Raw genomic sequence first — 72089 nt, forward strand, 5'->3', positions numbered from 1 at the left:
AATTCTCCTACAACAATAGTTATCACTCTAGCATCAATATGGCTCCTTTCGAAGCTTGATACGGTCGAAAATGTCGTTCACCGGTCTGCTGGAATGAGATAGGTGAAGCTCAACTTACTGGACCTGAACTCATTCTAGAGACTATAGATAAGGTCAAGAAGATTCGTGATAACCTACAGAGAGCTAGAAGCCGTCAGAAGTGTTACGTGGATCGACGACGCAAGCCCTTAGAATTCCAAGTTGGCGATCACGTCCTACTCAAGGTATCCCCTTGGAAAGGTGTGATTAGATTTGGAAAGAAAGGAAAACTTGCACCTCGCTATATTGGACCATTTAAGATCGTTGAAAGAGTCGGAAAAGTAGCCTACAGACTTGAGCTACCTCCTGAACTTGGAAATGTTCACCCAACATTCCACGTGTCCAATCTCAGAAAGTGTTTAGCTGATGAGAACCTCCACATACCACTTGATGAAATTCGTGTTGATAACACGATGCATTTTCTTTAGAAACCTGTAGAAATAGTGGACCGTTCATTTAAGCAGTTGAAAGGCAAGCGGATTAAATTGGTCAAAGTTCGCTGGGAATCTAAACGTTGCCCAGAGTTTACTTGGGAACGTGAAGATCAGATGAAAGCGAAATATCCGCATCTATTCTCACAAGTTTCCTCTAAATAAATTTCGGGACGAAATTTCCTGAAGTAGGGGAGACTGTGACATCTGTGCTTTGATATCATTTTACAAACTCTGAACAATACAATATTAATAAAACAGTGTGTTTTGATCCCAATTTTTGTCATTTATGTTTGATGTTATGCACATGTTGATTTTTGATCGATTTTGAACTCTATATCGCTTTCTGGGAAGTTATACGCAAACTGATGCGTAAACGCAGTCAGTTTAACGCGACAAACACTCCGGAACATCATCATAAACTTAACATACCTTAAATAACCTTTACATAACTTAGAAATAAGTTTTAAAGGTTTTGGTATGGCAAAAACAAGTTTTTATTCGCTCTCAGGGACTAATTGCGTCAACTTGCAAAAGTTTGTCGTTTCGTAAGGCAACGTACAGTCCGGAACTTGATCATAAGTTAAACATACCATATATAACCTAAACATGGCTTAGAAATAAGCTTTGATAGGTTCGGTGTGCGAAAACATGCTTACATGATCTTACAGGGACTAAAAGTGTCAAAAACGGCGTAAGTTTGCATTTGTAACGTCCATAATTTCCTTTGAATATTTATTAAATAGCAATGTACTTTTCTAACAAAATTTGGGCATGACCCGTTTGAAAAACGAGTGGTCCCCCGTTTTATATAATCCAAAATCATTCGAAATTACAACATACACGTCAAAACATACCATGTTTTACTTACAAAACCATTTAGTTTATGTACACGCTTACGACAAGTTTTCCAAAAGACAACATGATGAAAACTAAGTTTGTGTACTAGACGAAAACATAAGTGACAAAGTATTAAACATTGACTTTTACAAAATGCGGAACGCTTGACGGGCTTGAGGCGTGTTCGAACCGGGCGAAGCTTGATAGCTAGACATGAGATTTACCTACATGACCACAACATCAAAACTCATTAGAACAAAATTTCCTTCTTTAACTCAAGAATCTAACTTTTACGGACTTGTAACAAATGTGACATTTACAACATACACTTTACTTCATTCTTTCATTCTTGCACGGTAATGTATTCCAACGGAACTTCTTACCATTCCTTCTAGATTTACAATAGCATTATTCGACCCATTCAAAAGAAGGGTCCAAACATACATTTTCTCACTACTTAATTCGAATTAATACATTATTGATAAACACATATCTATAATGAAACCAAAATTTGTACAAGAAGCGTACCTCGGTCTTAATCCCCTTGTTGCTTCACTTGACTCGAACTTTCTTCCTTAACGCCTACATATAACCATTCATTCTTTTAATTCATGTTTCATGCTCATTTACACATATAAATCGATAAAACATCATACAATTTACTCATGCTTCATAAACATGTTCAATTCACACAAAGTTTATGGCTTATATGACTAGCATTTTCATTGAGGCATTTTGTCAAACACTTGATGTGCACATTATCAACAAAGCACAAAGTACAAGTATTTATTGCATAACCCTGCTTATTCACCTTTTTTTTGGGTAAAGGGTTACCCCGGTGATTCTATTAAAATGCAACCGCAATTACGTACAAGTAGTGAGGATGTGTTCCACACTAGTTCATATACAGGACATGCCCCATATATGTAAAACATAACAAAAACCAACGACCTATAACACCCCATAACCTAGTCTACTATACATCAAGACACGACATCTAGTAGACAAAACAATGCAAGAAAATCATACAAGATTATTACATCACACATAAAATAATATCATCAATCATTCACCTTCTAAACTAACAAGAATCAATCAAGTTCATAAGTTTCTTTCATCCCACACCATCTTAACTAATTCTTCTATCTCTATGCAAGATCATGTATAAATTTTCATCTAATAGCTTACATGCAAAACATTGGGTTTATGATTTCTTCACAACAATTGGGTAATACACTTAAATCATTCAATCATTAAGAATTCAAGCAGAATTTTCGAATCATTATGAAACCCTAACTCTTACTTGTACATAATTTCCACATAATTTCATGATTGGGTCAAAACCCACTTTCTACAATTCATCCAAAACAGAAAATTCGACTTACCGCTTGTTGTACTAGCTTAGATAGTTAAGGTTTCGAGTTCATGCATGTGATTTGGCCTTGATTTCCTTTTCAATTTAGCTAATTTGCATAATTTAGGGTTTCCCCCTTGCTTTCCCCTTCTTGATCGATTTCCAGTGAACACATGTATGTGTGTTTTAGTTTTTCATAAATTCTTATTTACTAGTAATCATAAAACTTCCATCTTTTAACAAGTTTAGTCCCCCTATTTATTTAATTTGCTCATTTATCATTTAACCTTCCTTCTAATTAATTACTAGTATAACTACTTAACTAGGTTAAATATAACATGTCTAGACATTTCAAATAACATAAATAAATTGCATATTTTGGGGTGTTACAAGTCTACCCCCCTTAAAAGAGGTTTCGTCCCCGAAACCTTAATACGTACCAAATAATGTCGGGTAGAGCTTCCTCATTTCATCTTCTAACTCCCATGTAAGGTCTGATCCTTTCCGATGTTGCCATTGTACCAAGACTTGCTTTATAGTTTTGTTCCGAAGGTGCGTTACCTTGGAATCCTTGATAGCTATCGGTCTCTCAATATAATTCAATTTTTCATCCAATACAATATCGTCAAGGGGCACATATGCCGTCTCATCCGCTAAACACTTTCTCAATTGTGACACGTGAAATGTGTCATGTATTCCATCTAAAGTTGGCGGTAATTCTAACCGATATGCTACTTTCCCAACCTGGGCTAAAATCTTGAAAGGTCCTATGTAGCGGGGACCTAGCTTTCCTCGCTTACGGAAACGGATTATACCTTTCCATGGGGAAACCTTTAATAACACATAATCACCTATTTGAAATTCGATAGGTCGCCTCCTTTGATCTGCATAGGCCTTTTGTCGATCCTGAGCTGCTTTTAAACGGGCTCGCACAAGATCTATCTTTTCGTTAGTTTTAGCTACTACCTCATTGGGTGCAATTTCTCTCTGCCCACCTCTCCCCAACAAATTGGAGTTCTACACTTCCTTCCATACAACAATTCATACGGTGCCATTCGAATGCCGTTATGGTAGCTATTGTTGTATGAAAATTCCACCAATGGCAAGTGGTCATCCCAGCTTCCCCCGAAATCTATCACACATGCTCGCAGCATGTCGATGAGTGTTTGAATGGTTCGCTCAGATTGACCATCCGTTTGGGGGTGGTAGGCGGTACTGAAATGTAATTTTGTACCCATACTTTCATGAAAACCTTGCCAATATCGAGATGTGAATCGGGTATCTCGATCCGACACAATTCATACAGGAACCCCGTGTCATGATATTATCTCGTTAACATAGATCTCCGCCATCTTTTCAGAAGAGAAAGCTTCCCGAATGGGTAAGAAGTGTGCGCTCTTGGTGAGGCGGTCCACGATCACCCATATAGCATCGTGACCTTTCCTTGTCTTAGGAAGCTTGGTCACTAGGTCCATCGTCAATTCTTCCCATTTCCATACCGGAATCTCTAACGGTTGCAACCTCCCGTATGGTTTCTGATGTTCTGCCTTCACTTGCAAACACGTCAAACATTTTGCAACATACTTGACGATATCACGTTTCATACCGGGCCACCAATAACTTTTCTTCAAGTCCAAATACATTTTTGTAGCTCCAGGATGAACCGAGAATCTGGATTTGTGAGCTTCTTCGAGTAATACACCCTTTGCTTCGCTAAACCGAGGTATCCAAATACAACCATACATGGTTTTAATCCCATCGGATCTTTCTTCGAATTTATCCACAAACCCCTTTGTTCTTTCCTTTTTAGAATCCATTCCGCTTAGTGACTTGATTTGGGCTTCTTTAACCATTTCGAGAAATCGAGGTGTAATTACCATCTTCATGGACTTTACTTGAATTGGAGGCGGGTAATCCTTTCGGCTCAGGGCATCGGCTACTACGTTAGCTTTACCCGGATGATAAAGGATCTCACAATCATAATCTTTAAGAAGTTCTAACCACCTTCGTTGCCTCATATTTAATTTCCTTTGCTCGAAAAAGTATTTAAGGCTTTTGTGGTCAGAATAAATAACTCTTTTCGTACCGTAAAGATAGTGCCTCCATATCTTCAAAGCAAACACTATTGCAGCTAACTCCAAATCATGGGTTGGATAATTACTTTCGTGTGTCTTCAATTGCCTAGAAGCATAGGCAATGACTCTACCCTTTTGCATCAAAACACATCCCAACCCTTGGTGTGACGCATCCGTAAACACCACCAAGTCTTCTGTTCCATCAGGTAAGGTTAGTACCGGGGAACTCGACAGCTTTTCTTTCAAGGTTTGAAACGCCCTCTCTTGATCTGCACCCCATGAAAACTTCTCATCCTTCTTGGTTAACTTGGTCAACGGCAAGGCCAATTTAGAAAAGTCTTGGATAAACCTCCTATAATAGCATGCTAAACCCAAAAAGCTTCTTACTTCACTTGGGTTCTTGGGAGGTACCCATTTCATAACGGCTTCCACCTTTGACGGGTCTACTAAGATACCATCCGCATTAATCACATGACCGAGAAATTGTACCTCTCTAAGCCAAAAAGCACACTTGGAGAATTTCGCGTACAATTTCTCCTTGCGAAGTTGTCACACCCCCAAAATCCACACGCGGAGTACCACCGCTTGGAGGCGTGACTGACCAGGATCCAGCCACCAATCATATTGAACATTATAAATTAAGTAAATAAAAGTCCAATCCAATCAATATAATTGGTGTCAAAACAATTCAACCAAGTTAAAGTTATCAGCGGAAGCATAAAGTTTAAAACCCAAAACATAAGTTAAAAGTTCACAAGTTTAACATGGAACTCAACAGTCCATGTCCCACAACGTCCACGCCTCCTCGTGCAAGCTCCTGAAATACCTAACGACCTGCAAGGCATGCAACAGAGAGTCAACAACTAGTTGAGCGAGATCACATTTAATAGTTTAGTAATCATAATAGTATAGTAAGCCTTGTGTTCGTTCGTTAAGTCATGTATCGTATTAATTCGTATCGCGGCCCTCTAGGCATGTATGCGAAGATTGGGGAAAAATTCCCAAGTAATCTAGACTAGGTATGTTTGTATCGCGGCCACCCGGCATGTATGCGAAGTTTAGAGTATAGTTCGCGGCCTTCCTAGGCATGTGTGCGAAGATTAGTCATAATATCGCGGCCAACCCTGGCTTGTGTGCGAAGATCAGTTCAATTTAGTACCATTAGTCTAATTGTATCTTACCAATAACCCTTCCTCACCCGAGGATCATTAACTAAGTTCCATGTGCTAGGTAATCACAAATAAATAATCCAACCCATTCCCACCCTGGGAACCCATGCCTTGGCTGTGTGAACTCACCTTGGTTTTGCTCGGTATGACTAATTTCTTGTTTAACGGTTGATCAAACACGCCCTAACATTAGTACTAGTAACAATCAGTATCGAGTGTCCATACACTAGATATTTCACATATAACAACTCATGCATCCCTAATTCACTTATCACACAATCAAAGTACATGTAGCACACACATTTAATCCTAATCATACCAGTCAATCTATCAATCCAATATTGCCAAGAAATCACTTTAGTATGTATTCCGCTACTGAGTAAAATCGTTTCATGGTTTAATGCTTGCAAACATACAATAATTAGTCTTTCCACACACAAGTATGTAACTGAGTCAGGTTAATGATTCACTTAGCATAGGTGCGACCTACTGAAACCCCTTGGCCAATTACTCGACAATTCCATGCCGCATAATCCCAAGGATAATGAGTGGCCCATCGGATCATGCGGCTGCCCCGAATCAGCGTGCGGCCCACACGGCTCAGGCCCAATGGATTGTACAGCCTACCACGAGTATACAGCCCAACACAAAAACAGTTTCACGCGGCCCAGTTAAAGTTTAGATAAACCGTTTTATTTATTCAGCCCAATTACTCGCAATACATTCAAGATATCAAACACACCGAATTATTCTACAACTAACATGCCTATGCACATAATTTATAACCAAATTGTTATAATCGATCATCAGCAGCAAATATAAACATATGCACATAAGGTCTTATCTAATCAGCAATATTCATACTCCTATATTCATGGCCGACATACTAAATATTTATATATATATCAATCTGACATCTTTACATGGTCGAAATCATGAATAGTGAGCTGCACACTATGACTTTTACTAACACATGCACAAAGAAATAATGGCAGGCAACTATATTCAACCTCTTTTCCTATTGGACCTATTTCCTTTGTAGTGGGTTACAGGGCAACATCATTGGACCGATTTCTCTTTTTGTCTTACTAGTGGGTTTGTAGTTTTTTTTTTATTAACAAATCACTATTCTCTGGCCGACAACTATTGTTATTCTACATGACGATTGGACCAAAAATTAGTATTTATCATACCTAACCCATAGACATAAATCCAACACTTGTTTATTTGACAATCACATGCAAGAAAAGACAATAGTGGCTGCCAATTACATGTATGCAATATGAAGTCTCCTACAATTAAAACACAGTAGCCGACAAAGAGATGATGACCATCTAAACATCACATGCAAACATTTATTAAATCAAGACAGTTTCTCAAAACGTAAATAACTGTATATATACAAGCATAAGACTAACCGAGTAATGTAAGTGAAATCAGCACGGAGATAAGCTCTAAAGATTTCGAATAGAAGAGGGACCGTCTACTATTTGCAAGATCGAGAGAGGGGGAGGGGGAGGGGGTAGGGTCTACTGCCGATCAAACGATTGAGAGAGAAGGAAGTAGGGTTTGATGAATAATAATATTTGTGGGGGATTATAAATAAAAGAGTTTACGTAACTTCCAAGTATGATGCTAATTGGGCTGTGATAGCTCTTTGTTGGGCCGAGATCAAACAGACAAGGAAAAGGGAAATCATACAAGTCGTACAAATGTGCAATTGGGCCGATACATTGTTGGGTTAAAGATATGCGAATGCGGCCCAGAAGGTGTACGGCCCAAAGTGCCAAATTATTAACAAACAAGTTATCATACCAATAGATCTAATGGAGTTATACGAGCCGAAAATTTAACACAAAGAAGGGAGGATAACAAGGAGTTAAGATCACAAGACAAAACATCACTAACCTTGAGAATTCGGGTTGTCACAGAAGTACTTCAAGAACCTCACGTAAATGGCATGCATAATCGGCTTTACTTCGGGAATAAACCAGGATGTCATCGATAAAAACTATAACGAATCTGTGTAAGATGGGCCGACAAACTCGATTCATAAGATCCATGAACGCGGCAGGCGCGTTCGTTAATCCAAAGGACATTACGAAGAACTCGTAATGCCCGTATCGCGTTCTAAAAGCCGTTTTCGCCACATCCTCATCTCGCACTCTTAACTGATGGTACCCGGACCGCAAATCTATTTTTGAAAACCAACTTGCCCCTTGTAACTGATCGAAGAGATCATCGATTCGGGGCAATGGGTATCGGTTTTTCACAGTCAGCTTGTTCAACTCGCGGTAATCGATGCACATGCGCATCGAACCATCTTTCTTTTTGACAAAAAGTACAGGCGCTCCCCATGGCGACACACTCGGGCGTATAAATCCCTTGTCAAGCAATTCTTATATTTGTACCATTAACTCCCGCATTTCAGTTGGGGCCAACCTATAAGGAGCCTTGGCTACCGGTTTGGCATCGGGATATAATTCAATCTTAAAATCTACTTCACGTTCCGGCGGAAGCCCCGGCAAATCTTCCGGAAAAACATCGAGAAACTCGTTCACGACTTCAACCTCTTCTATCTTAGGGGTATTCTGCTTAGTATCCACCACATAAGTTAGAAATCCCTTGCTTCCATTTCGTACGTACTTGTATACTTGGACTATAAAACAAAGCTTCAAATTGATATTCCTTTCCCCTTGTATGCTTACTCGTTTTCCTCCCGATGTTAACACATGAATCACCTTCTTCTCACATTGAATTTCGGCCTGATGTTTAGCTAGCCAATCCATGCCAACTATAACCTTAAATTCCCCCAATATCATGGGAATAAGGTCAATGGCAAACTTCTCGTCTTCAATGATTATTTCACAATTTCTACAAACTTCGTGCAACAAATAACTCTTACTATCGGCTATCTCTACTTCTAATGGTACATGCATTCTTTCGATTCTAAAAGAGGGGTGTGACACTAGTTCACTGGATACAAACGATCTACTGGCACCAGTATCAAATAACACGTACGTAGGCATCGAGTTCAATGAGAATATACCTGATACAACATTCGGGTGGTCCTTCGCTTCTTCGGTTGTGATCTGAAACATCCTCCCCTTAGCTCTTGGGGCTTCCTCCTTTCTTGCTTCCTTATCGGTTTTCTGTTGAAGCTTGGGACACTCAGCCTTAATATGACCCGGTTGGAAACAGTTGTAACACGTTCTGGAAGGATTTGGACACCTATAGTATGGGTGTCCCTCTTGACCACAATTGTAACAACCCTTCTTCCCTTTCAAACACTCCCCCCGTGTGTAACTTTCCGCACGTTTTGCATTTCGGAATACTACCCTTCGCCTTATCCTTCTTGCTTTGATCTTGAAATTTTGGTTTCTTTGAAGGGCTAGAGCTGGAAACATTCTCAGATACTCTCTTTTCACCTCTTTCTGCCTGTCTTCTTATTTCAATCTCCCTATCTCGGGCCAAGTCAATGAGCTCATTCAAAGTTTCACATTTAGCGGGAATTATGAACTCCCGATATTCAGCCTTCAACATACCGTAATAACGGTTTATCTTCATTCTTTCCGTTCCTGCTATATCTTTACAGAACTTCAGCTTGTCAAGGAAAACGTTGGTGATTTCATCAATGGTTTCATCTTTCTGACGAAGATGTAAGAAATCTTCTTGGATCTTGTCAATGGCAGATTGCGGACAGTGGTACTTCAGAGAAGGTTCCTTGAACTCTTGCCATGTCAAGACTTGAACTTTTTCTTCCCCAAGCTCTTTACTATAAACATCCCACCAATCCTTAGCTCGGAGTTGTAGCAAACCGGTGGCGAACATCATTTGATCCTCCTTTTCACAATGACTCCTTATGAACACCGCTTCCGTACTTGCAATCCACCTTTGACATGCTATAGGATCAATTTCTCCTTTGAATGGTAACGGGTTGCACGCCATAAATTCTTTGTATGTGCATTTGCGAGTTCCTTTCCTTCCTTGCACTTCACTAATCATTCCCTTCAACTCGTCCATCTTACTCGCCATCATTGATTCTACCACTTCCAACACATGACCCTCTACTTCTTGGGCTAAATGGGGAATACTTGCTTGCATTGCCCTTCCAATCTCTTCCGAGATCATAGTTTTCAGCTGTTCTTGTCGTGTCGCTTCATCCTCATTCGTATCCGTCATCTACACATAAGCATCATTCCTTATTTCAAACATTCAATCATCCTTTCCATCATATAATCATTCTAATAGTACATAACTTCCTTTGAAAGTTAACATTCATGCATACTATCGTTCTTTAGAGTCTTCTTATAACGCTTACAATACTTCACGTATGATAGAAAACATTAAACAAATCATCACAATTGATATAGGTTGAAAACAGTCTCCACCGTAAATTACGGTGTCACCGTAATTTACGGTGGCATTATTTCTCTTACGGTGTAAAGCTACTGCCTTACGGCAGAGGAATTTCGTCCCAGTGTCTACCGTAAGCTACGGTAGCCACCGTAGCTTACGGTGACGCCCAGCATGTGACAACCCGTAACTTCGAAGTATAAATCGTACGTTTCGCTCTTACAAATAAAAATATATTTATTTATTTATTTTCAAGAATTAAACTTATACTCATTTAGTTTATAGTGTGCAAACTTCCAGTCAAAACCAGATCTATTTGTTGATGAACCTACTCGAACCGTTTGAAACATGACCTAAACCGCATAACTCGAAACTTTTGAGGCCCGAACCCTTAGCATGAATATTTACATTTATGTTAGTTGGATAATATAAATCTCTATTAGTTGGTTGATATAAATCTTTATTAGTTAATAGAAATTAGCTAAGTAAACTAACCCAAACCAAATTCCCTAAACCCCATGTGCGTACATATTACACCCCTTTTTCCCTGTGTAAAAAGGTCAGCCCAATCAACTCAGCTTTGTGACAGCCCATTATCCGCCAATTAAAGGAGCCGCCCAATTGTATTATATATGCATGCGGTTATCACAAGAACTCAAAAACAAAAGAAAAACCCTACCTAGTCCTAGTTGTTGTGCGGCAGAACCTTTCCCCCTTGTCGAAGCCTTTTCCTCTTGAATTCAGCAGGTTAGCAAACATTGTGTAATTAGTTTAGTTCTCTTGTGACACTTGCTAGAACTGTATAGATTATTATTACTTGATATCCTACATGATGAAATTGTTGTTCATGAAAATAATTGAGAGATCTTGGTTAATCCTATGAATACATTTTGTGTTAGTGATTAATAATATATGATTTGCTATACGCCATAAATAATTAATCAATAAAACAGGTTGATTGTTTATGCGAGTGGATTCATGATTTTTGTGTTTTCTAAAGTGGTAGTTTTCATTGTATACAATTAGTGCTCACATACTTATGAACAGATTAATGAAACTGTTGAAACTTTATGAAGGGTGATGGAACCTAGGGTTGCACGGTTATGTATAATAATTGATAGATTACATTAATTGTCATGGTTTGAATTATAAAGCTTGAGTCAGAAAGTGGAGGTTGTATGCATGTTTATGGCTCGGTGATGATAAGGGATATGTTTGTACATAGGATGTGAAATCTGATGTTATTGACTAAATAACTTGCTGTGATTAATATTAGTGTTTCGCGGGTTCGCTAGTTAAGCGTTTGCGGGGTTCGGGTAACGACTAAAGCTGAAAACAGAATCTGTTCAACGGTTTCAGCCAACTTCAGTTGGCTGTAACCAGGTCGTAATATAACAAAAATTAGGTTTTCTTGAGTCTACAACGTGTTATTTTGAAACACGATTCAAATGGCACTGGAATCATGATTTTTGGACGTCGTTTTCTATTTTAAATAAACTATTTCGTTTCAGCAACGAAAGCTGAGTTTTTCTGCAGAAAATACGCTGACTTGCGTAGCCTGTTCCGGGACTTTAAATTATCGAAACTTTACGTTTTCAGAGTCTAAAACCAAGTATCCGGAAATAGCTTTCAAACATAAGTGGTTTCGTATTTTTCGGACAGGTCTAGGTATTTTTAGCGGAATTGTTTGTAAAACTGCTATGAGCTGCCATTTTCTGCAGAAAAAGGAGCGAACGTTTTGCGTTATAACTCGGTGTGTGGTTACTGTTTGAATATGAAAATGTTACTGTAGATTCTATGGATCGGACATGCGATTTTGTTTTTGGTTTCGCGCCAATCGGATACACAGATATTTTTAAATAAATTTTTCGGCAAACGTGATCAGATTACGTCAAATCTGATCATGGTTTGGCGCAAGATTTTTCACGAAAATTCCGTAAGGAATTTGGTCACCAAATTTTAATACAATGGTCTCTGGTTCGATTGAAACGTTCCTTAATTTTTCGGGAACTATCCGATTCCCGAACGGTCCCGATTAATGCACCGCAAATTGTCCGAAAATGCACTTAAAAGCTGAAATTTTGTGACAAGATTTACTTGTGATTTGTGACGAATATGTGGTCGCTAATTCGAATAGCGACACATTGCATGCATGTGTACATATATACATTATAATATTTTGTGTGCAATATGTTAGAATACGTGTAGGAACTTTGTGCTCTATTTGAAACCACTAATTAACTAAATGTTAATCATACTAGGACGTGATTGACCAATCCTGACCGTTAGCTATTTTAAGAGTCAAACCGAGCAAACCAAGGTGAGTTCACACAGCCAAGGCATGGGGTTCCCAGGGTGGGAATGGGATTTTGATGATTTATTCGTACATACTTAATTAATAGAACCTAATGATATGGTCCTCGGGTGAGGAAGAGAAATGATAAGATACGGCTAGACTAGTATACCGATTGAACTGATCTTCGCATACACGCCAAGGGTTGGCCGCGATATTATGACTAATCTTCGCACACATGCCTTGGAAAGGCCGCGAACTATACATACTAAAACTTGGCACACATGCCAGGGTGGCCGCGATACAAATATACCTAGTCTAGAATACTTGGGGAAAACCTCCCCCAGTCATCGCACACATGCCTAGAGGGCCGCGATATGGACTAATACGATACATGACTTAACGAACGAACAAAAGGCTTACTTTACTATTACTATTACTGAACTGTTTACTGTGAACTCACTCAACTAGTTGTTGACTCTCTGCTGCATGCCTTGCAGGACCCTAGGTACTCATGGAGCTTGCACAGGGAGGAGCAGGTCGTTGTGGGACATGGATCGTGGATGCCATGTTAACATTTAAACATTTAACTTATGATTTACATTGGGTTTACATACTTATGCTTCCGCTACTCAAATTACATTTTGTTAAACACCAGTTATATTGTGATTGGGTTGAATTGATTACTTTTATTATTTATATACTATGTTCAATATGACTGGTGGCTTGATCCTGGTCATGTCACGCCTCCAAGCGGTGGTACTCCGCGGGTGGATTTTTGGGGGTGTGACACAGCATACTATGATAAATTTCCTATTTTGCAGCCATCTTTCCAACCCGTTTTAACCCGAACCAGTCCGTTTCATCCCAAACTTTTACACATCACCCCATAATGATTTTTCCTATCATTCCTTAGCTAACTCATTCATAATGCAAAATCAACTTTAAAGGTACTTACTTGCTTCGCGTCGCGGATCGAACACACGCTTCACATGAGCTTCCGGTTTGAGTTCAAGCATTTGATGCTTGAATCCCTCAAACCTACGCTCTGATACCAACTTGTAACGTCCATAATTTCCTTTGAATATTTATTAAATAGCAATGTACTTTTCTAACAAAATTTGGGCATGACCCGTTCGAAAAACGAGTGGTCCCCTGTTTTATATAATCCAAAATCATTCGAAATTACAACATACACGTCAAAACATACCATGTTTTACTTACAAAACCATTTAGTTTATGTACACGCTTACGACAAGTTTTCCAAAAGACAACATGATGAAAACTAAGTTTGTGTACTAGACGAAAACATAAGTGACAAAGTATTAAACATTGACTTTTACAAAATGTGGAACGCTTGACGGGCTTGAGGCGTGTTCGAACCGGGCGAAGCTTGATAGCTAGACATGAGATTTACCTACATGACCACAACATCAAAACTCATTAGAACAAAATTTCCTTCTTTAACTCAAGAATCTAACTTACGAACTTGTAACAAATGTGACATTTACAACATACACTTTACTTCATTCTTTCATTCTTGCACGGTAATGTATTCCAACGGAACTTCTTACCATTCCTTCTAGATTTACAATAGCATTATTCGACCCATTCAAAAGAAGGGTCCAAACATACATTTTCTCACTACTTGATTCGAATTAATACATTATTGATAAACACATATCTATAGTGAAACCAAAATTTGTACAAGAAGCGCACCTCGGTCTTGATCCCCTTGTTGCTTCACTTGACTCGAACTTTCTTCCTTAACGCCTACATATAACCATTCATTCTTTTAATTCATGTTTCATGCTCATTTACACATATCAATCGATAAAACATCATACAATTTACTCATGCTTCATAAACATGTTCAATTCACACAAAGTTTATGGCTTATATGACTAGCATTTTCATTGAGGCATTTTGTCAAACACTTGATGTGCACATTATCAACAAAGCACAAAGTACAAGTATTTATTGCATAACCCTACTTATTCACCTTCTAAACTAACAAGAATCAATCAAGTTCATAACTTTCTTTCATCCCACACCATCCTAACTAATTCTTCTATCTCTATGCAAGATCATGTATAAATTTTCATCTAATAGCTTACATGCAAAACATTGGGTTTATGATTTCTTCACAACAATTGGGTAATACACTTAAATCATTCAATCATTCAGAATTCAAGCAGAATTTTCGAATCATTATGAAACCCTAACTCTTAGTTGTACATAATTTCCACATAATTTCATGATTGGGTCAAAACCCACTTTCTACAATTCATCCAAAACAGAAAATTCGACTTACCGCTTGTTGTACTAGCTTAGATAGTTAAGGTTTCGAGTTCATGCATGTGATTTGGCCTTGATTTCCTTTTCAATTTAGCTAATTTGCATAATTTAGGGTTTCCCCCTTGCTTTCCCCTTCTTGATCGATTTCCAGTGAACACACGTATGTGTGTTTTAGTTTTTCATAAATTCTTATTTACTAGTAATCATAAAACTTCCATCTTTTAACAAGTTTAGTCCCCCTATTTATTTAATTTGCTCATTTATCATTTAACCTTCCTTCGAATCAATTACTAGTATAACTACTTAACTAGGTTAAATATAATATGTCTAGACATTTCAAATAACATAAATAAATTGCATATTTTGGGGTGTTACAGCATTTTCGCACATATCTTACATTATGGCCACATCTGGACATCCAAAATTTTTGTACACACTAAAATATTTTTATTTTAGTGATCGGCATGCAAAAATTCCATTCGTCGCTTAATTTGGTTCGTTTTTACGTCCGTTTGAGTTTCGTCGTAATTTAGCGAACAACGCGACCGTACGACCAAACGAGCCGACATCCGAGAATGTTCCAAGCATACTTTGAGTCCTCTAAACTTTATTGACCTTGTAGAGCCTTGAAAATGGCTTAACGGGGGTCAAAAGGGCCTGAAATGAGCTCAAAACACATGCAGGGACCTAAACTGCCATTTTTCAAACTATGCTGATCTGGGAGGGCCAGGCGGGCCGCGTAGACCTCTCCCCACCTCCTACGTGGGGCGCCTGAGCAGCCCAGCGACCAGAAACCATTTTTAGCAACCTGTTTGATCTCTAAGGGCTGTTTGTGCAATTTCTTTGAGTGATTAGCAAGTTTGTGTGATCACCAAGGCTACTAATCAGCCTTTAACACATGGATGGCTAGGATTATATGCTTGTTGGCCACACAAACAAGTGGAATGATCTTGTGAAGTTACAACAACTATAAATAGCCATCCATTCCTCCTCATTTCCTTGCTCATTCTCATTTTCTCTTCTTCACATCTGCTTGGAAGCTCTCTAAGCTGATTTGGGACTTTGTCTTCTTCTTGAAAAGATAGCAAGGACCCTAAGTGAGCTTCTTTCATTTCTTTTTATTGCTTTTTCCTTATGTAGTGCAGAAAGTCAAACGTTTGGCCAACAGTTTGACTTTCGGTTTTGACCATCAATTGGTCAAGTCAAAGTTCAATTGAACTTTGAAACGTGATTGTAATCACGATAGTTATAATCCTTCGTGATTATAGCCGCTGATTACCACGTTAGCTAGGTGTAGTGTCGAGTCAAAGTTTCGGTCAAAATGCGTTTTAGCACGCAATTTGCAACGGAACTACTTTACGGTATCAAAACACTTTGTTTTGATACAAAATCAGTAGGTTAGACATGTTTTGACATGTCTAACTCGACACTATTAGTTTGTGCTTGTTTAGGGTCGTAAGTTAAGCGGTCTAAACAACCGCTTACACTTCCGAACCCGACCCGTTTGGTCGATCTTTAGGATCCGACCAAGCTTAGTTAGTGATCAAAGTTACATAGGTAATGACCTCAGAGGTTATACCTTATGATCACATAGGATTGGTTAGTCATTTGCTAGTTAGCTTATATGCCCATAGGAAATGACCAAAATGCCCTTTTGAAGCTAAAATCCGTATTTTGCCTATGTGAACATATTTTTGACAAGTAATCTGATTTAGTAACATGTTTAGGGATAATTGGGCATGTAAGACTTGACATAGCACATAGATTACCATCCGAACATAGTCTTACGCTAACGACGCCTTATAGTAGCTTATGTTACCATAATGTGTCGAAACGGGTCAAAAGCACTTAGGTAGGCTTTCCAATCAGAATGTAGGGCCTATTAAATCATACTATATGAGTTCAATTACTCATTTGATTTATAGAACCTTATTCTATCCTATCTCCCGATTTAGGAGCCGATTTATTAACATAGTTACCTATACTAGGTGCCGGTTGATTCCGTGATACTTGGAGCTTAAATTGGTCTTATTCTCAAGACTAATTAGCAATCCCAAGTGAGTACATAGTTCCCCTCTTTTACCGTTTTCAAATACTTTGGGGTGATACACATGTACATACGTGTTACTTTCATGCATTTCATGCTTTTGTGACATAAACATGCTAGTTTCACCTAGTACACTTATAGTACATGCTTTCAATTGTGTTTTGCTATGTATGTCAAGCATGCTAGCACATTGATTTGTTACACATTTGTTGCATATGTTTACTTAGCATATGGAACACATTGTTTTACATGAACATTTCTACTAGGCATGTTTACGTAGCATTCTTAGTACATGGTTTTCACATGCTACATTGGTTATGACATTTGGTATGTTAAATCGGGACAATAATACATTCATTAACATTAGCTACGCCGCTCGGACTTATGTGATGGTACCATAGGAATTGACAACTCCCGTTTCCGACTTCCTAGGTTTGTTTGGAAGTTGGGAATGACAGAATCCGACTACATAATTTAGATAAACCTTTAATTCGTTTAAGGGTTTGTCGCCACAGTCGCAAGGCTTGAATGTATGCGACTAACATTACTGCATAAATGTTTGTAATCATAAAGCATTGTTTTTCTGCAAAACATAACATTTGATTTAAACTTAGGTTTATTCAAAAACATTGTTTTGTACATTTTCTATGGGGTTGAGTAGCTTTTAGTTATTCACCATACATGACATTTATTACACATTGACATCATTACATAGTTTAAGTAGATGATTTCCTACTTACTATGCATTTCATTGGTTATACATGATACATGTTATACATGACATTCAACATGGTTTCACATGAACATTTTGACATTGAACATTACATTTTGGTTGGTTATTGATAAGTGACTTATGTAACGGGGCTATGTGTTATATGATAAAAGCATGGTGGATACGCCGCTGGCACTTCCTATATATATGTGCTTTTATCGTATCATACATCGTTGCGTTATCTAAATCACTTGGGGCGAGACATGAAACATTTTATACAAAAACATGACATTGTCTTACAAATTACACATTTTTATACAAACTCATTTTCACTTGGTTATTTATTTAACCATGCATTGTTCATTCATTATCATTTGATTTTCATATCGATTTTCCCAAGGTTTTACAAAGGAAAACATTTTACAAGATTCATGACATCATTTTATTTAAACACTTCTTTCAAAAATAAGTCATGAATCTGCATAAACAAAACCTATGTATCTCACAGGCCTTTTTATGCTGACGTACCTACTTTTACATGTGTTTTCAGGTGCTGATGCATGATGTGTGTGCTTCACTTATGCGGACACGGGCCTTAGTGACTTAAAAGACAGTTATTATGTAGTTTTAGTTGAACTCAAAGACAATGTAACTTTAATTTTAATAATACATAACTTTAATTGCCATGGTTGTTGAAACAATAATTCTGTCGCGACTCACCTCCCCGGCGTTTCCGCCGTGGCTTTCTTTGTTTTACCGCAGCCGGGGTGTGACAAAATGTATTACAACTTCAGATGATAGCGAGCTAATTACAAGGATCACTATAGTGTAATGTGCAAAAAAGTGTGTAATCGCCAAGAGAGTTGTTGAGAGCAGTTACTAGTGTGTGTTAAGCTAAAAATAGCCAAGTGTTTCTATTTAGCTCGCTATCCCCTTTAAAAATACAAAATATCTAAGCTAACAAACATTCCGCAATTCATGCAAGTCTCCCACGAACTCCATAACGTCCATATTGGTCAAGCACGTGCGGAATAAACATGGAATATGCCCCAGGAATATCGCCAAGACCAAGTCCAAGCTCGTACTCCTGCAAAACAACATCATATTCAAAGCAGACAATCGTTAGTATAACGATCCTTATGATGATCCATGATCCTGATCCTGATCCTGCAATACTTCTGAGGATCACTAATTCAAATAGAAGTGAGGATCACTAAACCCAACAACAATTGAGGATCACAAATCATTAGAAAATCCTCCCCTAACAAGTATATCTTTGGGTTTTACCCCTGTAACACAAGAATCGTCTATACAGTTGGAACTAATGTTTCAAATTTTTTTAAGTATTTAAAGACTTCATGCACAGGGGACACTCCTTCTAAAGCAATTGTGTGAAGCTCAAAAGATCAAAATTAGGCTAAGTGTCTCGAACTGGAGACATCTTAGTGGGAGAAGTTGCAAAAGGGATTGGAGTTCAATACCAGGGTTGTATTCTATTCCTCGTATGATCTTTCCTTTGTGAATCTTACACAACTTGTTTGAACTTTTGAAACCATGTTTAAAATCTTAGTATCCTGATTAGGATATATTTTTAGGGTATATTCTCGAAATATATCCTCAGAATATGATTCAGGATATTTGGTTGGAATATTTGGGATACGGTACTTGGGTTTGAAAATCAGAGTTGAATTTGTTTATAAATTCTAAGTAAACTATCTTTTTCCTTTGAAAACTTTATTTAAATTATTTGAGATTTTGAAAAATAAACTATTTTTTAGAAACTTTGTCTGAATTGTTTGGATTTTGAGAAGTCCTATTTGACGAAAGTCTTCGTAGGATACCACTGAGTATATTGATCAGGAAATTTTCAAGGAAATAGTAACACTAATTTTTTTTTGGGTAAAGGGTTTTACCCCGGTGATTTCATTTCAAACAAAAATACGTACAAGTGGAGTAGAAAAACCTACACCAGTTCTCTTACATGACATGCCACATAAGAGTAAACAAGCTAACAAGCCAAAAACTAAGGGAACAAACCCTCAAAACACTAAAAACAATCAGGTCTCGCCGAAGAACTCAACGGCGCTCAGCTTCCAATCCTCCAAGATTTTCCTCACATGCGGTTTATCCTTGTAATTGAATGATAATAACTTCAACCTCACGTTTTCAGTAATGATATTTGTTAACACCTCAGGCGGTCTTAACTGATTGTTGAAAAACCTGTAATTTCTTTCTTGCCAAACAAAATACGCAGTCGCCTTGATAAGAAGTTTACCAATAACCGAATTTAGCGACCTAGAAGTCGCTTTCGGCAGAAGCCATCCAACAATGTCAACCCACTTGTTAGGCACCGTCTTCATACTAGACTTCTCCTTGATAGCATCCAAAACTGAAGAAGAATAAGAACATTGGAAAAACAAATGTTCATGCGATTCTAGCTCCCGTTGACACAATAAACAACACATCATGTTCATCGAGCCACTGGTGCGATAATTCCATTTTTGAATTCGATCTTGGGTCCACAATTTCCTTCTAAAGATCAGCCAGCAATGAAAAGAATGTCTCGGAATGTTACAACCCGACCACACAATCTTTGACCATGTCATTTCTTGACCACGAGCATGAATAGCTTCCCAAACCAACTGAGACGAGAACGACATGAGTTTACCTCCATCAGATCTCCAAAGCGTGACATCTTGTTTGTTGGGAACGATATAAATCGGATTCAGCTGGAATAAGACCGGAAAAAGGTCCCGCCAGGCCTCAGGCCAAGACCAAATGCCATTATGCACAACCTCGGCTACATTTGAGTAGATCGATAAACCATGTTGATACATGTTTCTGGAAGAAACATAACGGCTAAGCGGGCACTGGTTACACCAAGTATCATGCCATAAGGACGTAGATTCACCATTACCAATTTGCTTCCAAAAAAATTTACGGACCAAGCTCCTAAAAGACAAAAGCTTCCGCCAACCCCATGTTGAGCTTTGCGGCACCTTAACATCCCAAAAACTCCTGCCTCGAAGCCGATGAGCCTGAATCCACTCCACCCACAATGATTTCCGACCCGAGATAATACTATAGATATGAAAGGTCATTAAAGATTTGTTAACATCCGAAACCTTTCTAATACCCAACCCCCCTTCAGACTTAGGAAGGCAAATATCCTTCCACGCCACCTTCGATCTTTTCGGACCCGATGAGCCGTGACTCCACAAGAAATCTTTCATAATCCTCTCTATGCTTTTGATGATACTAGCTGGGAAACAGAAAACAGCAGCCCAATAAGAGTACATAGCCGCTAAAACTGAGTTAACCAACTGAAGCCTCCCTGCAAAAGATAAGAATTTTGTTTTCCAATCTAAAAGCCTCTTAGCAATCCTCTCAACCAACACCTTGCAGTCACTTTTAAGCAATCTAGAAGCAATCAGCGGCACACCAAGATACTTAATAGGTAACGCTCCTTCTGGAAACGGAATTAAGGCCAAGATCTGACTCTTAACTCGAGCTGGGACATTACAGAAGAATGAAGTGCTTTTGCTCAAGCTAGGGACGAGCCCAGACATGTCCCTGAAACTATTTAACGACTCCATAATTATTTTTACCGATTCGAAGTTGCCTCTGGCAAATAAAAACAAGTCGTCAGCGAAGCACAAGTTGATGATTTTTTGTCTCTGGCAATTATTATGGAACCGAAAGGTATTGTGATTAGCCGCCGACTGCTGAAGAATGGACGTGAGGACTTCCATGACTAATGTGAACAAGTACGGGGATATGGGGTCACCTTGTCTTAACCCCCTTTGGCCCTTAAAATACCCATGAATTTCTCCATTAATGCTAATCGAGTACGAAGCTGAAGTAACACAACTCATAACCCAATTCACCATCCTATCATGAAAACCAAAACCCAAGAGTGTTGCACGTAGGAAATCCCAATCGACAGTATCATAAGCCTTTTGAATATCTACTTTGAAAGCACACCTTGGAGGACCCGAACTTCTGTGATAGTTATGGAGCAATTCTTGAGTTAAAAGGATATTATCCGATATTCTACGCCCAGGAATAAAAGCAGACTGATTTAAGCTTACAACCTCATTAATTCCCTCCAGAAGCCTATTAGTAAGAATCTTACTAATTGCTTTGTAAATAACATTACAACAAGAGATAGGCCGGTAATCAGTCACATACGTAGGAGTGCTCACTTTCGGAATCAACGCCAAAAAAGTATGATTGATTTCTTGCAATAAACGGCCACTTGTAAAGAAATCTTTGATAGCACTAGTCACCTCCTCACCAACAATCTGCCATGATTTTTTAAAGAAAGCTGACGAATATCCATCCGGACCCGGAGCTTTGTCATCCCCGACATCAAAGAATGCCGCCTTTATTTCGTCATTAGTGACATCACGAATCATGAATTCAGCCTTAGCATTGCTCACACGTCTAGGAAAACACATATTATTAGGCCGAGTGGTCACATTACCCTTTTTGCCTAGAAAAGCTTTATAGTGATCAACGAGAGCATTAGCCACCGCTATACCTTCAAACTCGTTTCCATTAGCATCTTTAATAAATTGGATTTGCGAAATGTGGTTCCTGCTCTTAACTAGATTATGGAAAAATTTCGTGTTAGCATCCCCAACCTGAAGCCATTTTTGTTTCGCCTTTTGTTTAAGAAATCGTTCTTCATCTAACGAAACCTCCATGAATTTTTTCTGACATTCAGCAGCCAAGTTCCGAAGATTGAGATTGTCCGGGTCCTTATCCACTTTACTTTGATAGTCATCCAGCTCTTTCCTGATATTTGCCACACGCTCATGTAAGTTCCCCTGCCGATGTAAAAGAGACCGAATTGGATGCTTTAAATTCCTCAGCTTCTTGACCACTTTAAACATTGGCACCCCATCAAAGTGAACATCCCAACCATCTTTAACGAGGTTTAAAAATTCAGCCTTGTGGGTAAGAAAATTAGGAAACTTGAACGGTTTATGCTTGCCACTCGAGACTTCCGTTAACTTCAAAACACAAGCTGAATGATCCGATACGCGATGAGGTTGGAAAACCGCGTATGCATTAGGAAACAAGTCCGTGAAGTGACAATTAACCATGATTCTGTCAATCTTTCTCATAATCCCTACCCCATGCTTAGGTTTTTGGTTCCAAGTAAAGTGCACACCAGAACTTTTAACATCAAACACCTCAATGTTTCGAACACATTCTCTAAATTCCACCATACTAACCGAAACACCTGATGCCCCCAAATGAGTATCACCAAGCTCAAGAATAGCATTAAAATCCCCCATAATCGCCCACGGCTTGTCATTGACAAAACCCTTGTGCCTGTTCAACGAACTCCATAGCTCTCTTCTCTCCTTATAATCGTTACTAGCATATACCATAGAACAAAACATGGCCATCTTCGAACCTTTAAAGACTAGTTGAAGATGCATGACTTGATCCGTAGCAGATAAGAGCATAACATCCACATCCCTAGGATTCCACCCTACGATGATTCTAGTGCTTTTATGACACATGGTTCCATTCGACAACCAGTCCCAACCTTTGCAAAGATTACTATACACATTCCCTAACTTATCAACTTGAACATGAGACTCTAAAATGCCACACACCTTTAAATTATTCTCCTTGATAACATGCCGAACCTCTTTTTGTTTCAGAGGGTGGTTCAACCCCCTTATATTCCAGCTGGCTATACTATCCATTAGAAACCTCCACAGCAGGAGTGCTTGCCCCTGAAAAAGAACCACCGTCCTTCATGTTATTTTGCATAAACCTAGTTGTTTCATCAACCACTTCCCTGACTTCATCATGATCCGAGTCATTCTCCTCATAATCATTACTAGGAGTCTCCAAAGCACTAAACGCATTATTCAGCCGAATACCATTTGTTTTCGGTCCAGATGTAGAAGCATTATGTTGATCTTTCCTAACCGGACGATATACAAACTTTGGTTTATCTCTTACAACTTGTTTTGCTGATTTCTTCCTTCCCATCACCTGATAACCCTGCTCATCCACCTTAGTCTTACCTTTGTTTTCCTGAGCAACAACCGGTTTCACGGACTTGGGGCACGACTCCAACGTATGGCCAAAAATATTACATGTTGAACACCTAGGCGGAGTCCACTCATACTCCACATTGATCGTACTCTTAAAAACACCTCCATCCTCTAAGTTAGGGACGGCAATCGACACCGTTTCCTTTAGATCTTTACTTGCATCCACTTCAATAATAGCTCTTGCAAAACTGCTACGGCCCCAAGAGTCAGAACACATATTTGCCGTTTCATTGTCCAATATCTTAGGTATTCCAACTTTAGATGCAATTAAACTCAAGCCTTCTTCAGTATAAGCCGCAATCGGCACATCATGAAGCTTAACCCAGACCGGAATTTTCTGTAATTCTTCTTTTTTCAGCTCCGTATTAGTTGACCAATGTTTCAGAAAGATTGGGATATTTCGAATGAGCCACGGTCCATCCTGTAGAACCTGTTCCATGCCTTCTTTGGACTCAAACTTGAAAAAAAAGAACCCTTTTCCATTCATCATGCATTTACTCAGACCATATTTCTCCCATCTCTTAGTCACGAAGTATTCCACTACTGGAAACGCCAACCTTTTTCCAAGAAAATATCCGAATAAAACATTAGTGAAACGATCCTGAACCTTTTTCACAGATTCTACTGGAATACAAACATCCGTGCCATCTACTGTTCCCATAGATTCAAGAAACCTGAAGTTAACTTTAGGTTTTGGACGGCCAGCATTAAGTTTATCTGCATAAGATGTTTTAGGCTGGTTACTATCCATCCCCTGTGAGTCAAACAAGCCAGTCCCCTTAGTTCTCAAAGTTTCCTGATCCGCACCAGCGGCATCCAGGTTAACAGGAATCGAGATGGAAGCAAGACCATCAAGGATCGACGAGTTATCAGTAGCATACATACCCCTTCTAGGCATGAGAGGATTACCTTCAATGTTTGTGACGCGGAGACTAATACCTCTTATCGGAGCCGTGCCTGGTGAAGCATCCGAATCAGCCAGCCCCGCCGTAGAATGAAAACTCTGAAAATCAGGGTATGGAACCCCACCTGGATCTGAACTACTCTCCATCAATGCAACGTAAACTCAACCATGCAACACAAAACACCAACAGCCGTCACACATGCAGAAATCCTTAAACCCTACGATCACCCTTCAACCCTTAACCGATTAATCAAGTGTATCAATCTAGCTAAATTAAACTCAGTTAACCGCGATTAATAAATCACTAGATTAATAAATCAGGGTTTCGTGAAGATCAATAGGGCGGCGATTAAAAACGAATGTAAACCCTAATAGAGAATCGATCACAACTGCTAACGAGTTCGATATAGATGTTTGATGAATCAAACTACTAATCTCAGACTGTTATACAGAAGCTTACGAAGAAAATTAGGGTTCTTGAGTTTTCATTAGTAACACTAATTTTGCAAAGCTAAAATCTAAACTAAGTAATGCATGACGGAAGTTAAAAGGAAACAACAGATAAGTCAAAAGATGGTTATATTATTAACAGGTCAAAAGTTGTGCTTTTGGTTTCACCTCAAACTGAGGCCCGTCTGCCAAAAGCACAGTTAAGTTTTTACCATATTTACGCAACGGTTGAAGATTTCATCTCAAATGAGACCCATCCACCTCCAACCATTGCATCATTCAAAACAAATTATACTAACTGATGACCAAGGGCTTCATCCTGAAACCCAGGACCCATCCACCTTTGGTCATCATATTGTTCTAATGTAGGAAATATAAATTGTTCGAAGACAGGAAATGTAAATTGTCTAAACAAGCCACAACCATGAAATTTAAAAAAAAAAAGTGGGCTCCGGCCTCGGCAACAATATCCATCATCGCCCACTTCGCCGCCTAAGGGGCAGCACCTCCTTGATCAGCAACCTCTTTCGCAGCCTCTGCACCAGCATCACCCTCAGGATTCTTCTCGGTATCATCACTAGCATTGGCCACTTCCTCTGCCGCCTTAGGAGGGTCTTCACCAGCATGCTTTGCAGGATGATTAACAGGATGGCCTCCAAGATCCTGTAATTTCGCTTCCCAAGCCTCAACATCCCAGGAGGGGCATTCGAAGCCCAAGGCTTTGGCCTCATAAGCCATCCTTAACCTGGCTTGGAGAAGGGAAATAACAACGGATGCTTTAAGACTGTCCCGGTAGAAACTCATATCCTGCTGGTGTTGAAGAAGGGCGGCATCTAGTTTGGCTTGAGCATCCTCGTTGGCTTTGTGAAGGGCAGCTTGGTGCTCCTGGGTCATGGCCTTGTATTTATCTTCATAATGCTGGGACCTGGCAGCCGCAATCGCTCCTTGATCAGCTATAGTGGCTTCAGCTTTTTCGAGATTGATCTCCAGCATCTTATTAAGCCCGCAGGCGTCTTCATACAAGTGCATGAGACGTTCCAAGCCCTGCAATTAAAGACACAGGTATTAATATGAAATGAGTAGGATAATGGTTAACTTGCATGTTCAGGATATCTGAAGGGAATTTTTTACCTGCTTGAGGAATGAAGTGGCTTCACTGAATCCATGGTTCTCGAGAGAGAATGTCTCGGAGGCCGCTGGAGAATCCGTTTCTTTTCTCTTCCGGGAACTAGAGGCTCGGGTCCTGGATGATGGAGGAGCTTTAGGAGCAGTAGTGGTCTTTGAAGTGGTAGGCTTTGGCGTGGCAGACAACTTCGGCTTAGGTTCTTGCTTGACAGGTACAAGGCTAGAGTAACTATCCAACTCGTTGAGTTGGAAGCCTTCGAGGTTGATAACTGGTACTGCACAAGGGAGGATATTTTTAAACTCATCATAAATAAAGATAATGACTGATAAAATGCTTACCAGACATCTCTGAACTTGACTTTTGGCTTGAATCTGTAAGAGACAGGGAGAAGGTTCTCTCACTAGCAGGAAGTCGGTAGATTTCTTTGATCCTGGACTCGGATTCCGCACTTGGGGGTGCTAAATCTCTAAAGTTCGCTGCACAAAAACATCAGGATATAAGTCTGAGATAAAGTTTAAGGATACATTTGGGGATATTCCTAAAACCCTAGATCCTACCCTTGGTTAACCATCTAACCGGCAGATCGAAACCCTTGTCAATAATGTCTCTTTTCACAAAAAAGAACTCCCGCTGCCACTGGTCTTCGTTCTTGGTAGTTTTAAGGACTAAAGGGCTCTTGGAGGTGGAGAACAAAAGGAAACGGCTATCACCATGGGACCTCAATCGGTATGCTATGGGGAGGTCTTCTATGCACAGGTTAGGGCAATGGCGAGATTTGATTTGATCTAGCACCATCAAAACTCGCCAGACCATTGGCATAGTTTGGGCATAACTAAGGCCGGTGAGGTCGAAGAAATGAGAAATGAAGGTTGGAAATGGATACCGGAGTCCCAAAGCAAAGGGTTAGGCGAAGAAACAGACCCACTCATCTGATGACACGTCTGATCGCACCTCCCGGTCGAAAGGGCGAAAGACTGTTCCGGTTGGGAAGGCGCCGGAATCCTTCAGGGCAGCAATATCGGCATTATTGAAGCAGCAGATTTCTTTTTCCGGTTCTCGTATGAGGTTCTGACTCATGAGGGTTGGGACTGGTTAATCCGAACGAGATCTTGTCCGTGATGCCATGAGGGGTATCAAGCAAATTACAAGAAATTCAAGAAAACAGAGGATGAGAGAGAGGACAAGTACCTGGAAATCGCTTGGAGAGAAGTAATAATAACGTGAGATATCTCAGCTAATTATAGGCTGGATATAGGGGGTGAAGAGTAAAAAAAGCATGGTCAGTTGCACAATGTCATCTCAAACGTCGCTTCGTTTTAATTGCCTCGGTCTGCGGGATAGAATTTTTAAAATATATCCGTTGGATTGGTATACCGACAGATATATATGGGGACAATTGTTATGGGTCATTTTTTGATTGTATATATCCTGACTAATATCTTGCTTTTGGCTGTTTGCTTATGATCAGGATACTGGTTTGGAATATTGGTAACATCCTGGGCGATATCCTGGTCTTAACTAAATAAACCACGTGCAGGTGAGAAGTTGTAAGTCACTAACGGTCAGATGGACTTCTTCTCCTAGAGACTCGGGCGAATTAGTTATTTGAGAGATGTTGGACCCGGAAGACCAGGTCTACAACGTTCAAGTAGGGAATATCCGTCGGATCCCGCTTTAATAGGATAGTTTGTTATATTTCTTTTACTATAAATAGATGGGGCAGATCAGATTAAGGCACACAATTTCACACTTCACTCTTTCGCACACTTTAGCTTTCTAGCTTCTAGCAACCACTCTCCACCAACACTTGTACTTGAATTACATTGTAACACCTAGTTGATCCGCACTACATCCTGCACTATATCCTGACATTTGAAGTAACAGAAGAACTAGGCAGCTGCGATTGTCAGCTCCTGAGGTTTTATGCCGGCGATCTAAATTGATCAAGGGCTTTCCTCGTACATCACGTGTCTACCTTTACTAACTAATTTGATCACTTAATTGCTTACGTAATTTTTGACCAAAACACATGCTATCTGATTGTAGCCGACCCTGGATGCTATACGATTCATAAAACAACAATTATGAATCTCACAAGCTAGGGAAGTTGAATGATCCAAATTGAACCGAGTCTGGATGAATCAGAATCCGGACACCACCCATTGTGAGTCCTTCTGATCAGTGATATCATAGTAACCGAATTCAACCGAATATGGATGCAATCTTAATGTAGCCAACTCTAGATGCTATACGATTCGTAAAACAACCATTCTGAATCTCGCATGCTAGGGAAGTTGAATGATCCAAATTAAACCGAGTCTGGATGAAATAGAATCTAGATACCACCCATTGTGAATCCTTATAATTCATGATGTTATTGGATCTGACTTCAACCGAGTATGGATACTATCTGAATGTAGCCGACTCTGAATGTTATACGATTCCTAAAACAACCATTCTGAATCTCGCATGCTAGGGAAGTTCAATGATCAAATTTAACTGACTCTGGATGAAACAGAATTCGGATAACACCCATTGTGAGTCGTTCTGATTATTGTTGTGATAGGATTCGTAGTTAACCGAGTATGCATGCTATCTGATTATAGCCTACCCTGGACGCTATACGATTCGTAAAACAACAACTATGAATCTCGCAAGCTAGGGAAGTTGAATGATCCAAATTAAATGGAGTCTGCATGAAACAGAATACGGATACCTCCCATTGCTCGTCCTTCTAATTAGTGATGTTATAGGATCCGAATTCAACCGGGTATGGAAGCAATCTTAATGTGACACCTGTGTCACCGCGACCATCAAACAAATGCCAAGCCGATGAAATATTGTATTTCAAACATGGGATCTTGTATAAATATGTGTATATTTTGCACATATCAATTCTTGTTCAATTTCAAACTTTATATCGCTTTTTGGAGAATTATACGCAAACTGGTGCGTAAACGTACTCAGTTTAAATGCGAAAAACACTTCGGAACACCATCATATACTTAACATACTTTAGAAATAAGTTTTGAAGGCTTTGGTATGGCAAAAACAAGTTAATTCGCTTACAGGGACTAAACTTGACATACTACGAAAGTATGCCAATTTGAACTGTAACAAACATTCCGGATCATGTCCATAAGTTAAACATACCATAAATATCCTTTACATAGCTTAGAAATAGGCTTTGAGGGGTTTGGTATGCTAAAACAAACTTTTGGATCATTCAGGGGCTAAAAGTGTCAAAAAGTGCGCAAGTTTGCACTTTCGCGCATAACTTACGTTCTGAATACATTCGGACATCCAAAATTTATGTAAGCACTAAAATAGTTTATTTTAGTGTTTGGCATAAGAAAAATCCATTCGTCGCGTCATTTGGATCGTTTTTCGCACTTATGCGCATTCCGCCGTAATTAAGCGAACATCGCGTTCGTACGGCCAAATTAACCAACATCCGGCATATTTTTGAGCATGTTTCATGTCCACAATGTTTAGGCATCATTTTAGGGCCTTAAAGTTGGCTTTACGGGCCTTAGAAGTGTCGGAAATGGCTTAAATATGCAACAGGGACCAAAACTGCCATTTCTGAAAGTTTGTGCAGATCAGACATGCCTAGGCGGCCCGCCTGAGTTTTGTCTGTATGCTGACGAGGGCCGCGTGGCCCCTGCAGATGCAAAAACTTGTTTTTTTGGCTGAAGTTGGCCTTTCAAACACTCCAAAGGGCAATGCCCTTTCACAATCTCAGGAGTTAAGGGTCATTATGAGCCACCACAACATCTTGACAAGTGTACGCATAAGATCGTGGCATGATTTTCAAGAAACGATCCTAACGGTTTTGCTTTTCCTATAAATACCCCCCCCCCATTTGTGTTAAAACCCACAAAATCTGATCTAAAGCTCTAAGTTGAGGCCTTTGCTTCATACCTGAGCTCCTGGATCGAGATTTGCTTTCGGGGACCCTTCGTAAGTGTTCTTTCGTTCTTTTATTCGCTTTTCAAGTCCGAAAGTCAAAGTTTTCTTTGACTTTCTGCATGACCAGCCTATGGTCAACACGAAGTTCGTTGGAACTTCATAATGTGAGCGTGATCACGATGGTTATAGTCCGTAGTGACTATACCTACTGATTACCACGTTATCTAGGCTCAGTGACGAGTCGTAGTTTCGGCCAAAATGCGCATTCTTGCGTATTTTGTAACCAAACTACTCGTGAGTATCAAAACCGTTTGTTTTGATGCCAAACCTGTTTTCTAAACTTAGTTAAGCACGTTCTAACATGCTTAGCTCGTCACTTTTAGTATAGTGTTCTTATAGGGTCGTAAGGTAAGCGATCTAAACAATCGCTTATACTTTCGAACCCGACCCATTTGGTCGATCTTTAGGATCCGACCAAACACTTTAAGTGACCATAGTTGTATAGGGAATAATCTTCCGAGGTTATACCTTATGATCACGACGTTAGGCGTTCCAAACGCGTTTTACGCGAACGACGCGTTAAAGTAGCATAAGCTACCTAAACGGGTCGTAATGGGCCGCAAGCACTTAGGCTAGGTTTCATTTTAGTATGTAGGCTTTGTTAAACCATATCACACGAGTCTCTATACTCGTTTGGTTTACGAACCCTCATTCTATCCAATCTTCCGATTTTGGTCCGGTATATTAATATAGCTACCTATTAGGTGCCGTTTGATATTCCGTGATCTCTAGCATTATTTGGTTGTTATACAAGGATTTCAAAGCAATCTCAGGTGGGTACATAGAACCCCATCTTTTACATGTTTTCGAGGAGTTCATGTGAGTACATTGAACCCCTCTTTTACTGTTTTCCAAACTGTTTTGGGGTGAAACACATGTGCCTACTTGTTACCTTCATGCTTTCCTGTTTTCACATCATATACTTGCTATGTTCATTAGTACATTTATAATACATGATTTCAAAACATTATATGCTATGTATGCCCGTTGTGTGCATACTTAGTACATCACTTTACAATACATCACATGCTACGTACGCCCATTGTGTGCATACTTAGTACATCACTTTACAATACATCACATGCTACGTACGCCCATTGTGTGCATACTTAGTACATCACTTTACAATACATCTCATGCTACGTACGCCCATTGTGTGCATACTTAGTACATCACTTTACAATACATCTCATGCTACGTACGCCCATTGTGTGCATACTTAGTACATTGTTTCTCATTGCATTTCTGTTGCATATGCTCATCCAGCATATGAACACATTATACTACAATTTGAACCGTTGTAACTGTTTGACTATGTGAACCGTCTTAACCCTTTGATTATATGAACCGTTCGTAACCTTTAAACCGTGTGAACCAGTTGTATCTGTTGACATGATTTACATTTGTCAATAGACATTTGACTATACATAAACATTTCTACAATTTTTAAACATTACATCTTGATGGTTTGGTTTGAGTAAGTGATCTAAGCAACGAGGCGTGTGTAATACGATACAAGCATGGTGGATACGCCGCTGGTACTTCCTATATATAAGTGTTTGTATGGTATTACATATCGTAGCGTTATTTGAATCATTTCAATTTGAGACATATAACATTTTATACAAATAACACACTTTTTTTTGGGTAAAGGGTTACCCCGGTGATTCTATTAAAATGCAACCGCAAATAAGTACAAGTAGTGAGGATGTGTTCCACACTAGTTCATATATAGGACATGCCCCATATATGTATGACCTAGCAAAACAAAACAACTATGACACCCCGTAACCTAGCCTACTATACATCATGATCTAGTAGACAAAACAATGGAAAAAACAAAAAAACAAAATCCTCAACCGCCATCATCAAAAATAAAGTTGCCACAAACCGGCAACCCCTTCAAACGAACCAAAAGTAGCCTATCCATTTGAGAATTTTGTGGAAGAGGTGCTTGCCCCTGCTTTCGAAGAGAACGGATGAGTACCCGATGTCATAAATGCACTAGTTTCATTGTAAACTTCTTCGACCTCCTCTTCATCTGAATCCTGCCTGTCACCCGACTTTTTCTCCTTCTTCTCTATACGACCCACAGTACTACCTCCCTGTCCACCATCATCATCCTTAAGAGCATCAAAGGGGTTTGGCATTGATACCTGATTGTTCACCGGCTTCTTCAAGGACGAGATTGGTTTAGGGTTTACAACTGGTCTGTACACTACCTTAGGCTTCTGATTTTTCATGTGAAGCCCTTGGTTAGTAGATTTCTTCTTCTTTGCACCCACAACCTGAAAGTCATCAATTTTCTTTCCAGAATCCCCACTCGAAACGACCTGAGGGCTCTTTGGACACGAGTTATCCTCATGACCAAACACACAACAAGATGAGCACCTTAAAGGCTCCCAATCATATTCGATTTTAACCTCCACCATTGAGTGACCATTACCCTCTAAATCTGGGATTGCAACTGTAACACTCCTCTTTAACTCAGCCCCAGCTTGAATTTCAATGAGAGCTCTAGCATAACTGCTTCTTCCCCATGACTCAGCACACATTGTAGCAGTGTACGAATCTAGCATCTTAGGCACCCCTATCTTAGAAGCGAGCAGGCTAAGACCATCCTCAGTATATGCTGCTAACGGCACTTCATGCATCTTAACCCAAACTGGGATAGCCTTTATATCTTCCTTTTCCAACTTGACAGAGGCCGACCACTCCTTCAAAATTATCGGAGCATTTCTAATCATCCAAGGTCCATCCTCCACCAATTTATCCATCCCTTCCTTTGTTTTGAATTTAAAGAACAAGAAACCGTTTGCATTCATCATTAGTCTCGAGAGACCATATTTCACCCAGTTGTTCTTAGCAAAATAATCCACCAACGGAAAAGCCAGCCTTTTGCCCAGAAAATATCCATACAACGTGTTAGCATACCTGTCAGAGACCTGCTTGACCGAAGACAACGGAATGACAACATCAGCACCATCAACCGACTCGCTAGCTTCCATCATCCGAAAATTAACCTTTACCTTCTCCTTTGCGGTATTCACAACGCTAGCAAAAGATAAATGTTCCGCAACCCCAGATGATCTTGAATTCGAGTTTCCAGCCAATGGAGTTACTAAATTCTCTCCATGAACACCCATTGTTGGCGAGAATGGTTTATCCAACTGTACCGGAGTAGTAACCTTAGTGAGTTCATCAATGATGTTGATGCCACGTTTTGGCTGAATACTGTTCCCATCAACATCAAGGAGTAAATCCGCAATTTCCTTAAAAGACAGTGGTGGCCTTCCACCAGGTTTCATGCGTTCATCCATTAAACAGAAACCTAGCAGCCAGAATTTCGTTCAAAATAGAAGCCGCTGAAAAACCCTAGTAGCCGCAACCACCAAAAGAATTCGACAAAAATCAGAATCAATGATTGATCAGCCGCAAAACCGTAATACGCCACCAACTCTAGTACACAAACCAGAATTATTGCCGACAAGAACCCTAATCCGGCCAATACACAGTATAATCAGCCACAAGTTGTTAGTCAGCCGCCAAAACCCTAGTTCGCAAACCAGCAGGTAGCGCCGACCACAAACCCTAATCCGATTACACCTTGGAAAAAGAAGGCCACAAATCAAGAAACTCGAATCTGATGAAAAGAAAAGAAAGCTAATCGGCGCCGTAACCCTAATCAGCCGCACCTCCTCAATCAGAAACACGTAAAAACGGAACCCTAAAACAAATCTCGAACCTGATTTCAATTGATAAACTTCTAAGGGTCAATTAGAGAACCCTAAGATGGTTACCAAGATCGATCAAACCAGTAAAATCGATAAATTGTTAGGGTTTCACGAGCACTACCCAAAATCGCCAAGATCGCCACTCCTAGAGAGAACCTTGCCTGTTAGGTCAGAAACTTCCAATCCAAATAACACACTTTTCACAAGACCTTGATTTACAAACAACTCATCTTATACAAACTCATTTTACATGGTTAGTCAGTTAACCATACATTACTCTCTTATTTATACATATCATTTGATCTTATCGTTTTTCAAATGATTTACAAGGCAAAGCAAATTACCAGGTTCATGACTAAACATTTTCCCAAACATAAGTCATGAATTCTGTTTTCACAAAACCTATGTATCTCACAGGCATTTTTATGCTGATGTACCTATTTTCACATGTGTTTTCAGGAGATGATGCATAGGACTTATCAAGACATACTTAGGCGGACCTGTGCCTTAGTAACTTAAAACGAGACAAGAACTAGTTAATTTATGTTATGTACACTTTGATTCTTGTTTATACAATGTAAACTTTCATGTTTGATTAATAAAACGAAACTTCATTTGCTATGGATTTGAAACAATAAATTCTGTTACAACACTCCCCGATGTTTCCGCCACGTTTTGTATGTTCTTCGTGGTCGGGGTGTGACAGAAAAGTTGGTATCAGAGCCAATGGTTATAGGGAATTAGGTTATTAGTAATGCTTTGACCTAGTCTATAACCTTCCTAGGACCCTAACGCGAGTTTACTTGCGTTTAGTCATAAAACAATACCGTCACCTATCCTTAGGCGACGACCACAACAAGAACTTAAATTTCAAAACCGCTTTGAAAACTAATCATCTGTTCTAGGGTGATTGATTACTAGGTTTTGAACCCTCTGTTATAAGGTTTTGAACCCCTTTGAATTTTCAAAACTCTCGTCAAAGTTTTAGGCCCGAAATAGTGTGAACACGTGCAAACTGGAAGAGTGAATGCCTGTACCCTGGGTTTTCTGTCTAAGGCTAGAGTGTTCGTACAAATCCACATAATCGGACCAGTCACTCTTACCTGGGAACCCTTGGGGTGAGTGTCCACTTATAGGCGAGCATGTCTTCGCGATACACTATGAGGATCTATTTGCTTTGACTCAGCCTTGGTGTTGTTTGTTTGCTTCGTGGTTCAAACAAATGACCATCAACCATAATTATGGTTGGTAATTGTAACATCATATTTTACTCAATGCCATTTCATTTGTTTTCTTTCTTGTTTCTCTTTTAGAATGCCTCCTCGACGCGAAAACCAGATAGCAACTGCCGAGCTGGCAGAGATCATTGCGCAGCAAATGGCTGCTCAATTCCCAAACTTCTTTGCTCAATGGAACCAAGCCAACAACAACAATAATGCCCCCTGCAACTTCAAGACGTTCAACTCGGCTAAGCCATCAAAGTTTTCTGGGTCTCAAGGAGCGACTGCACTTCTGCAATGGTTCGAGAGTTCAGAGAGCACCTTCAGACATGTTCAATGTCCAAACGAGCGAAAGGTAGAATTCGCATCTAGCGTCTTTGAGAAACGAGCTTTGACATGGTGGAATGGTGTGATGAGAGATAGGGGTGCCGATGTGGCACTGGCTCAAACATGGCAAGAGCTTCGAGCTCTGATGATGAAGGAATTCTGTCCTCGTCACGAGATCAGGGCCTTGGAAACGGAGTTCGACGATCTTAAGCAAGTTAGCGGTGAGCATCGAGCCTACACGGATCGTTATGAGGAGTTAAGTTTGTTATGCCCGAATATGGTTACACCTTTGGATAAGGCAATCGAAAAGTACATTGATGGCCTCCCTGACTCAATACAAGACATTGTGACTGGTAGCAACCCTACTACAGTTAGACAGGCCATTGAGCTATCTGCAACCTTGACTGAATCAAAGATCAGGAAAGGTAAACTTTTTCGAAAAGGTGACAAGAAACCGATCGGGGAATCGAACCCAATCGAGGAATCAAAGACCATGGATGAACAGACTGAATCCCCTAAGAAGTCAAAGAAGCGAAAGGCTTCCCAGAACTTCGCCGTGGTCGCTCACAATGGTCAAGCCGTCCCCAACCAACCAGCTCAACCCCCTGCTAGAAAACCATACAATGGAACAGCACCCTTGTGCAACCAATGTAGCCTCCATCATCACGCCAATGTACAGTGCCGCAAATGCCAAACTTGTGGGCTTATAGGCCACACAGCAAGAGTCTGCCCAGCTGCAGCTACGCCAAACCAAGCTGGCAACAATCCTGCTCAAGGTCGTTTTCTACCAGGCTCTTGTTTCAACTGTGGCGAGATGGGTCATTTCCGAGGAAATTGCACAAAGCTTGCTAATGCAAATCCAGCACAGGGATGAGCATCTGACTTGTCACACCCCCAAAATCCACACGCGGAGTACCACCGCTTGGAGGCGTGACTGACCAGGATCAAGCCATCAATCATATCAAACATAGCATTTAATAATAATAAAAGTCATTAAAGTAGTTCATCATGACATGATTGATGTTTCAAAACCAAGCATTGTTTAAGTAGCGGAAGCATTGTTGTAAACCCAAGTTAAAAATACTGAAATGTCATAAGTGTCTAACAAAGTAATACGATCCTTGTCCACAACGACCAGCTCCTCTTTGTGCAAGCTCCAAGTACCTAACGATCTGCAAGGCATGTAACAGAATGATCAACAAACTAGTTGAGCGAGTTCACAGTAAGTAAGTGCGTGACAATAAGTAACGAGTGACTCTACTGGGCCGATAGTAAGTTATACAGGTGGGGGCTTCCCATGTTATGTGACCACTAGACTATTCGTATCAGCTACTCGTATCATCCCTGTTCTTCTTCCGAGAACAGTAGCGCGTATGGGGTGTACGTAGGTTTTACGCACGTATCCTTCACAACCGAGGATAGGAGACGCGGGGGTGTACGTGGGTTTCACGTACGTATCCTTTGTACCGAGGATAGAAGTAAGTAATGCGTACACGTAGGTTTTACGTGCGTGCCTGACATCCGAGGCAGTGATTGGCATGTGACCACGTAGGTGTTATTCTAACCTACGGAACCGTCCTGACATCCGAGGATTATGGTAGGTGATAGTCTAGGAAAAGTATATGTACGTTCTTAGTCAATGGTAACCTTTATCCCATTCCCACGACCCGGGAATCCCATGCCTTAGTAGGAGTGTGAACTCACCTGGGTTTTGCTCGGCAGACAGTAAAATGCTTAAGTATACAGTAAGAGGTCAACCACGTCCTATCATGGTTACTTATGCAAGTTAGGTTCGTACTCAACTATTGTACGTATAAGCTACACGTATGTATACGCATATAATCATGGCAAGAATCACGTATGCATGTGAACAGGTAAGAGCATAGCATTAACATTCATGTGCGATCCAATGTCTAAGCCCGAAATACAAACAGCCCAAATATCCTGTCGGCCCAAACAGATAAGCAGTCCAATAACATAACAGTCATAAGATTGGGCCCGTGGCAGTGTAGGCCCAAAACAGTGTCCGTGCAGCTAGTCTCGAGTCGCAACCGGCGATCTCGAGTCGCAACCGGTATTACGAGTCACAGCAGGAGATTACGAGTCGCAACAGGAGATTGCGAGTCGCAACAGCTGGTTACGAGTCGCAACGGGTGGTCTCGGTTCGTCATGGTCCGGTTACGAGTCGCAACGGGACTCGCAACCATGGTCTCGGCTTGTGCTGTTGTGGTCTCGAGTGGGGTTCCGACTCGCAATCCGAGTCGCAACCAAATGTGTAACCAATTTCCTTAATTATTCACAACATAAATTCCGTGATTCCAGCAAACATATCAGCAATTTCGGAAACAGATCAAATCAGTTACAATTCCAAATTCAACCACATTCAAACTGTTCATGTCATATTCAAGAACAACATCATAACATTCATACGGATTTCTTAAATACCAACATATGTGTTCAGCCGGTTATATATATTCGTTCGGTTTTAATCAGGCAAATCCAATTTAACATAACATAAGCATACAGCCGATTACATAAGTATATTATCAACTACTAATATAAACAACATGTCAAAAAGGATCCCCCGGGTAAACAAACATCTACGATAACATGAACATACAAACAATCCGATAATCATTTAACAAGCAAGTATAAAATCAATCACTAACCGGTTGAATTGAAACAAGAAGAGAATGAGCCGAGAATGGCTGTTCACTGTCGGGTTCCAAGCTAGCCGAAAGAGAGAGGAGGGAGACCTAGGGTTCTTGTGTGTATTGTGATTTTTGTGAAAAAGTGGGGAATAGTTACCACCCTTCCCATTTTACTCGGTTTTAGAGGGGATGGGCCGAACCCAATTCAGCCGGCCTATAAGTCCCGAATACAAGCAGACGGCCCAAAGGCTTGTGCGAGTGTGATTGTTGTGTGGTTCGAGTTGCCTATTGTTGTGCGGTTCAACACATATGTTTCAAACACAAAGCGTAACAGTTAATCGTTCCAAATCATATAACCACATGTCACACACATATATCATAACATTTACTAGCTCAAAGTGTCATATAAGCACATAACGTTCATTTAAACAAGTCTAAAGTCCGAGTTGTCACATTATCCCCAACTAATTGGAAATTTCGTCCCGAAATTTGGTATGCACTCACTGAGGAAGCTAGGTAAGTTATAGCGTTCACTGGTTTTCCTGGGGTGTCACATCCTCCCCCCGTTGATCTGGAATTTCGTCCCGAAATTCCGAAGTAGTAGCTTCAGCCTCAGTAGTGGTTGCATCGGTTTCGAATAACTGGGGGTACTTTTCTGTCATCCTGTCTTCGCGTTCCCAGGTGTACTCTGGGCCACGTTTGGAGTTCCAACGAACTCGAACAAGAGGGATTCTCTTGTGTTTGAGGACCTTCACATCCCGGTCCGTGATTTCTACTGGTTCCTCGACGAACTGCAACCGCTCGTCGATAGTGAGTTCCTTAAAAGGAATGATGAGGGTTTCATCCGATAAGCACTTCTTTAGGTTCGACACATGAAAGACATTGTGAACTGCTCCGAGTTCAGCTGGTAGGTTCAACTTGTAGGCTACCTTGCCAATCTTTTCTAAGATTTCGAATGGTCCGACGTACCGCGGATTCAGTTTACCCCTTTTTCCAAAACGTACCACACCCTTCCAGGGTGAGACTTTCAATAATACCCGGTCCCCGACCTGAAATTCCAAAGGCTTTCTACGCTTGTCCGCGTAGGCTTTCTGACGGTCGCGTGCTGCCGCCATGCGTTGTCGTATCTGTGCTATCTTTTCTGTGGCGTCCACTACAACCTCTGGACCCGTAATTTGACTATCCCCCACCTCTGCCCAACAGAGAGGTGACCGGCATTTACGTCCGTACAATGCCTCGAATGGAGCGGCTTGAATGCTGGTATGGTAACTGTTATTGTACGAAAACTCCACCAATGGGAGGTGTTTTTCCCAGCCGTTGCCGAAATCGATAACGCATGCCCTAAGCATGTCTTCAAGTGTTTGAATTGTTCGCTCAGACTGCCCATCCGTCTGAGGGTGATATGCTGTGCTCATGTCTAATCGTGAGCCGAAAGATTTATGCATTGCTTGCCAAAGCTCTGACGTGAATCGTGCATCGCGATCCGAAATAATAGAGGTGGGCACTCCGTGCCTCGAAACAACTTCTTTAAGATAGACGTCTGCGAGAGTGGAGAACTTGTCCGTTTCCTTAATCGGCAGGAAGTGTGCAGACTTGGTGAGTCGATCAACTATGACCCATATTGTATCGTTCCCACGCTGAGATCTAGGTAAGCCTGTAACAAAATCCATGGAAATTTCTTCCCATTTCCATTGAGGTATCTTAGGCTGCTGAAGTAGACCAGCTGGTTTCTGATATTCAACCTTGACTCTCGCACAGGTCAAACATTTTCCAACGTACGTAGCGATGTGGGCCTTCATACTAGGCCACCAATAGGTTGTGCTGATGTCGTGGTACATTTTATCTGACCCTGGATGTACCGAATAGCGAGACTTGTGAGCTTCATCCATTACAAGTTCGCGTAAACCGCCATAGAGAGGGACCCAAATCCGGCCCGTTACATAGTAGGCGCCGTCTCCCTTTTGTTCCATTTGATGTCGTGAGCCGCGTAAGGCTTCAGCCTTGACGTTTTCGGGCTTCAGTGCTTCTGTCTGAGCAGCTCGTATCCGTGCAGGAAGGCTAGACTGAATCGTAAGCTGTAGCGCTCGCACGCGCTTCGGTAAGGTGTCCTTTCGACTTAGAGCGTCAGCCACAACATTGGCTTTGCCTGGATGGTACTTGATGGCGCATTCGTAGTCGTTAAGTAACTCGACCCATCGTCGTTGACGCATGTTCAAATCCTTCTGCTTAAGAATATGCTCGAGACTCCTGTGATCGGTGTAAATCGTGCACCTGGTACCGTACAGGTAGTGTCGCCATATCTTAAGCGCGAAAACAACAGCTCCCAGCTCTAGATCGTGCGTCGTGTAGTTCCGTTCATGAACCTTTAGTTGACGAGAAGCGTAGGCTATCACTTTATCACGTTGCATCAACACACATCCAAGACCCTGGATGGATGCATCACAATATACTACGAAGTCTTCTGTGCCTTCTGGCAATGAGAGAATAGGTGCGCTGCAAAGCCTATCCTTTAGGTACTGAAAAGCAGTTTCCTGCGTGTTGCCCCAACGGTAGGTGACACCCTTCTGTGTCAGTAGTGTAAGTGGTTGCGCGATCTTTGAAAAGTCTTTGATAAACCGTCTGTAGTAACCCGCCAAACCCAAAAATTGGCGTATTTCTGTCGGTGTACGCGGTGCAGGCCAGTTCCTGATCGAATCTACCTTGGATGGATCGACATGGATCCCATCCTTGTTTACCACGTGGCCTAAGAAGTGGACTTCACGAAGCCAGAAGTCGCATTTAGAAAACTTGGCGTACAGCTGTTCCTTCCGAAGGAGTTCCAATATAAGGCGTAGGTGTCGCTCGTGTTCCTCCTGACTCTTGGAGTAGATCAGAATGTCGTCGATGAAAACAATGACGAACTTGTCGAGATAGGGTTTGCACACGCTGTTCATAAGATCCATGAATACTGTAGGTGCGTTCGTGAGTCCGAACGGCATAACCAAGAACTCGTAGTGACCATAACGAGTTCTGAATGCTGTCTTAGAGACGTCCTCCTCGCGGACTCTCAGTTGATGATATCCTGACCGTAGGTCGATCTTGGAATAGTAACACGACCCTTGCAACTGGTCGAATAAGTCGTCTATGCGTGGAAGAGGATAACGGTTCTTCACCGTCACCTTGTTCAGTTCCCTGTAGTCTATACACATCCTGAACGTACCGTCTTTCTTTTTCACGAAAAGCACTGGAGCTCCCCAAGGCGAAGAGCTTGGACGAATGAAGCCCTTTTCCAAGAGCTCTTGTAGCTGCTTTGACAATTCTTCCAATTCTGATGGAGCTAGACGATATGGTGCGCGAGCTATGGGTGCTGCTCCTGGAGCGAGCTCGATCTGAAATTCAACCTGACGATGAGGCGGTAAGCCAGGTAAATCTTCAGGAAACACCTGAGGGAAGTCACGTACGACTGATATATCCTCCAATTTCTTTTCCCTTACTGATGCGTCTGAAACAAGAGCCAAAATGGCTGTGTGACCTTTACGTAAGCACTTCTGAGCCTTCAAGAATGAGATGATGCCCACCACAGCACCACTCTTGTCGCCTTGGACTTCGAGAGGTTCTTGACCAGAATGTGGAATACGAATGATCTTCTCACTGCATAAGATTTCTGCCTGGTGTTGGGATAGCCAATCCATCCCAACCACAACGTCGAAACTACCCAAAACTATGGGAATGAGATCAATAGAGAAGGCTTGGCCAGCAAGGATAAGATTACAACCCTGAACTACGTGCGTGGCTTCTAGACTTTTACCGTTAGCTAACTCTACTACATGTTTGGTAGGTAAATGTGACAACTCGAACTTTAGACTTGCTTGGATGTAATGTTACGTGCTTATATGACACTTTGAGTTAACGAATGTTATCATGTTACGTACTATGTGAACTTGATTATATAATTATGTGAGTACGTGTGTTATTATGTGCATTGTGTGAGATATGGTTGCATGTTAATCGAGCCAAACCCAAACCACACATTAGAACCGGTCACACGAGCCCTTTGGGCCACACCTTGTTCACGGACCCTTAGAAGTAACCGGATGGGCTCGGCCCACTCCCCCACTCGCAACACAAAACCGAGTTTAAGGGTTTTGTTTTATTGTTTTGCAAAAACAAACACACACACACCAAGTTGCAAACCTAACTCCTCTCTCGTCTCTCTCTCTCGGCCTAAATCTGAAACCGGCGGCACACACACGCAACCGAAGACCTTTTCCACTCGGATCATTCTTATACTCCGGTTAGTGTGTTTGTTGCTTGATTGTTGTACTTGATAACTTTGCATCATGATCTAGGATTCCTGATTTAATATGATTGTTTGGGGTGGATGATAATGTTCTTGATTATCGGTTGCTTTATGTACGATTTGCAAGTTTGATAGTGTTTAAACGGTTCTTGAATGCATGATCTAGTCTAATCGGGTATGATGTTATTAACCGGCTATGTGTTATGTTATTTTGGATGTGCCTGATTTTAAACCAAACGTATATATATATATAAAATCGGTTGAATGCATATGTTAGTATTAGGAAATCCGTATGAATGCTATGATGTTGTTCTTGAATATGACATGAACAGTTTGAATGTGGTTGAATTTGGAATTGTAACTGATTTGATCTGTTTCCGAAATTGCTGATATGTTTGCTGGAATCATGGAATTGATGTTGTGAATAATTAAGGAATTAAGGAGATCAGTTACATACTCGGTTACGACACATGGTTGCGAGTCGAGACCATAGTTGCGGGTCTAGTTGCGACTCGTAACCATCACACTAGCACACAATCAACACAAGTCGAAACCATGGTTGCGAGTCCCGTTGCGACTCGTAACCGGACCATGACGAACCGAGACCACCTGTTGCGACTCGTAACCAGCAGTTGCGACTCGCAATCCCTTGTTGCGACTCGAGATCGCCGGTTGCGACTCGAGACCACCCTTGCACGTACACTGTTTTGGGCTTTCAATGTCACGGGCCCAATCAGTTGGGCCAAATGATTGGACTTATGATTTGTTATGATATTGGACTGCTTATTGTCTTTGGGCCGGGTGATGATTGCGCCGAACACTTAGATCGTTTATCGGATTGCTGATACGTGTACGTGTTTGCCATGATTATACGTGATACAATATACGTGCTATATACGAACCTGACTTGTATAATAACCATGATAGGACGTGGTTGACCATTTACTTGCTACCTGTATTCTTTGTGTATCTGCCGAGCAAACCAAGGTGAGTTCACACAGCCAAGGCATGGGATTCCCGGGTTGGGAATTGGGTTGGATATGTTATTGTTAAAAGAGTTACTCGTACTTACGCATTCTCTAGACTATAGACCATCGTCCTCAGGTTAGTCAGGACACGTTACGTAAAGCCTACGTAACCCAGTATTTGCCATTTGTCTCCCGGGTCGGGAGGACACGTTACGTAAAGCCTACGTAACCCAATACCATCCACTGGCTTCCAGGTCGGAAGGCCACGCTGCGTAAAGCCTACCTAGCCCCCACGCGTACCATGTCCTCGGGGAAGGACACGTCACGTAAAGCCTACGTGACCCTGTACGTTTTCCTGTTCTCGGTAAAGAAGAACACATGGTCGGAAGTTAGTCTAGTAAGTACCGTTAATGAGAAGCCCTCATTAGCCAGGATAAACATGGGAAGCCCCCACCAGTAATATGAACACAAGGTTTGGGAAGCCCCCACCTTTAGTACACACTAGTATGGGAAGCCCCCACTAGCTAAACTTATGCACTATGTTATGAACTTACTTTCTGTGAACTCGCTCAACTAGTTTGTTGATTATTTGCTGCATGCCTTGCAGGACCTTAGGTACATTACGGAGCTTGCACAGGGAGGAGCAGGTCGTTGTGGGATACGGACCATGAACTTTATCTGAACTTATAACTATTTTGAGATTTCATACTATGCTTCCGCTATTTAAACGATGTTTGGTTTTGGAACATCAATCATGTCATGATGATTTACATTGATTACTTTTATTATTAAATGCTACGTTTGATATGATTGATGGCTTGATCCTGGTCAGTCACGCTCCCAAGCGGTGGTACTCCGCAGGTGGATTTTGGGGGTGTGACAGATTGGTATCAGAGCCATTGGTTATAGAGAACTTGGTTTTAATATGGGAAAATGTTTTTATTAAAACCAGACTATAACCAGAACAGTGCTCTCAACGATCCACAACGACGCTTCGCTCCATGTGCAAGACTCGACATCCTAGGTAATAAGGTTTATGTTTATTGCCTGTTTGCTAGAACTGCTTAGAACTTTGCTCGCATTACGTTTAGATACACATGATACTATAGCATGAGAATCCCTACGTGCTTACACTTTTCTGTCATCGCCCTATTCGCGAACCATTCTTACCTATGCTACTTGTTACAATGAAGATCATGTCTGGACGAATCAACATGACACAAGCCCAGCTAGAGGCTCTCGTTCAAGCTCAAGTTGCTGCGGCAGTTGCAGCAGCTCAAGCAGGTAGTATATCCTGCAGTCTAGGCACACACTAGGATCTTTAGATCCTACATTAACTCTCGTATTTAACTTCGTCCTATTCGTACACAATAGGTCAACACGCGCAGCAGCCTGTCTGCACTTTCAAGAACTTCATGGACTGTCGTCCAAATTCCTTCAGCGGCACCGAGGGGGCAGTGGGACTCCTCCATTGGTTTGAAAAGCTAGAATCAGTATTCGAGATGTGCGAGTGCCCTGAGGCTCGCAAGGTCAAGTTTGCCACCGGCACTTTGGAAGGGATAGCACTGACTTGGTGGAACGCCCAAGTTCAGATCTTAGGGTTGGCAGCTGCTAACGCCACCCCATGGAACGATTTTAAGGAACTCATCAAGCGTGAGTATTGCACACGTGAGGATATTCACAAGCTGGAAGACGAGCTGTACAATCTGAAGATGGTTGGGTCAGAGATCGAAGCGTATACTAAACGGTCGAATGAGCTGGCCGTTCTGTGTCCAACTATGGTGGACCCTCCATACAAGCGCATCGAGATGTATCTCAAGGGGTTGGCACCAGAAATCCAGAGCCATGTTACTTCGGCTAATCTCGACAACATCCAGGAAATCCAGCGTCTCGCTCATCGCATCACCGATCAGGCAGTGGATCAGAATAAACTGCCCAAGCGTGTTAATGCTACTGCTAACGTCACCACCTCAGTTACTCCTGCTACATCTGGTGATAGCAAAAGAAAGTGGGAAGGAGATTCTAGTAAAGGTTCAGTGACTGTTCAGTCACAAGCTCAGCAACAGAAGACTGACCACTATCAGAGTCCCGGTCAGCAATCCTCTAGTGGTCACAGACAGAGGAGATATCAGGGTAGTCAACCTAGGTGCCACAACTGCAACAGGCATCACCACGGCCCGTGTAACAAGGGTCGTTGTCAAAGGTGTCTTAAGATGGGCCACGAGGCCAAAGACTGTAGGAGTCCACGGCCTGCGAATCAGAATCAGCAGCCTCAGCTACTAACTCCACAGAACCAGCAGCAGCAGCAGCAGCCACAGCGTGGAAACCGGGGATGTTTCCAGTGTGGGGCTGAAGGTCACTTCAAACGTGATTGCCCTCAGTTGAACCAGAACCGCAACAACAATAACCAGGGCAACGGGAATAACAACAACGGGGGAAACAACAACAACGGCAATGAAGCTCGTGGTCGTGCATTCGTACTAGGTCGAGGCGACGCAGTGAACGATCCCAACGTAGTTATGGGTAAGTTTCTCCTCGACAATATTTACGTTACTGTTTTGTTTGATTCGGGTGCGGATACAAGTTATATGTCTGTGAAAATGTGTCAACTGCTAAAACGTGCACCAACACTTTTACCCACCAAGCATGTAGTAGAGTTAGCTAACGGTAAAAGTCTAGAAGCCACGCACATAGTTCAGGATTGTAATCTTATCTTAACTGTTCAAGCTTTCTCTATTGATCTCATTCCCATAGTTTTGGGTAGCTTCGACGTCGTGATTGGGATGGATTGGTTATCCCAACATCAGGCAGAAATCTTGTGCAGCGAGAAGATTATTCGCATTCCTCGTTCGGGTCAGGAACCTCTAGAAGTTCAAGGCGACAAGAGTGGTGCAGTGGTTGGCATCATCTCTTTCTTGAAAGCTCAGAAATGCTTACGTAAGGGTCACACAGCCATTTTGGCTCTTGTTTCAGACGCATCAGCAAAGGAAAAGAAATTGGAGGATATTCCAATTGTACGTGACTTTCCTCAGGTATTTCCTGAAGACTTACCTGGATTACCGCCTCATCGTCAGGTCGAATTTCAAATCGAGCTCGCTCGAGGAGCAGCACCCATAGCTCGCGCACCATATCGCTTAGCTCCATCGGAATTGGAGGAGTTGTCAAAGCAACTGCAGGAACTCTTGGAAAAGGGCTTTATTCGTCCAAGCTCTTCGCCTTGGGGAGCTCCAGTACTCTTCGTGAAAAAGAAAGACGGTACGTTCAGGATGTGTATAGACTACCGTGAACTCAACAAGGTAACGGTGAAGAACCGTTATCCTCTTCCGCGCATAGATGACTTATTCGACCAGTTGCAAGGGTCGTGCTACTATTCGAAGATAGACTTAAGGTCAGGGTATCATCAGCTGAGAGTCCGGGACGAGGACGTCTCCAAGACAGCCTTCAGAACTCGTTACGGTCACTACGAGTTTCTTGTCATGCCGTTCGGGTTAACGAACGCGCCTGCCGTATTTATGGACCTTATGAACAGGGTGTGCAAACCCTATCTCGACAAGTTCGTCATAGTATTCATCGACGACATCCTGATTTACTCCAAGAGTCAGGAGGAACATGAGCAGCACCTACGCCTTATTCTGGAACTCCTTCGGAAGGAACAGCTGTACGCCAAGCTTTCTAAATGCGACTTCTGGCTTCGTGAAGTCCACTTCTTAGGCCATGTGGTGAACAAGGATGGGATCCATGTCGATCCATCCAAGGTGGATTCGATCAGAAACTGGCCTGCACCGCGTACACCAACAGAAATACGCCAATTCTTGGGTTTGGCGGGTTACTACAGACGGTTTATCAAGGATTTCTCAAAGACTGCTCAGCCGCTTACGCTACTGACACAGAAGGGTGTCACCTATCGTTGGGGAGAGCCCCAGGAGACTGCTTTTCAGCACCTAAAGGATAGACTTTGCAGTGCACCTATCCTCTCATTGCCAGAGGGCACAGATGACTTCGTGGTATATTGTGATGCATCCATTCGGGGACTTGGATGTGTGTTAATGCAGCGAGACAAGGTTATCGCTTACGCCTCTCGTCAACTAAAGGTTCACGAACGGAACTACACGACGCACGATTTAGAGCTGGGAGCTGTCGTCTTCGCGCTTAAGATATGGCGACACTACCTGTACGGTACCAGGTGCACGATTTACACCGATCACAGGAGTCTCGAGCATATCCTTAAGCAGAAGGATTTGAACATGCGTCAACGACGATGGGTCGAGTTACTAAACGATTACGAATGTGCCATTAAGTATCATCCAGGCAAAGCCAATGTGGTGGCTGATGCCCTTAGTCGAAAGGACACCTTACCGAAGCGCGTGCGAGCGCTACAGCTTACGATTCAGTCTAACCTTCCAGCACAGATACGAGATGCTCAGGCAGAAGCATTGAAGCCCGAAAACGTCAAGGCTGAAGCCTTACGCGGCTCACGACAGCAAATGGAACAGAAGGCAGACGGCGCCTACTATGTAACGGGACGTATTTGGGTCCCACTTTATGGCGGTCTACGCGAACTTGTGATGGATGAAGCTCACAAGTCTCGCTACTCGGTACATCCAGGGTCGGATAAAATGTACCACGACATCAGCACTACTTATTGGTGGCCTAGCATGAAGGCCCACATCGCTACGTACGTTGGAAAATGCTTGACCTGTGCAAGAGTCAAGGTCGAATATCAGAAACCAGCTGGCCTACTTCAACAGCCTAAGATACCTCAATGGAAATGGGAAGAAATTTCCATGGATTTCGTTACAGGCCTACCCAGATCCCAGCGTGGGAATGATACCATATGGGTGATCGTGGATCGACTCACCAAGTCTGCACACTTCCTACCCATAAAGGAAACGGATAAGTTCTCCACACTCGCAGACGTCTATCTTAAAGAAGTTGTTTCGAGGCACGGGGTGCCCACATCTATCATTTCGGATCGCGATGCACGATTCACGTCAGAGCTATGGCAAGCGATGCACAAATCCTTCGGCTCACGGTTAGACATGAGCACAGCATATCATCCTCAGACGGATGGGCAGTCTGAGCGAACGATTCAAACACTTGAAGACATGCTTAGGGCATGCGTTATCGATTTCGGCAACGGCTGGAAAAGCACCTCCCTTTGGTGGAGTTCTCGTATAATAATAGTTATCACACCAGTATTCAAGCCGCTCCATTCGAGGCATTGTACGGGCGTAAATGCCGGTCACCTCTCTGTTGGGCAGAGGTGGGGGATAGTCAAATCACGGGTCCAGAGATTGTAGTGGACGCCACAGAAAAGATAGCACAGATACGACAACGCATGGCGGCAGCACGAGACCGTCAGAAAGCCTACGCGGACAAGCGTAGAAAGCCATTGGAATTTGAGGTCGGGGACCGGGTTTTATTGAAAGTTTCACCCTGGAAGGGTGTGGTACGTTTTGGCAAACGGGGCAAACTGAATCCGCGGTACGTCGGACCATTCGAAATCATAGAAAAGATTGGCAAAGTAGCATACAAGTTGAACCTACCAGCTGAACTCGGGGCAGTTCACAATGTCTTTCATGTATCGAACTTAAAGAAGTGCCTATCAGATGAAAACCTCATCATTCCTTTTAAGGAACTCACTATCGACGAGCGGTTGCAGTTCGTCGAGGAACCAGTAGAAATCACGGACCGGGATGTGAAGGTCCTCAAACACAAGAGAATCCCTCTTGTCCGAGTTCGTTGGAACTCCAAACGTGGCCCAGAGTACACCTGGGAACGCGAAGACAGGATGACAGAAAAGTACCCCCAATTGTTCGAAACCAATGCTACCACTACTGAGGCTGAAGCTACTACTTCGGAATTTCGGGACGAAATTCCAGATCAACGGGGGGAGGATGTGACACCCCAGGAAAATCAGTGAACAATACAGTTTACCTAGCTTCCTCAGTGAGTGCATACCAAATTTTGGGACGAAATTTCCAATTAGTTGGGGATAATGTGACAACTCGAACTTTAGACTTGCTTGGATGTAATGTTACGTGCTTATATGACACTTTGAGTTAACGAATGTTATGATGTTACGTACTATGTGAACTTGATTATATAATTATGTGAGTACGTGTGTTATTATGTGCATTGTGTGAGATATGGTTGCATGTTAATCGAGCCAAACCCAAACCACACATTAGAACCGGTCACACGAGCCCTTTGGGCCACACCTTGTTCACGGACCCTTAGAAGTAACCGGATGGGCTCGGCCCACTCCCCCACTCGCAACACAAAACCGAGTTTAAGGGTTTTGTTTTATTGTTTTGCAAAAACAAACACACACACACCAAGTTGCAAACCTAACTCCTCTCTCGTCTCTCTCTCGGCCTAAATCTGAAACCGGCGGCACACACACGCAACCGAAGACCTTTTCCACTCGGATCATTCTTATACTCCGGTTAGTGTGTTTGTTGCTTGATTGTTGTACTTGATAACTTTGCATCATGATCTAGGATTCTTGATTTAATATGATTGTTTGGGGTGGATGATAATGTTCTTGATTATCGGTTGCTTTATGTACGATTTGCAAGTTTGATAGTGTTTAAACGGTTCTTGAATGCATGATCTAGTCTAATCGGGTATGATGTTATTAACCGGCTATGTGTTATGTTATTTTGGATGTGCCTGATTTTAAACCAAACGTATATATATATATAAAATCGGTTGAATGCATATGTTAGTATTAGGAAATCCGTATGAATGCTATGATGTTGTTCTTGAATATGACATGAACAGTTTGAATGTGGTTGAATTTGGAATTGTAACTGATTTGATCTGTTTCCGAAATTGCTGATATGTTTGCTGGAATCATGGAATTGATGTTGTGAATAATTAAGGAATTAAGGAGATCAGTTACATACTCGGTTACGACACATGGTTGCGAGTCGAGACCATAGTTGCGGGTCTAGTTGCGACTCGTAACCATCACACTAGCACACAATCAACACAAGTCGAAACCATGGTTGCGAGTCCCGTTGCGACTCGTAACCGGACCATGACGAACCGAGACCACCTGTTGCGACTCGTAACCAGCAGTTGCGACTCGCAATCCCTTGTTGCGACTCGAGATCGCCGGTTGCGACTCGAGACCACCCTTGCACGTACACTGTTTTGGGCTTTCAATGTCACGTGCCCAATCAGTTGGGCCAAATGATTGGACTTATGATTTGTTATGATATTGGACTGCTTATTGTCTTTGGGCCGGGTGATGATTGGGCCGAACACTTAGATCGTTTATCGGATTGCTGATACGTGTACGTGTTTGCCATGATTATACGTGATACAATATACGTGCTATATACGAACCTGACTTGTATAATAACCATGATAGGACGTGGTTGACCATTTACTTGCTACCTGTATTCTTTGTGTATCTGCCGAGCAAACCAAGGTGAGTTCACACAGCCAAGGCATGGGATTCCCGGGTTGGGAATTGGGTTGGATATGTTATTGTTAAAAGAGTTACTCGTACTTACGCATTCTCTAGACTATAGACCATCGTCCTCAGGTTAGTCAGGACACGTTACGTAAAGCCTACGTAACCCAGTATTTGCCATTTGTCTCCCGGGTCGGGAGGACACGTTACGTAAAGCCTACGTAACCCAATACCATCCACTGGCTTCCAGGTCGGAAGGCCACGCTGCGTAAAGCCTACGTAGCCCCCACGCGTACCATGTCCTCGGGGAAGGACACGTCACGTAAAGCCTACGTGACCCTGTACGTTTTCCTGTTCTCGGTAAAGAAGAACACATGGTCGGAAGTTAGTCTAGTAAGTACCGTTAATGAGAAGCCCTCATTAGCCAGGATAAACATGGGAAGCCCCCACCAGTAATATGAACACAAGGTTTGGGAAGCCCCCACCTTTAGTACACACTAGTATGGGAAGCCCCCACTAGCTAAACTTATGCACTATGTTATGAACTTACTTTCTGTGAACTCGCTCAACTAGTTTGTTGATTATTTGCTGCATGCCTTGCAGGACCTTAGGTACATTACGGAGCTTGCACAGGGAGGAGCAGGTCGTTGTGGGATACGGACCATGAACTTTATCTGAACTTATAACTATTTTGAGATTTCATACTATGCTTCCGCTATTTAAACGATGTTTGGTTTTGGAACATCAATCATGTCATGATGATTTACATTGATTACTTTTATTACTAAATGCTACGTTTGATATGATTGATGGCTTGATCCTGGTCAGTCACGCTCCCAAGCGGTGGTACTCCGCAGGTGGATTTTGGGGTTGTGACAGTAAAAGTGTTGGTGCACGTTTTAGCAGTTGATGTGACAACTCGAACTTTAGACTTGCTTTGATGTAACGTTACGTGCTTACGAGAACTAAATTATATGATCTAATGAATGTTATGATGTTATGTGCCATATGTGTATGCATGCTTTATAAATGATTATGTGTTCGCGAACCCAAACTGCACAACTTGAACCGATCCGCACAACACTACATTCGAGTGCACAAGCCCATTCGGGCCACACACTAGACTCGAAACCTCGGCCCAAGTGAGGTTTCGGCCCACACTCCTTATGCGTACATGATGCATATACCATTAGGGTTAATTTTTTGACAAGCTTTGCAAACAAGAACTCACACACACAAACTCTCTCTCCCTCTCGTTGCTTGGAAACCGACGGCACAAGAACCAACTTCCCATTCGGATCACACTCCTTTACTTGTAACCGGTTAGTATGATTGATTATGTTCTTGTACGATTTATGTGGTTTAGTTTGTGTTCTTGCAAATCGTTTGTTCACCATATGATTGTAATCGGATGAGTTATGTTATCGAGCTAAACTGATTAAGTGACATAGGTTATCATAACCAATCTGCTTGTATGTAAATCGGCTCTTATGTATGTTCACACAAACCGGGTTGTATGATAGAAGCCTAACAGTGATTCGTGATGTTGATTGTAAATCGGTTGCATGTATGTGTTAATCGGTTAGGATGCATGATAGGGTTGCAAGATTTGAAACCAACCGATTGTTATATGTTTGATTATGATCCGATTGTTTATTCTTGATACTGTTATGCATTTGTTTAAAGATGAACACGTTGAATATGATATAAAAATCTGCTAATTACTAGGTTTGATCTGAATTATGAAACTGCTTAGTTGTTTGCATAAATTACGGAATGATTGTTGCGTATGATTATGGAAACCAGTTACACACACGGTTGCGACTCGGTATCACTAGTTGCGAGTCGAAACCTCACACACAGCAGCACAAGCCGAGACCATGGTTGCGAGTCCCGTTGCGACTCGTAACCGGACCATGACGAACCGAAACCACGGTTGCGAGTCCCGTTGCGACTCGTAACCGGGCCTTAACAACTCGAGACCAGTTCCGATTGCGACTCGAGATCATCACCGTTACGAGTCCCGTTGCGACTCGGGATCTCCTCGTTGCGACTCGAGACGGGCCATGCTATTGGACTTATGATTGTTATATGACTACTTATCTGGTTGGGCCGACATGATATTTGGGCTGTTTGTATTTCGGGCTTAGACATTGGATCGCACATGAATGTTAATGCTATGCTCTTACCTGTTCACATGCATACGTGATTCTTGCCATGATTATAAGTGTATGCATACGTGTAGCTTATACGTGCAATAGTTGAGTACGAACCTAACTTGCATAAGTAACCATGATAGGACGTGGTTGATCCCTTACTTGTATACTTGAGCATTTTACTGTCTGCCGAGCAAACCCAGGTGAGTTCACACTCCTACTAAGGCATGGGATTCCCGGGTCGTGGGAATGGGATAAAGGTTACAATTGACTAAGAACGTACATATGCTTTTCCTAGACTATCACCTACCATGATCCTCGGATGTCAGGACGGTTCCGTAGGTTAGGATAACACCTACGTGGTCATATGCCAATTACTGCCTCCGATGTCAGGCACGCACGTAAAACCTACGTGTACGCATTACTTACTTCAATCCTCGGTACACAGGATACGTACGTGAAACCCACGTACACCCCCGCGTCTCCTATCCTCGGTTGAGAAGGATACGTGCGTAAAACCTACGTACACCCCATACGCGCTACTGTTCTCGGAAGAAGAACAGGGATGATACGAGTAGTTGATACGAATAGTCTAGTGGTCACATAACATGGGAAGCCCCCACCTGTATAACTTACTATCGGCCCAGTAGAGCCACCCGTTACTTACTGTTACGCACTTACTTACTGTGAACTCGCTCAACTAGTTTGTTGATCATTCTGTTACATGCCTTGCAGATCGTTAGGTACATGGAGCTTGCACAAAGAGGAGCCGGTCGTTGTGGACAAGGATCGTATTACTTTGTTTGACACTTATGACATTTCAGTATTTTAACTTGGGTTTACAACAATGCTTCCGCTACTTAAACAATGCTTGGTTTTGAATCATCAATCATGTCATGATGAACTACTTTAATGACTTTTATTATTACTAAATGCTATGTTTGATATGATTGATGGCTTGATCCTGGTCATGTCACGCTCCCAAGCGGTGGTACTCCGCGTGTGGATTTTGGGGGTGTGACAGATTGGTATCAGAGCCATTGGTTATAGAGAACTTGGTTTTAATACGGGAAAAAGTTTTTATTAAAACCAGACTATAACCCGAACAGTGCTCTCAACGATCCACAACGACGCTTCGCTCCACGTGCAAGACTCGACATTTTAGGTAATACGGTTTATGTTTATTGCCTACTTGCTAGGATTACTTAGAACTTTGCTCGTGGTATGCTTAGACTACAATTCTCACTATTTGCTATTGCTTAAGAAACCTTACGTGCTTACACTTTTCTGTCATCGCACTATTCGCGAACTTTTCTCACCTATTTCGCCCTTGACATGAAGATCAATGGCTGGAAGAATTAACATGACACAAGCCCAGCTAGAGGCTCTCGTTCAAGCTCAAGTTGCTGCGGCAGTTGCAGCAGCTCAAGCAGGTAGTATATCCTGCAGTATAGGCACACACTAGGATCTTTAGATCCTACATTAACTCCCGTATTTAACTTCGTCCTATTCGTACACAATAGGTCAACACGCGCAGCAGCCTGTCTGCACATTCAAGAACTTCATGGACTGTCGTCCAAATTCTTTCAGCGGCACAGAGGGGGCAGTGGGACTCCTGCATTGGTTTGAAAAGCTAGAATCAGTATTCGAAATGTGCGAGTGCCCTGAGGCTCGCAAGGTCAAGTTTGCCACCGGCACTTTGGAAGGGATAGCACTGACTTGGTGGAACGCCCAAGTTCAGATCTTAGGGTTGGCAGCTGCTAACGCCACCCCATGGAACGATTTCAAGGAACTCATCAAGCGTGAGTATTGTACTCGTGAAGATATTCACAAGCTGGAAGACGAGCTGTATAACCTGAAAATGGTTGGGTCGGAGATTGAAGCGTATACCAAGCGGTCAAACGAGCTGGCCGTGCTGTGTCCAACCATGGTAGACCCTCCATACAAGCGTATCGAGATGTATCTCAAAGGGTTGGCACCAGAAATCCAGAGCCACGTTACCTCGGCTAACCTCGACAACATCCAGGAAATCCAGGGTCTCGCTCATCGCATTACCGATCAGGCAGTGGATCAGAATAAACTGCCTAAGCGTGTCAGCGCTACTGTTACAGTCACTCCTTCAGCTACTCCCGTTACCCTCAGTGACAACAAGAGGAAATGGGAGGGGGATTCAAGCAAAGCATCAGTTTCGGTTCAGCCCCAGAATCAGCAGCGAAAGACTGACAACTATCAAAGCCCTAACCAGCAGTCGTCAGGTAGCCACAGGCAGGGTGGATATCGCGGAAATCTTCCAAAGTGCAACAACTGCAACAGGCACCACAACGGCCAGTGTACCAAAGGTCGTTGTCAAAGATGCCTCAAGATGGGTCACGAGGCCAAAGACTGTAGAAGCCTTCGTCCTGCGAACCAAAATCAGCAGCAGCCTCACGCTCAGCCTAACCAACAACAGGGCAACAAGGGATGCTACAATTGTGGTGCTGAAGGCCACATCAAGAGACACTGCCCACAGCTCAACAGGAACCAGAACAACAACAACAACAACAATCAGGGCAATGGCAACAACAACAATGGGGGAAACAACAACGGCAACGAGGCAAGGGGCCGTGCCTTCGTACTAGGTCGTGGCGACGCAGTGAACGATCCCAACGTTGTTATGGGTAAGTTTCTCCTCGACAATATTTACGTTACTGTTTTGTTTGATTCGGGTGCGGATACAAGCTATATGTCTGTGAAAATGTGTCAACTGCTAAAACGTGCACCAACACTTTTACCCACCAAACATGTAGTAGAGTTAGCTAACGGTAAAAGTCTAGAAGCCACGCACGTAGTCCAGGGTTGTAATCTTATCCTAGCTGGCCAAGCCTTCTCTATCGATCTCATTCCCATAGTTTTGGGAAGTTTCGACGTCGTGATTGGGATGGATTGGTTATCCCAACACCAGGCAGAAATCTTATGCAGTGAGAAGATCATTCGTATTCCACGTTCTGGTCAAGAACCTCTCGAAGTCCAAGGCGACAAGAGTGGTGCTGTGGTCGGCATCATCTCATTCTTGAAGGCTCAGAAGTGCTTACGTAAAGGTCACACAGCCATTTTGGCTCTTGTTTCAGACGCATCAGTAAGGGAAAGGAAATTGGAGGATATACCAGTTGTACGTGACTTTCCTCAGGTATTTCCTGAAGACTTACCTGGTTTACCGCCTCATCGTCAGGTTGAATTTCAGATCGAGCTCGCTCCAGGAGCAGCACCCATAGCTCGCGCACCATATCGTCTAGCTCCATCAGAATTGGAAGAATTGTCAAAGCAGCTACAAGAGCTCTTGGAAAAGGTCTTCATTCGTCCAAGCTCTTCGCCTTGGGGAGCTCCAGTGCTTTTCATGAAAAAGAAAGACGGTACGTTCAGGATGTGTATAGACTACAGGGAACTGAACAAGGTGACGGTGAAGAACCGTTATCCTCTTCCACGCATAGACGACTTATTCGACCAGTTGCAAGGGTCGTGTTACTATTCCAAGATCGACCTACGGTCAGGATATCATCAACTGAGAGTCCGCGAGGAGGACGTCTCTAAGACAGCATTCAGAACTCGCTATGGTCACTACGAGTTCTTGGTTATGCCGTTCGGGCTTACGAACGCACCTGCAGTTTTCATGGATCTTATGAACAGGGTGTGCAAACCCTATCTCGACAAGTTCGTCATTGTTTTCATCGACGACATCCTGATTTACTCCAAGAGTCAGGAGGAGCATGAGCAGCATCTTCGCCTTATTTTGGAACTCCTTCGAAAGGAACAGCTGTACGCTAAGCTTTCAAAATGCGACTTCTGGCTTCGTGAAGTCCATTTTCTAGGCCATGTAGTGAACAAGGATGGGATTCACGTCGATCCATCCAAGGTAGATTCGATCAGAAACTGGCCTGCACCGCGTACACCAACGGAAATACGCCAATTCTTGGGTTTGGCAGGGTACTACAGACGGTTCATCAAAGACTTTTCAAAGATCGCTCAGCCGCTTACGATGCTTACACAGAAAGGCGTTACTTATCGGTGGAGTAACCCACAAGAAACTGCATTCCAATACCTAAAGGATAGACTTTGCAGTGCACCTATCCTCTCGTTGCCAGAGGGCACAGAAGACTTCGTAGTATATTGTGATGCATCCATCCAGGGTCTTGGATGTGTGCTGATGCAACGTGATAAAGTGATAGCCTACGCTTCTCGGCAACTCAAGGTTCACGAACGAAACTATACGACGCACGATCTAGAGCTGGGAGCTGTTGTTTTCGCGCTTAAGATATGGCGACACTACCTGTACGGTACCAGGTGCACGATTTACACCGATCACAGGAGTCTCGAGCATATCCTTAAGCAGAAGGATTTGAACATGCGTCAACGACGATGGGTCGAGTTACTTAACGACTACGAATGCGCCATCAAGTACCATCCAGGCAAAGCCAATGTTGTGGCTGACGCTCTAAGTCGAAAGGACACCTTACCGAAGCGCGTGCGAGCGCTACAGCTTACGATTCAGTCTAACCTTCCAGCACAGATACGAAATGCTCAGGTAGAAGCACTGAAGCCCGAAAACGTTAAGGCTGAAGCCTTACGCGGCTCACGACAACAAATGGAACAAAAGGAAGATGGCGCCTACTATGTAACGGGCCGGATTTGGGTCCCTCTCTATGGCGGTTTACGCGAACTTGTAATGGATGAAGCTCACAAGTCTCGCTACTCGGTACATCCAGGGTCAGATAAAATGTACCACGACATCATCACTACCTATTGGTGGCCTAGCATGAAGGCCCACATCGCTACGTACGTTGGAAAATGTTTGACCTGTGCGAGAGTCAAGGCTGAATATCAGAAGCCAGCTGGTCTACTTCAGCAGCCTAAGATACCGCAATGGAAATGGGAAGAAATTTCCATGGATTTTGTTACAGGCTTACCTAGATCTCAGCGTGGGAACGATACAATATGGGTCATAGTTGATCGACTCACCAAGTCTGCACACTTCCTGCCGATTAAGGAAACGAACAAGTTCTCCACTCTCGCAGACGTCTATCTTAAAGAAGTTGTTTCGAGGCACGGAGTGCCCACATCTATCATTTCGGATCGCGATGCACGATTCACGTCAGAACTTTGGCAAGCAATGCATAAATCTTTCGGCTCACGATTAGACATGAGCACGGCATATCACCCTCAGACGGATGGACAGTCTGAGCGAACGATCCAAACTCTTGAAGACATGCTTCGGGCATGCGTTATCGATTTCGGCAACAGCTGGGAAAAGCACCTCCCTTTGGTGGAGTTCTCATATAATAATAGTTATCATACCAGCATTCAAGCCGCACCATTCGAGGCATTGTACGGGCGTAAATGCCGGTCACCCCTCTGCTGGGCAGAGGTGGGGGATAGTCAGATTACGGGTCCAGAGATTGTAGTGGACGCCACAGAAAAGATTGCACAAATAAGACAACGCATGGCGGCTGCACGCGACCGTCAGAAAGCCTACGCGGACAAGCGTAGAAAGCCATTGGAATTTGAGGTCGGGGACCGGGTTTTATTGAAAGTTTCACCCTGGAAGGGTGTGGTTCGTTTTGGCAAACGGGGCAAACTGAATCCGCGATACGTCGGACCATTCGAAATCATAGAAAAGATTGGTAAAGTAGCCTACAAGTTGAACCTACCAGCTGAACTCGGGGCAGTTCACAATGTCTTTCATGTATCGAACTTAAAGAAGTGCCTATCAGATGAAAACCTCATCATTCCTTTTAAGGAACTCACTATCGACGAGCGGTTGCAGTTCGTCGAGGAACCAGTAGAAATCACGGACCGGGATGTGAAGGTCCTCAAACACAAGAGAATCCCTCTTGTTCGAGTTCGTTGTAACTCCAAACGTGGCCCAGAGTACACCTGGGAACGCGAAGACAGGATGACAGAAAAGTACCCCCAGTTATTCGAAACCAATGCTACCACTACTGAGGCTGAAGCTACTACTTCGGAATTTCGGGACGAAATTCCAGATCAACGGGGGGAGGATGTGACACCCCAGGAAAACCAGTGAACAATACAGTTTACCTAGCTTCCTCAGTGAGTGCATACCAAATTTCGGGACGAAATTTCCAATTAGTTGGGGATAATGTGACAACTCGAACTTTAGACTTGCTTTGATGTAACGTTACGTGCTTACGAGAACTAAATTATATGATCTAATGAATGTTATGATGTTATGTGCCATATGTGTATGCATGCTTTATAAATGATTATGTGTTCGCGAACCCAAACTGCACAACTTGAACCGATCCGCACAACACTACATTCGAGTGCACAAGCCCATTCGGGCCACACACTAGACTCGAAACCTCGGCCCAAGTGAGGTTTCGGCCCACACTCCTTATGCGTACATGATGCATATACCATTAGGGTTAATTTTTTGACAAGCTTTGCAAACAAGAACTCACACACACAAACTCTCTCTCCCTCTCGTTGCTTGGAAACCGACGGCACAAGAACCAACTTCCCATTCGGATCACACTCCTTTACTTGTAACCGGTTAGTATGATTGATTATGTTCTTGTACGATTTATGTGGTTTAGTTTGTGTTCTTGCAAATCGTTTGTTCACCATATGATTGTAATCGGATGAGTTATGTTATCGAGCTAAACTGATTAAGTGACATAGGTTATCATAACCAATCTGCTTGTATGTAAATCGGCTCTTATGTATGTTCACACAAACCGGGTTGTATGATAGAAGCCTAACAGTGATTCGTGATGTTGATTGTAAATCGGTTGCATGTATGTGTTAATCGGTTAGGATGCATGACAGGGTTGCAAGATTTGAAACCAACCGATTGTTATATGTTTGATTATGATCCGATTGTTTATTCTTGATACTGTTATGCATTTGTTTAAAGATGAACACGTTGAATATGATATAAAAATCTGCTAATTACTAGGTTTGATCTGAATTATGAAACTGCTTAGTTGTTTGCATAAATTACGGAATGATTGTTGCGTATGATTATGGAAACCAGTTACACAAACGGTTGCGACTCGGTATCACCAGTTGCGAGTCGAAACCTCACACACAGCAGCACAAGCCGAGACCATGGTTGCGAGTCCCGTTGCGACTCGTAACCGGACCATGACGAACCGAAACCACGGTTGCGAGTCCCGTTGCGACTCGTAACCGGGCCTTAACAACTCGAGACCAGTTCCGATTGCGACTCGAGATCATCACCGTTACGAGTCCCGTTGCGACTCGGGATCTCCTCGTTGCGACTCGAGACGGGCCATGCTATTGGACTTATGATTGTTATATGACTACTTATCTGGTTGGGCCGACATGATATTTGGGCTGTTTGTATTTCGGGCTTAGACATTGGATCGCACATGAATGTTAATGCTATGCTCTTACCTGTTCACATGCATACGTGATTCTTGCCATGATTATAAGTGTATGCATACGTGTAGCTTATACGTGCAATAGTTGAGTACGAACCTAACTTGCATAAGTAACCATGATAGGACGTGGTTGATCCCTTACTTGTATACTTGAGCATTTTACTGTCTGCCGAGCAAACCCAGGTGAGTTCACACTCCTACTAAGGCATGGGATTCCCGGGTCGTGGGAATGGGATAAAGGTTACAATTGACTAAGAACGTACATATGCTTTTCCTAGACTATCACCTACCATGATCCTCGGATGTCAGGACGGTTCCGTAGGTTAGGATAACACCTACGTGGTCATATGCCAATTACTGCCTCCGATGTCAGGCACGCACGTAAAACCTACGTGTACGCATTACTTACTTCTATCCTCGGTACACAGGATACGTACGTGAAACCCACGTACACCCCCGCGTCTCCTATCCTCGGTTGAGAAGGATACGTGCGTAAAACCTACGTACACCCCATACGCGCTACTGTTCTCGGAAGAAGAACAGGGATGATACGAGTAGTTGATACGAATAGTCTAGTGGTCACATAACATGGGAAGCCCCCACCTGTATAACTTACTATCGGCCCAGTAGAGCCACCCGTTACTTACTGTTACGCACTTACTTACTGTGAACTCGCTCAACTAGTTTGTTGATCATTCTGTTACATGCCTTGCAGATCGTTAGGTACATGGAGCTTGCACAAAGAGGAGCCGGTCGTTGTGGACAAGGATCGTATTACTTTGTTTGACACTTATGACATTTCAGTATTTTAACTTGGGTTTACAACAATGCTTCCGCTACTTAAACAATGCTTGGTTTTGAATCATCAATCATGTCATGATGAACTACTTTAATGACTTTTATTATTACTAAATGCTATGTTTGATATGATTGATGGCTTGATCCTGGTCATGTCACGCTCCCAAGCGGTGGTACTCCGCGTGTGGATTTTGGGGGTGTGACAGTTGATACATTTTCACAGACATATAGCTTGTATCCGCACCCGAATCAAATAAGACAGTAACGTAAATATTGTCGAGGAGAAACTTACCCATAACAACGTTGGGATCGTTCACTGCGTCGCCACGACCTAGTACGAATGCACGGCCCCTTGCCTCGTTGCCGTTGTTGTTTCCCCCATTGTTGTTGTTGCCATTGCTCTGATTGTTGTTGTTGTTCTGGTTCCTGTTGAGCTGTGGGCAGTGTCTCTTGATGTGGCCTTCAGCACCACAATTGTAGCATCCCTTATTGCCCTGTTGTTGGTTAGGCTGAGCGTGAGGCTGCTGCTGATTTTGGTTCGCAGGACGAAGGCTTCTACAGTCTTTGGCCTCGTGACCCATCTTGAGGCATCTTTGACAACGACCCTTGGTACACTGGCCGTTGTGGTGCCTGTTGCAGTTGTTGCACTTTGGAAGATTTCCGTGATATCCACCCTGCCTGTGGCTACCTGACGACTGCTGGTTAGGGCTTTGATAGTTGTCAGTCTTTCACTGCTGATTCTGGGACTGAACCGAAACTGATGCTTTGCTTGAATCCCCCTCCCATTTCCTCTTGTTGTCACTGAGGGTAACGGGAGTAGCTGAAGGAGTGACTGTAGCAGTAGCGCTGACACGCTTAGGCAGTTTATTCTGATCCACTGCCTGATCGGTGATGCGATGAGCGAGACGCTGGATTTCCTGGATGTTGTCGAGGTTAGCCGAGGTAACGTGGCTCTGGATTTCTGGTGCCAACCCCTTGAGGTACATCTCAATGCGCTTGTATGGAGGGTCGACCATAGTTGGACACAGCACGGCCAGCTCGTTTGACCGCTTGGTATACGCTTCAATCTCCGACCCAACCATTTTCAGATTATACAGCTCGTCTTCTAGCTTGTGAATATCTTCACGCGTACAATACTCTCTCTTGATAAGCTCCTTAAAATCGTTCCAGGGTGTGGCGTTAGCAGCTGCCAACCCCAGAATTTGCACCTGCGCGTTCCACCAGGTTAACGCGATTCCTTCTAAAGTGCCGGTGGCGAACTTGACCTTGCAAGCCTCAGGGCACTCGCACATTTCGAATACGGACTCTGGCTTTTCAAACCAGTGGAGGAGTCCCACTGCCCCCTCTGTGCCGCTGAAAGAGTTTGGACGACAGTCCATGAAGTTCTTGAAAGTGCAGACAGGCTGCTGCGCGTGTTGACCTATTGTGTACGAATAGGGCAAAGTTAAATACGAGAGTGAATGTAGGATCTAGGGATCCTAGTGTGTGCCTATACTGCATGATATACTACCTGCTTGAGCTGCTGCAACTGCCGCAGCAACTTGAGCTTGAACGAGAGCCTCTAACTGGGCTTGTGTCATGTTAATTCTTCCAGCCATTGATCTTCATGTCAAAGGCGAAATAGGTGAGAATAGTTCGCGAATAGTGCGATGACAGAAAAGTGTAAGCACGTAAGGGTTTCTCAAGCAATAGCAAATAGTGAGCACTGTAGTCTAAGCATACCACGAGCAAAGTTCTAAGTAATTCTAGCAAGTAGGCAATATACATAAGCCTTATTACCTAAAATGTCGAGTCTTGCACGTGGAGCGAAGCGTCGTTGTGGATCGTTGAGAGCACTGTTCGGGTTATAGTCTGGTTTTAATAAAAACTTTTTCCCATATTAAAACCAAGTTCTCTATAACCAATGGCTCTGATACCAATCTGTCACACCCCCAAAATCCACACGCGGAGTACCACCGCTTGGAGGCGTGACTGACCAGGATCAAGCCATCAATCATATCAAACATAGCATTTAATAATAATAAAAGTCATTAAAGTAGTTCATCATGACATGATTGATGTTTCAAAACCAAGCATTGTTTAAGTAGCGGAAGCATTGTTGTAAACCCAAGTTAAAAATACTGAAATGTCATAAGTGTCTAACAAAGTAATACGATCCTTGTCCACAACGACCAGCTCCTCTTTGTGCAAGCTCCAAGTACCTAACGATCTGCAAGGCATGTAACAGAATGATCAACAAACTAGTTGAGCGAGTTCACAGTAAGTAAGTGCGTGACAATAAGTAATGAGTGGCTCTACTGGGCCGATAGTAAGTTATACAGGTGGGGGCTTCCCATGTTATGTGACCACTAGACTATTCGTATCAACTACTCGTATCATCCCTGATCTTCTTCCGAGAACAGTAGCGCGTATGGGGTGTACGTAGGTTTTACGCACGTATCCTTCACAACCGAGGATAGGAGACGCGGGGGTGTACGTGGGTTTCACGTACGTATCCTTTGTACCGAGGATAGAAGTAAGTAATGCGTACACGTAGGTTTTACGTGCGTGCCTGACATCCGAGGCAGTGATTGGCATGTGACCACGTAGGTGTTATTCTAACCTACGGAACCGTCCTGACATCCGAGGATTATGGTAGGTGATAGTCTAGGAAAAGTATATGTACGTTCTTAGTCAATGGTAACCTTTATCCCATTCCCACGACCCGGGAATCCCATGCCTTAGTAGGAGTGTGAACTCACCTGGGTTTTGCTCGGCAGACAGTAAAATGCTTAAGTATACAGTAAGAGGTCAACCACGTCCTATCATGGTTACTTATGCAAGTTAGGTTCGTACTCAACTATTGTACGTATAAGCTACACGTATGTATACGCATATAATCATGGCAAGAATCACGTATGCATGTGAACAGGTAAGAGCATAGCATTAACATTCATGTGCGATCCAATGTCTAAGCCCGAAATACAAACAGCCCAAATATCCTGTCGGCCCAAACAGATAAGCAGTCCAATAACATAACAGTCATAAGATTGGGCCCGTGGCAGTGTAGGCCCAAAACAGTGTCCGTGCAGCTAGTCTCGAGTCGCAACCGGCGATCTCGAGTCGCAACCGGTATTACGAGTCACAGCAGGAGATTACGAGTCGCAACAGGAGATTGCGAGTCGCAACAGCTGGTTACGAGTCGCAACGGGTGGTCTCGGTTCGTCATGGTCCGGTTACGAGTCGCAACGGGACTCGCAACCATGGTCTCGGCTTGTGCTGTTGTGGTCTCGAGTGGGGTTCCGACTCGCAATCCGAGTCGCAACCAAATGTGTAACCAATTTCCTTAATTATTCACAACATAAATTCCGTGATTCCAGCAAACATATCAGCAATTTCGGAAACAGATCAAATCAGTTACAATTCCAAATTCAACCACATTCAAACTGTTCATGTCATATTCAAGAACAACATCATAACATTCATACGGATTTCTTAAATACCAACATATGTGTTCAGCCGGTTATATATATTCGTTCGGTTTTAATCAGGCAAATCCAATTTAACATAACATAAGCATACAGCCGATTACATAAGTATATTATCAACTACTAATATAAACAACATGTCAACAAGGATCCCCCGGGTAAACAAACATCTACGATAACATGAACATACAAACAATCCGATAATCATTTAACAAGCAAGTATAAAATCAATCACTAACCGGTTGAATTGAAACAAGAAGAGAATGAGCCGAGAATGGTTGTTCACTGTCGGGTTCCAAGCTAGCCGAAAGAGAGAGGAGGGAGACCTAGGGTTCTTGTGTGTATTGTGATTTTTGTGAAAAAGTGGGGAATAGTTACCACCCTTCCCATTTTACTCGGTTTTAGAGGGGATGGGCCGAACCCAATTCGGCCGGCCTATAAGTCCCGAATACAAGCAGACGGCCCAAAGGCTTGTGCGAGTGTGATTGTTGTGTGGTTCGAGTTGCCTATTGTTGTGCGGTTCAACACATATGTTTCAAACACAAAGCGTAACAGTTAATCGTTCCAAATCATATAACCACATGTCACACACATATATCATAACATTTACTAGCTCAAAGTGTCATATAAGCACATAACGTTCATTTAAACAAGTCTAAAGTCCGAGTTGTCACATTATCCCCAACTAATTGGAAATTTCGTCCCGAAATTTGGTATGCACTCACTGAGGAAGCTAGGTAAGTTATAGCGTTCACTGGTTTTCCTGGGGTGTCACATGACTGACTAGAATACAACATCGTTTAGAAATAATCACGTCTTATGTATTATTTTCTTTTGTTGTCAAGGTCCACGAAACAGTTGTTATCGTTGTTTATAAATAAATCTTTTATTTACATTGCAATGTATTTCTGTGGTTGCATGTATAAACGACATATCCCTTACAATACCGACAATCAAGGAACCGTATTCCTTGAAGAACAAACTACCCCCAAAATTCTCCCATTCTATGATCTCTTGCGTCTTCCACGAAATTCCTAAGTACCTGTTTCTTCTAAGAAAAACGAAGTACAAGGCGCAAGTTAAACACGTGACGAATACCCAAAGTACCACTATAAATCCTTAATAGGGTACCTAAGGATTTCCCGTAAGTCCTTAGTTGTTGTATACCTTAATTCGAATGTGGTGATTCCTTGTAAACAAAAATCAAATTTTGGGAGATCTTCCTATCTTCTCAGATAGATCCCAGTGGACATTGTAGCCCGTCGACTGGTTTCCATATCCATATTCAATCAATAACAAGTTAATAACAAATTATAATCAAGTTAAACAATTATGTGACTTTGTGCTTATGTGTTCCCTTATGTATTGTTGTGTGATCCAAATTATGTTACCCAAATCCTTGTAGAATCTTCCATATCATTCGTATAAAGGATTCATAGTAGGATACCCAAAGGTACCATATAAAATCCTTAATGGACTTCTACGTTATAGTTAAGTCCCTTGGATTATAAAGTACTACTTCATAATTAGACCCTTGAGTGGTCTAGTTAAAAAGATTAATCCAAAAATCTGGCTAGGGATATCATGTGATGATATAGCTGAAAGGACTCCTTGGTGGCCTAACTAAGAAGATCCCCTGTCGATCTAATTAAAAGGACCCGATGGAAGTCTAGTCACCCTCATCACAAGTTTGATATCCTTCCCCAAAACATTACAAAACAAACTGTGCGAACTGTGCAAAGGATTACGTAATTATGGATGCATACATAATTATGGAATTTAGTGCACAGAAATCACAGCAAGTTCTGTCATGTGTCTAGAGTTAACTCTATTCATTTCAAACTCTGATGAAGCAACTGTTGAAAATGACTCCGTTAGTTCATTTTCGTTTCTGAAGATTTATCCGTTGAGGAAATGAATAATCGTTGTGTAATCCTTCATTTCCATTTCTGATGAAGCAACCGTTGAAAATGACTCCGTTAGTTCATTTTCGTTTCTGAAGATTTATCCGTTGAGGAAATGAACATCCGTTGCGTAATCCTTCATTTCCAACTCTGATGAAGCAACCGTTGAAAATGACTGCGTTAGTTCATTTTCGTTTCTGAAGATTTATCCGTTGAGGAAATGAATATCCGTTGAGTAATCCTTCATTTCCAACTCTGAGGAAGCAACCGTTGAAAATGACTCTGTTGGTTCGTTTTCATTTCTGAAGATTCATCTGTTGAGGAAATGAATATCCGTTGTGTAATCCTTCATTTCCATTTCTGATGAAGCAACCATTGAAAATGACTCCGTCTGTTCATTTTTCGTTTCTGAAGATTTGTCCGTTGAGGAAATGAACATTCGTTTGCTTATTCCGTCATTTCCATTTCTGAAGAATACTCGTTGAGGAATATGACTCCGTCTGTTCATTTTCGTTTCTGAAGAATAACCGTTAAGGAAATGACAGGATATTGCCTTGCATATCGCTGGTGGTTATTTGGCAAAGTCACAAATAGACTCCTACGAATAAATTTCGGGACGAAATTTCCTAAAGTAGGGGAGACTGTGACACCTGTGTCACCGCGACCATCAAACAAATGCCAAGCCGATGAAATATTGTATTTCAAACTTGGGATCTTGTATAAATATGTGTATATTTTGCACATATCAATTCTTGTTCAATTTCAAACTTTATATCGCTTTCTGGAGAATTATACGCAAACTGGTGCGTAAACGTACTCAGTTTAAATGCGACAAACACTCCGGAACACCTTCATATACTTAACATACCTTAAATAACCTTTACATAACTTAGAAATAAGTTTTGAAGGCTTTGGTATGGCAAAAACAAGTTAATTCGCTTACAGGGACTAAACTTGGCAAACTACGAAAGTATGTCAATTTGAACTGTAACAAACATTTCGGATCATGTACATAAGTTAAACATACCATAAATATCCTTTACATAGCTTAGAAATAGGCTTTGAGGGGTTTGGTATGCTAAAACAAACTTTTGGATCATTTAGGGGCTAAAAGTGTCAAAAAGTGCGCAAGTTTGCACTTTCGCGCATAACTTACGTTCTGAATACATCCGGACATCCAAAAATTTATGTAAGTACTAAAATAATTTATTTTAGTGTTTGGCATAAGAAAAATCCATTCGTCGCGTCATTTGGATCGTTTTTCGCACTTATGCGCATTCCGTCGTAATTAAGCGAACATCGCGTTCGTACGGCCAAATGAACCAACATCCGGCATATTTTTGTGCATGTTTCATGTCCACAATGTTTAGGCATCATTTTAGGGCCTTAAAGTTGGCTTTACGGGCCTTAGAATTGTCGGAAATGGCTTAAATATGCAACAGGGACCAAAACTGCCATTTCTGAAAGTTTGTGCAGATCAGACATGCCTAGGCGGCCCGCCTGAGTTTTGTCTATATGCTGACGCGGGCCGCGTGGCCCCTGCAGATGCAGAAACTTGTTTTTTGGCTGAAGTTGGCCTTTCAAACACTCCAAAGGGCAATGCCCTTTCACAATCTCAGGAGTTAAGGGTCATTATGAGCCACCACAACATCTTGACAAGTGTACGCATAAGATCGTGGCACGATATTCAAGAAACGATCCTAACGGTTTTGCTTTTCCTATAAATACCCCCCCCCCATTTGTGTTAAAACCCACAAAATCTGATCTAAAGCTCTAAGTTGAGGCCTTTGCTTCATACCTGAGCTCCTGGATCGAGATTAGCTTTCGGGGACCCTTCGTAAGTGTTCTTTCGTTCTTTTATTCGCTTTTCAAGTCCGAAAGTCAAAGTTTTCTTTGACTTTCTGCTTGACCAGCCTATGGTCAACACGAAGTTCGTTGGAACTTCATAACGTGAGCGTGATCACGATGGTTATAGTCCGTAGTGACTATACCTACTGATTACCACTTTATCTAGGCTCAGTGACGAGTCGTAGTTTCGGCCAAAATGCGCATTCTTGCGTATTTTGTAACCAAACTACTCGTGAGTATCAAAACCGTTTGTTTTGATGCCAAACCTGTTTTCTAAACTTAGTTAAGCATGTTCTAACATGCTTAGCTCGTCAATTTTAGTATAGTGCTCTTATAGGGTCGTAAGGTAAGCGATCTAAACAATCGCTTATACTTTCGAACCCGATCCATTTGGTCGATCTTTAGGATCCGACCAAACACTTTAAGTGACCATAGTTGTATAGGGAATAACCTTCCGAGGTTATACCTTATGGTCACGACGTTAGGCGTTCCAAACGCGTTTTACGCGAACGACGCGTTAAAGTAGCATAAGCTACCTAAACGGGTCGTAATGGGCCGCAAGCACTTAGGCTAGGTTTCATTTTAGTATGTAGGCTTTGTTAAACTATATTACACGAGTCTCTATACTCGTTTGGTTAACGAACCCTCATTCTATCCAATCTTCCGATTTTGGTCCCGTATATTAATATAGCTACCTATTAGGTGCCGTTTGATATTCCGTGATCTCTAGCATTTTTTGTTTTTTTTTGAGTAAAGGGTTACCCCGGTGATTCTATTAAAATGCAACCGCAAATAAGTACAAGTAGTGAGGATGTGTTCCACACTAGTTCATATATAGGACATGCCCCATATATGTATGACCCAGCAAAACAAAACAACTATGACACCACATTTCCTAGCCTACTATACATCATGATCTAGCAGACAAAACAATGGAAAAAAACAAAACAAAATCCTCAGCCGCCATCATCAAAAATAAAGCTGCCACAAACCGGCAACCCCTTCAAACGAACCAAAAGACGCCTACCCATTTGAGAATTTTGTAGAAGAGGTGCTTGCCCCTGCTTTCGAAGAGAACGGATGAGTACCCGATGTCATAAAAGCACTAGTTTCATTGTAGACTTCTTCGACCTCCTCTTCTTCTGAATCCTGCCTGTCACTCGACTTTTCCTTCTTCTTCTCTATACGACCCACAGTACTACCTCCCTGTCCACCATCATCATCCTTAAGAGCATCAAAGGGGTTTGACGTTGATACCTGATTGTTCACCGGCTTCTTCAAGGACAAGATTGATTTAGGGTTTACAACTGGTCTATACACTACCTTAGGCTTCTGATTTTTCATGTGAAGACCTTGATTAGTAGATTTCTTCTTCTTTGCACCCACAACCTGAAAATCATCAATTTTCTTACTAGACTCCCCACTCAAAACGACCTGAGGCCTCTTTGGACACGAGTTATCCTCATGACCAAACACGCAACAAGAAGAGCACCTTAAAGGCTCCCAATCATATTCGATTTTCACCTCCACCATTGAGTGACCATTACCCTGTAAAGATGGGATTGCAACTGTAACACTCCTCTTTAATTCAGCCCCGGCTTGAATTTCAATGAGAGCTCTAGCATAACTATTTCTTCCCCATGACTCAGCACACATTGTAGCAGTGTATGAATCTAGCATCTTAGGCACCCCTATCTTAGAAGCAAGCAAACTAAGACCGTCCTCAGTATATGCTGCTAACGGCACTTCATGCATCTTAACCCAAACAGGGATAGCCTTTATGTCTTCCTTTTCCAACTTGACAGAGGCCGACCACTCCTTCAAGATTATCGGAACATTTCTAATCAACCAAGGCCCATCCTCCACCAATTTATCCATCCCTTCCTTTGTTTTGAATTTAAAGAAAAAGAACCCGTTTGCATTCATCATTAGTCTAGAGAGACCATATTTCACCCAGTTGTTCTTTGCAAAATAATCCACCACAGGAAAAGCCAGCCGTTTGCCTAGAAAATATCCATACAACGTGTTAGCATACCTGTCTGAGACTTGCTTGACCAAAGACAATGGAATAACCACATCAGCACCATCAACCGACTCACTAGATTCCATCATCCGAAAATTAATCTTTACTTTCTCCTTTTCAGAGTTCACAACACTAGCGAATGAGACCGGGTTTGCAGCCCCCGAATTCTGTGGTGAACCTTGTGCAGCCAATGCATTCACTCCCCCCACTTCTAATTTTTGCGCATAACTCTTGGTAGCTTGCTTAATCCCTTCCCAATCAGAAACCCTAGTTGCTGACCGCAGGTTTTCAGCTTCAATTGGAACTGAATTCTTTATCAATTCATCAATTATGTTAACGTTACGGGGTTCAGTTTGAGCCGAGATATCGTCAATGATTTTAAACCTTGCTGCAATTTCTTCAAACGTTGCCCTCGGTGTCGCATGAAAATCCTGTTGATTACCACCAGAACTACTACCATATCCACCAGAGCCGTTTAAATCATCCATCCCAGATTCGACAAACCCTAGCAGCCTTCAAAGAAAAAACAAACCTGAATTACTGTTGAACAATGAAATTGCCGTCAACAGGTATTCAGCACACAAGGAAAGCCGGCTGAAACAAATCAATCTTGATAAACCCTAGCCGGAACCACAATTGAAATCGATCAAAACCCTAGCCGCCGTCAAGGTTATAATCGATCAAAATCCAACCAGAACCCAATCGGACACAGAACTCAGCAACTAAACAACAATCAATTACCGAAGAAGAGAAGCTTAAACCCTAAATACGAAATCAGAAATCAACGCTAAGTAGAACGAACGAAAAGAAAATGAAAACCTCTACTCGCAAGAACCCTAGCCTGATTACAAACGTCGATCAGACCCAGGATTTGATTGACACGAGAACTGATTTCACAGGAATAACCAGATCGCCTTATTCGCCCTTGTCGCCCTCCAGAACTATCAGGCATTTTTTGTTGTTATACAAGGATTTCAAAGCAATCTTAGGTGAGTACATAGAACCCCATCTTTTACATGTTTTCGAGGAGTTCATGTGAGTACATTGAACCCCTCTTTTACTGTTTTCCAAACTGTTTTGGGGTGAAACACATGTGCCTACTTGTTACCTTCATGCTTTCCTATTTTCACATCATATACTTGCTATGTTCATTAGTACATTTATAGTACATGATTTCAAAACATTATATGCTATGTATGCCCGTTGTGTGCATACTTAGTACATCACTTTACAATACATCACATGCTACGTACGCCCATTGTGTGCATACTTAGTACATCACTTTACAATACATCACATGCTACGTACGCCCATTGTGTGCATACTTAGTACATCACTTTACAATACATCTCATGCTACGTATGCCCATTGTGTGCATACTTAGTACATCACTTTACAATACATTTCATGCTACGTACGCCCATTGTGTGCATACTTAGTACATTGTTTCTCATTGCATTTCTGTTGCAGATGCTCATCCAGCATATGAACACATTATACTACATTTTGAACCGTTGTAACCGTTTGACTATGTGAACCGTCTTAACCCTTTGATTATATGAACCGTTCGTAACCTTTGAACCGTGTGAACCAATTGTATCTGTTGACATGATTTACATTTGTCAATAGACATTTGACTGTACATAAACATTTCTACAATTGTTAAACATTACATCTTGATGGTTTGGTTTGAGTAAGTG

At 42.2% G+C, this 72089-nt stretch overlaps 1 protein-coding gene and 1 long non-coding RNA gene across 2 annotated transcripts; both read right to left on the reverse strand.

The window, feature by feature from the left end:
* Positions 1 to 8346: 8346 nt before the first annotated feature.
* On the reverse strand, positions 8347 to 10129 carry LOC110914490. Its single transcript, XM_022159279.1, has 2 exons — positions 9264 to 10129; positions 8347 to 9178 (listed from the first exon to the last, which is right to left on the reverse strand). The coding sequence occupies exons 1-2, from the start codon at positions 10127 to 10129 to the stop codon at positions 8347 to 8349; spliced, it is 1698 nt and encodes a 565-aa protein (XP_022014971.1).
* Positions 10130 to 13946: 3817 nt separating this feature from the next.
* Positions 13947 to 14998, reverse strand: LOC110910797. Its single transcript, XR_002576483.2, has 3 exons — positions 14911 to 14998; positions 14316 to 14369; positions 13947 to 14013 (listed from the first exon to the last, which is right to left on the reverse strand). It is a non-coding gene; the product is annotated as an uncharacterized LOC110910797 (long non-coding RNA).
* Between the last annotated feature and the right edge of the window lie 57091 nt (positions 14999 to 72089).

This window comes from Helianthus annuus, chromosome 15 (assembly GCF_002127325.2).
Source record: "Helianthus annuus cultivar XRQ/B chromosome 15, HanXRQr2.0-SUNRISE, whole genome shotgun sequence".
Taxonomy (NCBI): domain Eukaryota; kingdom Viridiplantae; phylum Streptophyta; class Magnoliopsida; order Asterales; family Asteraceae; genus Helianthus; species Helianthus annuus.

Excerpts from the sequence above, each read along its gene's own strand:
- LOC110914490 (XM_022159279.1), bottom strand. The coding sequence starts at position 10,129 with ATGACGGATACGAATGAGGATGAAGCGACACGACAAGAACAGCTGAAA. Across the intron at positions 9,179-9,263 it reads AGTATTCCGAAATGCAAAAC|GTGTCCAAATCCTTCCAGAA; the intron begins GTGCGGAAAGTT and ends CCCATACTATAG.